At 34.5% G+C, this 72089-nt stretch overlaps 1 protein-coding gene across 1 annotated transcript; it reads left to right on the top strand.

Annotated features, from left to right (window-relative positions):
- Nucleotides 1–31103: 31103 nt before the first annotated feature.
- Nucleotides 31104–68635, top strand: LOC119635581 (protein slit). The gene is given in 21 exon segments (XM_038030449.1): nt 31104–31426; nt 41008–41079; nt 45240–45311; nt 45858–45929; nt 47959–48102; nt 48243–48478; nt 50710–50851; nt 50919–51062; nt 56091–56306; nt 58457–58614; nt 58692–58845; nt 58918–59136; nt 59255–59326; nt 62154–62522; nt 62608–62679; nt 62769–62912; nt 62997–63520; nt 63605–64596; nt 64656–64812; nt 65237–65379; nt 65446–68635. Coding segments are annotated over 21 exon segments (6663 nt in total). The 5' UTR covers nt 31104–31118; the 3' UTR covers nt 67699–68635.
- Nucleotides 68636–72089: the final 3454 nt, after the last annotated feature.

Genomic DNA, 72089 nt, shown 5'->3' with positions numbered 1-72089 from the left:
TTTTTCTAATCATTTTGATGATTTCGCAAAATATTCGTCCCATAATCAATGAAATTATTAGAGACGTGAACCAAGTGTGAAAATAGACCATCTTTTAGTGAAAACATAAATGCGGCCTACGCACACAGTGCCCGATTAAATTCGTGTTAGTGAGTGCTTTCAAGAATTGCAGGCAATAGTAAATCATTGGGTTTCCGTAAGTGGTGGGTGTACTGTGCTGACCTAAATGAAACTTGAAATTAACTTGAAGCAAAATGTGCCATTCCTACCTCAACTTAGATGAATGCTTAACCATAGCTTTCTATTTTGCGTTAAAAACACATTCGTGGAAACTAAGCTAAGAGGCTTGTCACCAACGTTCAAGCCGGTCATATATACTAATGATTAATAAGTCAATCATAACTCCCGTTTTTGGGCATATGGTAACTAGATGTGACGTGTGTCCTAGAAGAAGTTAGTAAATTTTTAACAGTAGAATAGGCCAACGTCAACCTTCCAGTTGACATCTTGATGATCTTTTTTTGCCTAAAATCATTTTTAAATATGAATTTCTTAGTAAGCGAGCATTTCCTGGCGTTAGTTGATTTAAAAAAAAAAAATTTTATGACTTTGAATGAGACAAAAAGACTTAAGCGGTTATTTTTATGGTCTGTGTGGTGAATACATTAATACATCAATCATCACTTGTTTTTCCGTTTGAAGTATTTGTCAAACGAAGTTATACACACATGCACATGCATAGAGGAGGACTGAACATTTACATGTACATTACTCTTTTCAAAGCGTACTCCTAAAGTTGATCAATATTAACTTTTAAGGCATTGAAGTGTGTTGACTTTTTTAACAGCTGTGTTTTTTTCATATTTTTTGTTTTTTATTTCTCGTTGTTTTGTTTTTTTTTCTCCCCCCCTCCCTTTTTTTGTTTCTCTCTCTCGCGCTCTCTCTCTCTCTCTCTTGCCTGAGATGCATAATTTTTATATTACTTGCCAAGTATGTGTTTTAATAAAAGAAAAAAAAAAAAAAAAAGAAAAACATGTAATGTAGTCTTTTTTTTTTTTTTTTGCATGTTTTTCACTTATTCGATGTTCATATATGTAGTGCATATCAGCACCTACTTACATATGTCATTTTATAGGGTAACATGAGCTGCATATGTATGTGTGAAGGAAACCTCGGATATTATATCGTGTTTTAGCACATAGAACATCATTTATCCAATGCAGGTCATAAAAGTTCAAAAATTTAATGAGTTTTTACGATAAATTTATAACTTTTTCAGATATCCTTTGTTTTTGACATCTTTTCTTTTTGGTTGTTTGGTTTTTTTTTTTCTTTTTAGTGACAGTACATGTACGAAAATTATAAACTCGTCGGAGAAAATTAATTTTTGCATATTTTATTAGAAAAGCAAAAGTTTTTAATTGACAGACACCATCTCGAAAAAAATTTATACAAGTTATCAAGAAATTAAATTTAATACACTAGACCCTTATCTTTATGATTGTAGATTCTTAAGTTATTTGACTGATGAGCAAATTTCAATTCAAAACTTCTGCCGGTAATCGAAAATAATGTCATTAGCTTTAGGTTGAATTTTTGTTACCCATCAATTCCAATGATCAAAATTGAATTGCTAAACTTATTAATAAATGTGAATATGTCGGTCAGCTACTCGAGACCAATTTTGTGTTTTAATTACTCTCCTATAAATAACTCTATTTACCGCGTGCCCGTCTCCCAGATCTTCCATATTGTTTACTGCTCAACATATATGCAAGGCCTATGCCTATTTCTGTTCCGCTAGCCGACGTTAGATTTCGTAGAAGATAGAGGTGGTTACCGACGGATTATGCCCTCTTTCAAGTTTCAGCGTGTCATTTGAAAGCTTGCGACCACCAATGTCCCAGTAGCGCACAAGAGACATATAGCGAGTCAGGGGTCGGTGAACCGGAAGAAAAGATGAACAGTAAAGAAAACAGTAAGACAAAAGGCGAACGTAAGGGCAAAAGAGATGCGAAACGAGAGGGAAAGGACGAAAGAAAAGACGAATGAAAAGTAGAAAAAGCAGTGAACGAGAAGATGAATATAACAGAAAATGAAAGACAGATCGACAGCCGCACAGGAAGAGGGACCAAAGAGTAAGCGGATAAGTAAAAGCGTAGGCGAACTATTAAGAGCATCGGTAGGCGATAAGACTAAGGGAGCTAGACTCCAAGTCTTACTGTTGCCAAGAATATTTATGCCTATGGGGTCCCTAAAATGTTACTCTGGGTCTTACTCGTGTGACAACTCTAACAGATTCCCATTTTTCATATTATATTATCTCTATCTAACAATCAATCTGTCTTGCATAAGAGTTGAAAAACATACCAAACAATCGGAACTATAATAACTTGGTACAATGCATTTGTGCCGTCTTGAGGAATTTGTTCGCGTTTTCGAGTTATCCAGTTATCTAAGACTAAAATGATTGTCTTGTTTGTGCTTGCATTCATGGTTTTTGGCGGAAGAACCAAATAGCTCGATTGCTGAGAGAGGCAAAGAAAAGCAAGAACGATTTAATACATTACTCGCAGCCGTCAGAAGTTCAGGCATAAACATTCGAAAGGCGTCGTATCCCCACTTGATGCTAGATTAATTGACTAGAACTTCTTGATTAGCCGGCAAAGTTCATTTAACATAACATAACATAACCTCACAATTTCTAATGCGAATCATTTCCCGAATTCTGCAAAATTCTTACGGTAGTGTTTTCAAAGTAATTACTGAAGATTTCCGCTGAAAGGGCGAGACTTTGCTATTAGTCAGCATCCTAGCATAACAATTAAATAAGAACTTCAAGCTTTTTATTCCAGTTCATGAAATTATTCGGTATTGAATGCATAAAATATCGATATTAAAACCATCGCATTTATGGAATTCAGCGAAATTGTTTCCGCGCATTGATTTATTTTCCTCATTCGATGAGAATATGAGATTCGACTTGAGCCGATTATAAGCAAATACTTGTTGTTGCTTTACAATTTAATTTCACTTTACATGCACAATATATTTTACGAAAGATCAATTTAGTGAATTTTTCTTGTATTTTTTTATTTCTTTTATACATTTGTTAAGGTATTTGAGTTCAGAGCACGACCGCTCTTACAAGACACATGCGGGTCAATGTTTTGTTCTTCATTTTTGTTCTTTCTTTTTGCATTTTAACTGTGCACTTGTTGTAAAATGTTTTTCAATTTATGACCCACAGCTATGGCGAATATCTTTAAGGGCCATCTGGTATATAATATTCTTCCTGATGAATCACCGCCTATACGGCTTATAAATACATAGTAAAGTTCTCTTTACAGTATTAAAACGAAAACATTCATTGGCGTCGAACGTACACCAATATGTGGCTAAAAATTCAAACGAACGATAAAAAAAAAAAAAGAAAAAAAAAAATACCAATAATATTGTATTAATGAAAAAAAAGAAAAAAAAAAAACAAAGGAAAAAAAAAAAGAAAATGAAATGATGAACAAAAAAAAAAACGAAAACGTAAACCAGACAAGAAAAACAGATTATTTTAAAGCATATGTACATAAATTTGTTTGAATTATGAACATAAATACGTTAGTGTGTATGCACACAATGATGCGCATATATTACACGTGTAGATTCGAATACCTATGAATACGTATTGTCTACGTATAGTATAGTAACAGTAGTAGTAGTAGTAGTACAAGGAGTAATAGTAGTAGTATTGATCCTACCAAAAAACTATATACTACATACAATGCTTACATACAAGCAAACATTAATAATATTTCATCATTTATACATTTTGCTATATGCGTATGCTTATGTATGTACATATATATGTATATATATATATATATATATATATGTTTACATATCTACTATTTACATGCGTGTATATGCTAATGCGAACATAATCATTAATTACTTATGCTAGTATTGTGCTATTATATTATGATTAGAGCCACATATTTTTTATACCCTTCACCAATTGAAAACGAGTTTGTTAACTATATAAATGGAATTTCTCCGTTTCTTGATAGAAAAATAATCTTCGAAAATCACTCGAAGAATTCTCATTGATGTAGTAGCAATTCATTAGGTCTCTCTGCCGGCGGCAATTAAAAAATATGCCTACACACGTATATAAAATGGATTTAAAAAGATTGCTTTCCGTTTAAAACAATTTCATGAATTTCACTAACTTACTTATCTAATTTATAATCTATTAGGTTGAAAGAAAAGTTCTGTCGTTTTTAAATTAAATTAAAAAACGAAAATGTTTGTAAGTAAAACTCTTTCGCTTAATTATATTATTTTCAATTAGGTAGAAAAATGAAGTCTCGTGTAATGAACTTAACTCGTTCTATGCGTCCTTTTGCGAAACGAAATAACTTTTTTTTGTTTGTAACTTAAGCAAATTTGGTTAATGATTTGCCAATGAAAAACTAGGCTGCAGTATATTTACACTTGTAGTGCTGTGTAATAGTTTTGTATAGTTTTTTGCTTCGATAGATGATACAAAGGATAGAAGAGTGGGAAGTATATCATGCTATGGTAGGTAGGGATGGTTGGGTTAGGTTACAGCACAGTGAGGTAGTTAAGCAACATGACCATCAAGCCGGCACATCCGATTTTAATTTTCAGCGCGGGTAGACCATACTACAATTAGGATTGGTGGGGGGTTCATATATCATTTTCCAGCAATGCTTGATATACTTATTGCATGGCCTTTTGCCACTGTTCTGCGTGCATATTACTCAGACGAAGCTATTTTCCGCTGCTACAGACATTGGGATATCCTTTGAATACATCAAACTTACTACCTTACAACGCTATTTACGGTCTAGGTATAGGAATGCATAACACTTACCGATCAGCCCCCCAAGATACATCTATACCCTAACTCTCCCAACTTCGCATTTCTTTCTGGCCATCGTCATAAAAGAAAATGTTGGGCAAGTGTGTAAATATTTTTATACTCTACACGGTACAACGCGGTACAACGGTATGCTAAACTTGCCCGAGTGTTTATAACACTTAGAAGGACTTGAGGTAGATCCACTTTTTTTAATACACCGATCACTTCTGAATCAATTTCTGAATCGCTTTAAGCTTATCTGTCTGTCAGTCCGTGCACTCAACCTGCAGTTAACATGTTTCAAGATATTGTGAAGAAATCTGGTATATTGACATGTTTTGGCCCAAGGACGAACGCTATTGAAAATGGTTTAGATTGGACCTCTCTCTTGACAACTTCCCATGTAAATGCTTACTTTGAAAGTGCATTGTATTAGAGTAGAGGGCTAGTGGGATAGTGTGTTTTTTACTTTTTTTGTGAAGAGAGCGGAGAGGAGGGTCATTTTCCAGCCGTAGTTAAAATTCTAACCTTGGCGATTTGCCCAGATGAACGAATAAGCTCAGCTTTTCGAAATGAGTTTTCGTAAACCCTTCTCACCAAGGCCCAAATTATTAACAATATTTCTTTAAAACATTGTTATGCAGCTTTTAGTAACAAATAATAAGTGTTTTTGTCACCTGAATCTTAAATACAATATTGTTGAAATTAGGAATATATATATATACATATATAATACATTTTCATATACATTTTCCTTCCGTAGAATGTCTACCCTTATAATATAATCAGCTGAAGCTTTTTACTCATTAAAAACTATTCTTTTATTCATTGCTTTTATCACCTTGCGTTCGCTAAAAATAGGGTCATTTTAGTAAATTGCAGTTTAAGTATAAGAAAAAAAAAAAAAAAAAAAAAAACAACAACGAATGAAAAATGAATATCCTTGGGTTCAGAGATGAAAGTAAAATTCTTCAAGTACATAAAATCATTTCTTAGAAATTTTGAAAAATAAAATGAAAGGGTAGCATAGCAGCAGCTCTTGAAAAACAATCGCTTTTCTCCTTCACATCCCTTACCGTATTTCTACAAAGGAAAATTTTGCACTTAAACAAACAAAACAACAACAATTTTCTAAAAATTTGCTTCAAAGGTTAACAAAATTTTTTCGAAAACTAGTTTCGATTTGAAATTTTTTTTTTTTTTTTTTTTTATTACAAATCATGGCTCAAAATCGTCCAAATGGTGGAGAAATTATAATTCATTGCAAAATTCCAAAGTATCTAAAATTTGAAACAAGCGGGAAAACATTATAAGAATCTAAGGCAAAAAAAAAAAAAAAAAAAATCACTTTGAACCTTTTAGGATATAGGTGGGGAAAAATTTATTGCCCACAGAGAAATATTCCCTGAAAGCTTAAAACTATTTCCCAAGCGCTACGTCAAGAAAGCCTCTGTCAAATGAATGACTCGCTGTGGAGTAGCAGTCTAATGTTTTGCCTGCTGATTTCTAACCCCTCTAATATGCATTAACACACTAATGGATGGACACCCCTTTTCGAAAATGTTTATATTCATTTAAAAGCATTTCCCTTAAAAAAGTGTTAGTATGCCATACGCGATTCATTCATTTGAGCAGATGTGAAGACGACATTCACTCTAGAGTCGCGTAAGTTATTATAAGTTAGAGCAAAAATTTTTTATTAGTAAAGGAAAGCACCTTTTTTTTTTGGTCAACAATCGTACTTTGTCGTTCAACAAACACTTGACCATCACATAATAACATCTCGCGATTAGAACGTAGATTAAATGTTTTTTTCATTTTTTTTTAATTCAAATTCGGATCTGGTATACTGGATGGCGTATTTCGCAAGAATGGCTGTGGTGTTGCCATTTGTTAATATCTTCCTAAAATAATTTTTTTTTGTTTTTTTCAATATTTAAATACGCGGCTAACAATCACCCAGAATATTACTAATCCTGGTGTCACCCGCTATAAGCTTTTAGGGTAATGAGAGCTCCATTTTTGTTTAACTCGGGGTCAAATCCGCCTAAGCGGCCGAAGGCGAGAAATCTCGACTAGCAACTCAATGGTCGTGGGTTCGAATCTCAAATGCGGTAGAGTTTTTAATAAAAGCCGATAGCCTTAGATGTTAATGCTTTTAAGAGTTTAGTCTTGGAATTTATTCTCTGGCTCAGTTTATAATAATAACAATATTAGTAATAATAATAATAACTCGGGGTCAAACTAATCTTTTCAGATGTAATTTAATTAAACCGTAGAGTAATAAGAAAAATATGTAACATTAAAAATATGTTTTTCAGAGAGTTTACAATTTTTGTATGCTAAATGTAGTTTAGAGCTACGTTAGATTATTTCATTAATGAGTGCTTGGAGTGCGTTAGTGTTATATAAAATAGTTAACTGACCTTACCTATCCCTTAAACAATGTCTTTTATTACAAATGTTATGCGTATGGTTATATAACTTTACTATTATTTATATAAATATTCCCATAGGTATGTGTACATATGTGAACAGCTTTTCAAAAGCAAATATACACCAGCTTGCGTTAGGTATATATACTACACTACACTGAAAGAAAAGGTGTTTCATTTAAAGCGCTAAGGTTTTCTATTTCATACCAGTCGCATTTGTATGTAAAGACTGCGTTTAAGACATAAGGGGGAACTTTTATTTTGAAAATATATGCCCATCAGATATATGAGTTTAAAAGATTTCTTTTTGCTTTGGTTTTACTTAATACAATTATGTTTGACATCTGTCAGATATTTTATGACATTCGGTTTCCGAACACAACGATTAGAAGTTTTCTTTGTAATTGTTGGCATTCGCTGTGGGAGAATTTTCGTTTTTTCCCATTTTTTTTTTTTTTTTTTTTTTCGCTTTTAAAGCGAAAATTACTTAATGATTTTTAGATCATAAGCCTATAATGTATGTATCAACAAGAATTATGCCTTTCAGATGGTCATCATTCGATCTAAGTGGCTCTTCATTTTTTTAAAAAAATGTACTTTGAAACAAAATGGGAAGACAACGAAGAGAACTTTTCCACGTCGTCATTGATTGAATATTTCTAATTAATATTCCAAGCATGCCTTCAAAGTCCTTATAATATTTTATGAACAGCAAAGCGTTAAGTGCGAAATCTTTCATTTTGTCGCCCTCTTATGAGTAGCTGAGGTTGATGGTCTTACCCCAACGCGGTTTTTGTTTATTCTCTGCATCTCGTCCATTTTTAAAAGTTCATAAATCTATGGTTGTGTGATTATTTAATCGCCATCATGCAATCTTAACTTTTGCTATATATTTGCGCAAGCAATTTTTTGTTGTTAACCATAAAGTGAGCACAAGTTGTTTGTTGAATATTTTTTATGACTTTTAAAAGCTTGACGACAATAATTTTCAATTATTACAAGGTATGGTTTAATTTACAAATTATTTCAACCAAAAGTCACGACACTTCTTTTCAATAATAGTCGTGCATTTCTCAAACAAAAATTCCCCTTTTCATGTTCAACAACACAATACAACACATTTCCAACTTTATTTTTACGTAACACTATTCATCAACGCCGTAGAGATTGGTTAGAGCAACTATTTTCATAACGGCATGGCATCCAGAGGTTAGCCTCCCTTTTTTGGTACAGATTCAGACATATATATATATATATATATATACATAATTTGCTTTGAAAACTGAACGCGAGCACAGTAACCTGACGCATAACTGCCAAAGGACGCCTTAAAAGGAATAGTCAATGTCACTTTCTAAGAATTTTTTGCGTCGAGGTAAGAAATGCTCCAAGTCTGCCGAACGTCACTACCATATTCCCTTCAAATTTAGTCCTTTTGCCGACTGCTTTGAAAAGCAGCAGACAATCGATCTAAATTCATCCCTTGTTTTGCCTAAGGCGCTCACCGACCTTCTTTGAAAATTTTTGTGTTCCAAAATATATAGCGAGACTGAGAGCGATGAGTAATGATTTTTTTATTCTGATCGTAAGGTGTTGTTGCGAAAAAGTTTGATTGAATGTAATCAGGGCGGGAGGCGAAAGTTCATTTATTCACTTGTAATGACCATAAGTCAGCATTAAAAGCGTTGTGAGATCTTGACGCGTTTCTTTTTCTTGTCCACTCGGTTTCTACATGTTCTGTAACGTCTTTCGTGCTTTCACTTTAGTTATTTAACTTAATTTGACATTAAGCTCCTAGTATAGGTACCGCTTAGAATTCTTAGGAGATCTCTTTATAAGTTCTTTACAGAAACACTTCTCTACAACACTTTAATTCTCGTTCTAATCGTGGCCTTTCGAATATTGCGAACAACTCTGTTAACTCGACTTTCTGGCGAAATTTTTGGACTGATTTTGCTTCCTGCAAACATTCTGCTCATATAAGCCTTTACAAGCAGTGTCACTATATGCCTTACAAGCAAGCGACCTCTTTTATCGGTCAATCCGTTAATCCGCTTTTCCGCTACATTTCTGCCAATTGTTGTGAATCTTTTCGCCGGTCGTCAGCTGGACTTGATTAACTCCTTTCCTTAAGATTTTGTTTCTTGGAAAATCGACGAATTTTCATGAAAACTCTATGGGGTTTTCAAACAGATTGAGAGACGACATTGACGCTTGGTTCATTTATTTTCAATTTTTGCAGATTGGCTTTTATGCTGTTCATTTTGATTTCCAGTTTATCCACAAGATAATGAATATCCATAGGATAATGAAAAAATACTATATATATACATACATATATATATATATATATATATATATATGCATCAAATGCAGTATAAAGAAGTATTTAAATTAATTAACATTTTATTTAGAAAACCAGAAACACTTGAGAAAAAACACTTTACGCAAGCAGTACATTTTTATGGAAATTAAAAAAATTCTTTTCTTATTCAGTAGAAGCAAATAAAAAAAAATGCTTGCATATTGTCCTTGGATGGTGAGTACTAACAATGCAGATTAGGTTTGTGAAAAAGAATTAACGACGATAACGTTATAAAGTCTTAATTAGCATAGGTTGCAGAACATTTTTTATCGGATCTACCTACCTACCTGTCTGTCTGTCTGCCGGTCCTTTCATCTTCATCATTACGATTAGAAAGGTGGAAAAAGCTGTTCAATATCTTTTCCTTACTATTATTGTAGCGTTAAATTCAAACAACGGCTAAAGATCGCTAAGATCTAAAATCTAGATAGAGACTTAATCTTTGATGCTGGTTGTAAAATAATCTTTTTAATAAATAGATAATTTTGAACAAATCGTATACTTAACTTGGAACGATAGCGTTTATATATCGTCACAAACAACGAAATATTATGCATATCAAAACGGCAATGGGTACAAAGACTACGCTAACTGCGGTTTCTGCTTATGAGAAACATTTCATTATTGTTTTTTTTAATTTTTTCATTATTTTCTGTCATCTACATTATCTCAGGGTAAATCGCTTAAAAGTATCGTTTACATATGGTAGATATTTTATTAAAAAACATACCAAAAAAAAAAAAAAAAACCCAAAGCAATGTCATACTTAATGTGAACCTGTCAAGCGACCAGTATTTCATATGATATGAACCCAACTGACACTTTTATTTTTGTCATGTTATGTTAAAAAATTATTTGTTTGATAATTGTTTGCTGTTTGCAGCAAGACAGCCAAGAAAGATACCTGCGCTCGTACCCCAAAAAAAAAAAACGAATCAAATTTTCGATATTATAATTTTGATATTTTGGTATCGTATGTATGTTATTCACCTTGTGCTCTATACAAGAATTGAAGTAGAAAATTGAATGAGACTGTACTAGTGAGGCGACAAATTACACTGCCGCCGAACACGGTATGCTTGTCCACTTTGGTTATTAATGTTATAAATTTTGAAAATATTATTCAAGAATTTCAAAACACAATCGTATTACAAAAGCATTGGAGAAATAATTGTACAACACAGAATAAGGAAAGAAATTATATTCAGCTTGCAGTGAATATTTTAATACCCACCACACGAACTCATAGATGTAAACATATGTAGATCTTTATCTATACTTTGTGTGTTATAAGTTTATTTACACTACTACAAAGTGCTTGAAAATAAATCATTGTTGACTGTTGTGAAAAATTCTCAAGTTTTCCAAAAGAAAAATTTGATTGCAACGACGAGCGACTATATCTGCATTGGTAGGTCTAAAAGTACGTAGGAATCGAATAAAGAACAAAAAATATTAAAGAGTGAAAGCAATAGTTGAAGTCGTAGTAAAAGTAGTAGTAGTAGTAGTAGTAGTAGTAGTAGCATTAATAGCAACAATAGTGGTAGTAAAAATAGCAATCGTTGTAGCAGAGCTAAAATCCTAGTGCGAAGAGTTTGCTTCGGCCGTAGCTGTAGTGGATGTTCACTCAGGAAAGGGCATAACACTTGCCGTTGGGACATATGCCCCATTAGACCGCGACCACCAATTTCCCCTTTTCCTTTCCTCACTTTCTCTGATTGTCACTTCTTCACTTCCTCACTTTTTCTGATTGTCAAGCAAAAAAAAAAAAAACTCGTTTATTATACGACAGACAACCTCTGAATACAATATGGCAGCATCCCGTAGGTGATTATACAAAATTACGCGCACTGCCTGGGATATGTGTTCATTGTTTCGTAATTAGGAGGACTGTCCATACAATTTAAGCCAATGAGTGAGAAGAAATAAAAAAATTCGCGAAAGAGTTCCTCCGCCTCTCGGTAAAGTTTTAATCGTTAAATGGATGTACAGCAGGCGAACCCAAACGAATAAATCGACTCTGACCTTAGCTAAAACTTGTTACTTTGTAGACGTCTCTAGATTTTAACGCGGATCTGGTCGTACCAAGACGTCTAAGTTCATATAGACTGAGCATTGCGAGTTTTGCCCCGCGAACTAATAGCCTGTGAACTTAATACGATTGTATCATCTCTTCTGATCAAGTCCATGCCTGGCGGAACTACTGCTTTTCTTTGAATCAAGTTTAGCGTTCATGTTGCAACTTTACAATTGGACAGTCTGTATACTAAGTGAGAATGCTCCCAAATGGTTCCAATGTCTGTTTTACCTGAAAGGCACATGTATTCTAGTAACTGTGGATGAAAACACCAATGCAACGAACATCTATCATATCCTCCTTCCCAGCTAGCGTTTGTCTAGCCCGCACGAGAAAAAATCCCTCCTCTGGCCAATCTCTTTGGCGATCTCTACGCCGAGAAATATACTACAAAAACTTGAAGTCACTATGCGTTTTATTTATAATGTTAAGGTGAGCATAGTTTTTTTGGTCAGGAAACCGTCTTCTCGGGGTGATAATCTGAGAACTTTCTTTCGATTATCATTTCATTAGTTAAAATTCAAACTTCATTTTCTACATATTAATAAAAATATTGGCCGTCTCTTGAGGCTATGTGAGAGACATGCCGCTAAAGTAGATTGAAAATCGATTTGTGAAAGCTTACCCTCTTCCTAAGTCAAATAGTTCAGACAATTTTCATAAAAATTTTTGATGTATTTATTTACTTATGGAGTGAAATATATCGACTCTTTTTGATTGTTTTTCTAGAGCCTTCAAGTTATTGTAAAAACAATCGTACGTTGCTCGAGCCTTTTGAATTTAATGTGTATTGATAGGATGTATGATTATATAAATGGTTAGGAGAAAGGCACAAAATGGGGGCATGATGTGAAGGACAGACAGTCTTATGTAGACTTATAGCGCTAATTTCTTGAGTAGGGGGGAGAGTATACCTTGGTGGACCAACAATCGTCCAACTTGATATGGGTTATTCATCAAACGATAAACAATAAGTTTTGAGAAAACGATCGATTAATGTAAGAATATTTGCTTTATTTAGCATTTTTACGCACAAAATCTGTTAATTAATCGAATAACTTCCGCTTTACGATTCTCAACTATGAAGAGACAAAAATCATTTTCATTGTAATGCTCGGCAAAGGCATAAGTAAAGCTTTGCAACGAAATTGCTTCTGTTCTTCATCAAGTATTCTTGTGAACGTTACAAACGAAATGACGAAAAGTTATTGTCCGCACATGCTCCAATAGTACATAGAGTACAAAAGAGAACAGGTTCTATTATACACAAATTGTTACAATAAGTACCTTAATGCATATGCATGTATATACGTATATACGTATATATATATGCATGACTTGTTCTTTAGTGCTTACCATTTACATTGTGCTCATGTTCCTTTCTTTTTTTTTTTCCTTTTTTTTTTTATGTTAGAATCGAAAAATTTCGCTTTTACACTTAAATGCTTTTTCTTTGATTTGATAAAAAAAAAAAGAGAAAAAAAAAAGAAACGAAATCCAATAACGGAAGTAAACAGAAACATATGTATCGTATGTTATATGCAAACGTGTAAGTATGCTCTTAACTTTCCCCTATGGGTGAAATGCTAAATGGATGGATATTCACGGTGCAATAATGCGTGCGTGCGTGCGTGCGTGTATTTTAATAAGAGTTTGGGTGCTTTCAAATAAAACTTATATCGTTTTGTGCCCAAAATGAGTTTTGCTGGCATCTTATATTGTGTGCGCGCGTACGCATTTAATGTAATATGTGTGTGATTATATTTGCTTAATAGACCACCTTTCTCCAAAATGTTTATACATCGCGCTGCCGGAAGATGAAAGCATATTGATTTTCTTAGAATGTATGCAAGTGTGTGAGTTTCCCAACATCATCCGTCGGTCCATGCATTGTTTAAATTCATTGAATTCGTTTAAAGGTCTTAAAGATGCATAAGGAAACGTATGCTCACTTAAGTAAAATTCTTTTATTATATTTATTTCTTATTGTTATTATAATGTCGTTAAAATCTCTTCTTCAACATATCATACATTCTATGATTCTTCTAATAATGCAAATGGCAACTGAAACTATTTGTTCTGCAAGCACTTTCTGTACGGCACTAGGGGGTTTATCATTAAGGAAAAGTATGCCGAATGCCGGCAAAAGCAGCTTCTCCTTACCATTGTCAGGCATAAACGCCGGATTTTATATAATTTTGCTTTTGCTTTGCATTATTGATGCCATCTTTTCGTTATCGAGACGTTTATAGCGGACATAAGTAGTCGCCAAAGCATCTAACTTTGTCATGACTGAAAATATGATTAATAAAAAATAAATATTAAAAGAAGAAAAAACACTATATTGGGCCAAGGCCTACCATTAAATAATAACCCACATCATTCTACAGTTATTCGTACAGCGACTCTTCAAAATAGGGCATTATATGCGAAGTAGTCGAAAAAGTGCTCCGATCCGAGCCATTTTCAACGGAGTTCGTTTTTGTGCCAAAGCATGGCAGTGAACCGAATTTCAAAAATTGCAAATTACAGTTTGAACACGGACAGGCGGACAGAGAAGCTTAGAGTGGTACAATTCAGAATGTATCTGTCTAAAGTCCTTGTGGATATCACACGCATCCTCACACACACAATATACCCTTGTATCACAAATAGTGTATAGGGTATAAAAATGGGATAACTTCTCAATATGGTTACGAACTGTTCTCTTAGTTATATTCCATGCAATGGGCTTTCAAATTGAGTGAATTTAGTTCCAAACATATGGGTTGTTCCATATGGGAAAAGTTTCCACAATTAATAGCTTGCAGTTTGAAATTCATTGCGGATGTGTTTTCAGCTCGTTTTGGGTCGATATTATTCTCAATTATTGCAATGTCCATTTTAAGTCGTGAGCGTTAACACGGCCTTTTTATTCGAACTTAGGCGGCAGGTATTCAAGGTTTGCCGTGACGTAACATTTGTTCTTCGCTGGGCGAGAATGCCTTCATCTCTTTAAAAATTAGGAAAAGCTTGTGAGTGTATTGAACAGATCAGGATAGATCGGATAAATAGTTTTATTCGGTTCATTCCATACGGAGCTGATTAAAAAATTGAACAATAATAACTTACTTATCCTACAGTGTGAACATTGATCTAATGAGGATAGCTGCTGTTTTCTTCTTTTATGTTAAATCTTCCGATGCCGAGTGCTCTCCACAGAGACCCCATTAAGAATCTAGGAAATGTCCTGCTCGCAAGCTCCAGCCAACTACCATGGAAATCCGAAGTTTATTTTCCAATAAGTGTAACGATTTGCTTGATCCAGGGAAATTTTAGAGCGTCTGAGAGCAGAGCATTGCTTTGTCGATATCTCGACGAAAAATTGAATGGCAATCCAAGATGTATGGATAATCCACAAGCTAGAAGAAGCACGCTTTTGTCGTATAACTCTCATTATACCAAAGCATTATAGTTCAAACTATGGACGTCATGAGTGTCAGGTGTCTACTCATACAGCCGCGTAGAATAGCTGCTTGTGGTTTTCATCGTTTGCAGAATGACTTGTTGGTGCGCTGAGGTTCTGACAGCAGGAGATAGTCCCGCGAGGAGTTTCGCGGTGACGGAGGCATTAAATCTCGAAATGATAGATAAGCCTCGTCTCGAGAGATGGATTTGGTCCATATCAATATTTTCACATATGGCCCTACAGAGCTAATAAGTCTCCTAAGCAATTTGGAATTTCCCTGCTTTCGCCTTGTGCCGCATGCCGTCGAGTGCGATTAGTTTAAGTATTCGTTAAACGATAGTAATTTTTGATTCTGAGCAGTGAGAATTTCAGATTGATCCTTAAGCAAATGTAAAGATTTTTCAATTGATGCTTGTAGGGCAGAAGAGAGGAAAGTCATCAACTGCCACTATTTGCAAAATCCTTGGAATTCGTTAAACGATTATTATTATTACAAACAATAGCATAATTTTCACACACACTTATCGTAGGCCGCAATTACCCCCGAATTATATCCTAAAGGGAATTTAACATTCTCGTCGGACATTTGTTTACGGATGGAAGAAAAAAAAAAAAAAAAATAGAAAAAAAGGCATATATTTATTGTAGCTTGGTTCCCATAGTGTTTAGTATTTATTTAATTGTTGTTATTTTGCTGCATTGATGAATTCTTCGAATAAAGCCTTGGTATTATCGTAAGTTGAAGTGATAAAAACTATTATATAAAATGAAAAATAATGTTTAATGAAGAGATGAAATATCAGACATCCCTTAATAATTTCTATTCGGTATTTATGAAAACTTTCTGCAAACAGTATGATAGAAAAAGACCTTCAGGCATTAAGATAAACATCCTTAGCATCCTTAGTAGTAAGCAACACAACCCCTTTTTTTTTTTTTTTTGATTGCATAAAATTGCAAAACTGTTGGAAAATATTTGAAGATGTTAAAAACAGCTTTTGTGCAAAAGAAAGAAGAAAAAGGCGAAAAACTCATGGAAAATTTTGTGAGAATAATAGAATTATATGTAAGTAGTGCTATGCCAACCATTCTATGCATCAGAATGAATATAATATTAAATGAAGAAAAGTTAGTGAAAACTGATTTATGTACGCTACTGCACTGGTGGTCATATTCAATCCTAGTCGAATCCTTTGATATCTAAGAGACCTCATCTTTTTTTTTCCTTTTTTTTTATTTTCCTGGTTTCTTATGATAAACTCGTTGCGTGAAAGTAGGCAAACGTAGTATGCTATGTAAGAATAAATATGCGCGCCTTTTAGCTTCGGAAGAAAGTAATATGAGATAAAATTGTGACTTACTGTCGATAATGATTTTGCTCGACACATTGATTATGACCAACAAAGTCAAGTTACTACTTGGCATGTAATGTTTACTCTGTGTCCTTTCCTTTCAGTTACGCATAAATATAGGCTTGTGCGTCAAATACACCATAGACTGATCCTAGTGAACATCAATCAATCCTTGAGGAGTGTGTTAATCGCCTTTAACACTGCTTTAGCAAGCACCTATAATATTTTTCTCACACTTCCAGCACACGGACACAAGATCATTTGCAAACGTACAGAAGTATGTGTGCGCTTATAGAAATGTTAACAAAGACGAAATTCTTAGTCGCTCAACCGTAACCGAATATGAAGCTTTGACAATTTGCAAGCGTTGATGAAACGTTAAAAGAAATTCGACGGCGTCGCGACACTACAGACACATAGTCTTATAAGAAATATGAATGAAAATTAGACGTCCTTACGAAAAAATCTTTTACCTTTTTTTTTTTTTACGTTGACTGACTCCCTTTATAGTAACCAAGCAGGCAGCATTTGCAGCAAATGATGATAATATAACTTGCAAACCATTAAAACCTCTGCTGTACGCTTCAGCAAACTCCTATCAGTTGAGCCCGAAAGAGGAAGAGAGAGAGAGAGAGAAAGAGAGAGACAGAGCAATACGTAATTATAGCGCAAAACTCTTAGTACCTTCGAAGATGAATTCAAAAATAGTTTTAGTAAAATATTTTGCTCTTTTTATTTAAATTCTAGAAGTACGGAAACATATATGTGGTTATAAAGTCTTTTGCGACAGTTGGAGTGGTTCGCTTATCTAGCATTGCAAACTTTGACGCGTTGAAATTTCAAAAGTAATTCGAACAAATACTTTTGACATAACGTCCAAAGAAACAAATGGAAACGTGGCATTTTTTGTGAGATCTTGGTTTTTGCTTCTCTCTAACGCCTGTTTCTTTAACTGTACCATATACCGTACATTTCATTCTCGTCTAACTTGCGGCTGCTTCCGATATTTACAAAAAAGACGCAAAGACACTCCAAGAAGTTTGGTTTGGACTAATTGAAACGAATCGAAGAATTTATGTTTTGGATGATACTAAACAAATATATTTCATGAACAACTGAAGTTATTAACATAAAGTTGTCTCACAAGATATTAGTCAGGATGTTTGTAATCTGAGAAGGAAAAACAATTCTTTCGAATGAGCCAGAGCGGTCTGAATTGGTAAATCGTATCTTCTATATGATCTCAGTGTTATATAATGTGTAACATACAAAATATATTGGAAACTGGTTGCTTCATGACGCACATACATAGTAATATAAGTTTCAATTGTTTATAAGCTATCCATCAGTTTACCTCAATGCATCAAAAGCCGGATGTCATTTAGGATTGCGCTTTTCCTTTTGTTTTGACTGTCCGTTTCTAGCAAAAGGAAAGCAGGAAGGATTCTTTAACATGGTCTGGGAGTATCCCCAGATGGCGGGGTATTCTCCTGAGATAATGACATCGATGCAGTTGTATTTAGCGAAACAACGGCTCCGCAAAGATGAAGAGTTGCGAAAACGGGTCGATGACTATTTCACCTCCAAATCGCCAAATTTCCACTAACAGGACATCCATAAGCTATCCGATAATTGGCAAAAAACTATAGATAATAATGATGAATACAGATTACTATTATTCCTATTCCTATTGCCTATCATTGCGTAGGCAAAGCGTACGATGACCTAGAAGATCTATTATGTTCGAACATGCCTCTGTCCCTTCCGTTTTAGGATTCTTATGAATTCCGAGACTTTCTTTGAATCGGAGCACAATCGGAGCACATCTCCGGCGTTGTAGAATGCTCGCCAAACACTTAGCAGATGTTCTCACATTCACATAGAATATGATAGGACGTACCCGTATACCCCCCCTAAGTGAGTTACGACCCGGGTAAAAGCCGGTGACTAATCGTAGGTTCTTCTTAGTTCCAGTAGTTTGTGTGTTCTACCGGAAGATTCTATGCATTTTTTTGCAAGCCAGTGGTTTGCTCATTGCTTTCAATGGCAATCCGAGATCTCCTGTGCCGATTGCGATACCAAACTTTTAGTATGGCTTCTTGGCACGCCACAGAAAGATTCGCGACATATCATGGTCTCTCGGGCTAGACAGTCGGCTGTCGTCCGTTGCCCTCAACACGCGAACAACCACGCAACCATATCAGGTGCACATCATTGAGCCTGCCCAGCTCATTCCATGTTTGAAGGCACTCCAACACAATCATAGATGTTATACGTTCACCCCTTTAGAGGCTTTAAGGCGGCCTGATTGCCGAAGTAAATGCACACACCTATACATACACTTCTTCAATAAATCAATATAGAAATGTATAGAAATGTAATTGTACATATCGGAAAAGCTTTACATATGTTTATGTGGCATACGTGTGCCCAACGGAAAAATGTTTTTATTAGATTCGGATTTGTCGAGAAACAATTTTCAGCCGAAAAGCTTAAATATGGATTATATGAGATGATTATAATTCCTTAGTTATGAAAATAAATTTCATATTTTTTTCATTAAGCATAGCGGCATGTGTGTGCTAAACATTCAATAATAACCAGCAAATGAAAATTTTTCTAAGCGAAAAGAAAGAAAGAAAAACATGAAATGAAATAATAATAATAATAAAAAAAGTAAACATTTATGAGTAAGATTAAGTGACGTTGATAATAAATTAAACTGATGCGAGTGCACACATAATGTTGTAAATCATGGGCTACAACGTCTGAAGAGTAACTTACTGTCTATACATATAAATTTGTGCGTGTGTGTGTGTGTGTATATGTATGTGTATGCGCGTGTGCGTACGAGTATTGTTTATCTTCTCTTTTATGATTTTCTACGTGTATACTATGAGATCAAATGCCTTAATATCGTACACCTACATACGTTATTATTTACATATGCGGCATACACACATACATATCTACTGTTTAGGTAGTGTTTATAGTAAGTCTTTAGGTATACACAATGCGTACACTTTGAACCAACCACCCATTGTCTTCTTGTCTTCGTAATAAACCATCCATGCAATAACGTAACATATTTGCTTATAATATACAAACAACATCCGGTATGGCTTTCTTTTTTTATTTAATTATGATGAATTTTTGATTTTTTGCGATATAATTATTATTTATTAAAATTCTACTAAGGTTATTAAAAAATAAGAAAACGAAATTAAACGATAAAAACACAATAACAATGAACTATGTAGATTGTGTACTTGAGCACTTTATTTATTTTATTGTTGGTGTGTGGGAAAAGACACGACATCATCGCTTTTTATATGTGAGGAAATTCTTATTTAATTTCTTACAATGTAATTAGCTTCGATTTGCTTCCCTTCTCTACTTCTTTCTTTTTAGTGCACTTCTTTCTCTCATCGTCACCGTCTTACACGCGTACGGGACATCCCCCGAGTGACTTGTTATGTTGAAAAGAATTTGCTTTTATAATACAAGTTTAACTGGACTAGCGTTTTCAAATAGTGGACTTTGCTCTAGGGATCCAATATCTGGTGAGCAACTTGAAAATGACTTCCTCTAAAGCTTCAGACCTTCTCATCTTTCTTATAACAGTATTTGCGAATAAAAAACTTTGAGTGAAGTTGCAGTTCATTTATTGCGCAGTTGAGGCTGTATTCTGCTGCAGAATTTATCCTACTTGCATGGACTCTTTGGAGATGATTCTTGGTCTTCTATACGAATTTTTTTTTCTTGCACAAGAAAGTTCATATTCAAAACTAAAGTGCGCTTAGCTCACAGCCTTGGTGCACACAGGAAAGCCTAGTTTTACACTTACAGCAAAGCATCTAAAGCTAAAGTGAAAACTTTGGCTCAATAAAACTAATCCTTCCGCTTGGCTCATAGTCTTGTTGCATAAAGAAAAGCACAGGCAATGGGTATAAAACCAAAGTAAAAAAATAGCCGCCGGATCCGTGTGCCTCTCTAGACGTCAACTGTGCTGCTCATTGTCTACGAGTATTTTGTTTCTTCAAAATGATTACGTCAGGCCGTGAAATCTTTAGAATCAACTCCGCCTGCAAGTAGCATTTGTCGTTTCATTCGTTTGCCTTAGTGTCTTAAGTACTCGAAGAATATAAATTCTCCATTCTTAAATGTATCTTGACCTCAGTACTGAACAGTTAACCCTGACTCTATTCATTGAGGATTTTATTCTTGTCTTGTTTATCTTACTAGACATTTTGACGCGCAGGTTAGTGTATTTGTTGTCTGAGTACGAGACTTTTGGCCAGCAAGTCGATGAGTGGTAACCTGACTAAGAACAGGGAGCCAATATTCCGTTTTGCTTTGCTTTAGTAAGCAATGATAATGGAGGACGTAAAACTTCTCCACTAGCCACAAGCTTAAGAGATACCTTCTAATCTTCTCAATCTTCTCAATATGGAAAGCTCGAAAGTCCTCTGAAGAATTCTAAGGAGAAAGTATAACCGACTCTAGTAGCGAAAAACCAATGTCGTTTTCAAGAAGAATCAATCAGTCATAAGGTAAGAAAGTTTCTTTAGATTTTTTAGATGAAAAGGCCTTTTCGTCTAAATAAACGCATACTAAACCTCAAGTTAGCGCGATCAGCAAAAACAAATCATGATGAAATGGTTCTTATATATAACACTTCGAAGAAACTCCAACATTTGCCTGACTAGTAGGTAAGGGATTTTCCGTCAACCCAATATATACTTCCCTTCGTTGTGTACATGACTTTAAGCCAGGATTCATTGAATATTTTTCCGATTTATTAACTCTGATACGAAAACCACTTTAAATAAGTTATTAAAATGTACTCGCGCCTTGTATTCTTAAGCTTAGGCTTTTTTTTTTTTTTTCTTTTATAATCGTCTTTAAGGTCTTCATAGTAAAAGTTAAAAAAAAGTTCTTTGCAAAATTTAATTATTCTGCACATACACCACGTAAACTCAAGCAGTTTGAGAAGAAAGCTGCATAAACAAATCACTTTAAAGATAAAATTGTAACGATTCTCGATTTAAAAAAAAAAAAAAAAAAAAAAAAAAAAAAGAGTAAAACTCAAATAATCTTCTTACACTAGCACTAGCATTAGTAATATGCCGATGAAAACTATATCGTATATAGTCATGTAATATCTAACTGTTTTTTTTGCTTGAAGGGATGATCACATGCTGGCGAACGAAACGCTACTCTTTTAGTAACTGTACTATAAAAATAAAAAATTCTAGGGTTGGTTTTCCTGACAGCGCTTAAATAATGATTTCCGTTTAAGTTTTATACAATTGTTATAAATTGTTCCGCACATTTGTTTTGTCACGAGTGACGTTGCTTTCATTATTTAAACGGCAATTAATTAAATGCCGAATATCGAAGACTTAAATGCCAATCAAGCAACTTGCAACAAATTGCCTACAATTTAATTTAAACATTTAAATGAAAATCATTAGTTAAGTGTTAATAGCGAAAACGTTTACCCAGATGTAAATTTAATTGCCGGTATCTAAAAAAAAAGCGCTTACTTCATAAAAATGGTAAGCAAGAGTTTCTTGCCCCTTTTCCCATTGGAAAGCTTTGTATCTAAATATGATTTCACCATAAGAATGAAAAGCGCTATCATGTCAGTTGGAAAAAGTGTGAAAGTTGGAATGGTTGGTTAAGTTGATGAATGGTGAGTCCTGATCTACCCTAACCAAACTTTCCCGAAACTATTTAGTAAATTTTTCGCCCGAGTTAAGCAAGAGAAGTAACAAGTCGGACATTTCCACCTTTCCTCTGTACGGAATGGAATAATTTATACGAGGCCATTGGGCACCTATCCAGACTTAAAAGAAAGGTTAAAGTAAAGAATTTTCACAGTCACACAGACAAAGTAAAGCCTTTCTACAGAAAAACCGGTAATAACTTCTTTATACATTTTTTCGCCTCTGCTTTTGGATCTACATGTTGTGAGCCGATTGATAGATTGACTAGCACAACATAATAAAGACGATTGTTAAGAAAATAAGGGATAAAAAAAAAGAATGAAAGACTAAAAGATGATAATAAACTGATTGTGAAGCTCAATGTGAGACTTAGAGGCCAAGTTTCTTCCTTCATTCAAGTTTTTTTTTCAAATTCGTTTCGTAAGACGCTAACTTAACACTAGATTAACTTAGGTTATTTTATTTATTTTATTTATTTTATTTTATTTTACCTACTTATACAAAATTAACAGTCAAATTCAAGTACATCTTAGCAGTAAATCTTATACGAATTGTTTTAAAAACTGGTATACAATATAAAGGAAGATATGAAAAAAGAAGAAGAATACAAACAAAGCAACTTCAAAATAAGAATTCATGTATAAAAAAATAAAAAGGAAAAAAAAAGCATATGCACAGCTGGCACAGAAGCACACCCGCAATAAGAACAGACCCAGGTTGCAAGTGAATCCCTAAACCAATGCAAACATGCATAAATATGTTGATCAATCTTTATAAGGTCGTTCCGTCACGAGTGTCCTTGTGTCCTAAAAGGACGACCGCAATATTCTAGGTCGAGTAGGAGCCCTTCTATATTAATACCGCGCCTATCTAACTCATTTATTGCCCGTTCAGCTCGACACGCGCTCCGGTGACTTTGACATCCTTTAACGAGAAATTGCTCTCGTTCTTGAACACCTGGTTACGGTGATTAGTAATTAAGGCAAGATAATCATTTAAATAATTTTTAGTTCTTTCTAACGATCCACGATTTGTGCTAATCTAACTATGTGTATTAGGCTATGGCCTTAAATGGCTACTAATAAATTTATGTAAATAAAAAAAGAATCGATTTTCGATATAACTGAATGGGATAGAAAATAAAATATTAAGGTATAAAAGAAAATGCCCTAATGAATAGAATGTTTGGCTTAGTTCGTTATTGGAAATTTTTCAAAAGGAAATTTTCTTCAAAATTGCAAAGCAACTTGTGACGTTCGCATAAGACGATCAATCTCAAGGGAGTAATCTAATCAAATCATTATTGTAGAGGAAAGTTAGTTGATGAAAAGCAAGAAGTAAGTAGTACGTAGTACGTAAACGAAAACCCTTATACTCAATTTGCGAAGCATCTTTACGTCTCGACCACTTAGTTAAGTGCTTTTTATATGCATTCTTTAACTGTCGTCGGTTAATCCAATGAGTCAGACAAGTTGCTATTTATTTGTAATATTTATTTTTGCTTGTCTAACTATGACAACTTCAATCCCATAGTACAAGCGTGAATGTACATATATATATATACATATATATGTATATGTATGTGTCTGTGTGCAAATGAATACCAGCGTACACATATGCAGATGTAGGAAAATGCGTAATTATATATATACATATATATACATATATATTTGCATATAGATATCTACTCTCTTATACTAGGGCACTTGATGTAGAGGAATTTTATAAAAAAAAAAAATAAAAGAAAAAAAAAATATGTAAGGATTTCGAGGTTTTGAACTTGCAAAACAGTTATTTAACTTTCAAAGTTAAAGAGATGTTGAAGAATTTTTACAAAAATAAACATTTAACTTGAGGCGAATCTCTCCATAAGGGTGATGTGATCTTTAAGCAAATATTACGTCTTACCACAAACTTCACTTCACTTCAAATTAGAGTCGATGGGAGTAACAATAAACTCTTTGGGGTGAAAAGTGTTTTAAAAATTCATTTTATTTTTAGCAAAGAGAATTTTTTTATATTTTAAGGAAGATTTTTGAATTGAAAGTGACAAAGCAACATGTGTGTCTTTTTTTTTTTTTTACTGTAGGATTTCAATAAAGTATTCACAGCATAAGAAAAAGTGTGAAAATTATTAATACCGTAAACGTGGGGATAGCATGAAGAATATAAATAATGTCTTATGTCTGCTGTAATCTTAACATACTTCAAATTAAGTTTGGAAGATGGATTTATGAAGCTTGATGCAGTTCCCCTCGGAAAGTAATACGCAACCATCACTATGTTGACGGATTCGCAGAAAAACTTAGATTTAGTGGGGAAGATAGCTCCTTTTCATTATTGCTCTCTCCTCGTACTCCGCCACCAGATGTACTCTGGGATCGATCAAAGGATAGGCAGTCTTTTTATTTGTGTTGCCGACGCAGTCAACAAATCGAATCAATAGAAGTCTTCAGCAGAAAGAAAGGTAGTTTGTTTGCATCATTGCTCTCCTTGTAGTCCGCCACCAAATTTACTCTGGGATCGGTCAAAACATAGTCTTTATATGGCAAAAACCCTGTTCAATGCGTTCTTTAGGGCATTTCTAAGACAAGCTTCAATAGTGTGGTCTTCAAGCCATAACTTAACAGAGTCTGTACTCACATTTGCCTTACGAGGACTAACGTGGAGCTTCAGTTCTAATTTGGTTTCATATGTCAACCAAATGAAATTCATTACTCTCCCAGCCCACATTTACAGGCAGAAACTTGCACTTGAAGTGATTTTTCCGATTACATTGATTCATTGAAAAGCCTCTGTTAATTGTTTTACTTGGTGCAATTGACTTTAATACTTCACAACGGATATCCAGGCGCTATACCCCAATTACCGTGCGCTTTAACTGTGAAGTTTTTAAGCCCTTTTCCACTGCTAATGACTATTACTAAGATATATTACCAAGGGCTCATATACATACATATGTCTGTATATGAAATGAAAAAGATATCCATTTGTTCATCTATTGTATGAACGCTTGGGATTGCAAAGGTTTAGATATAATAACATGTGTATAGGTATGTGCGACCGCTAAAATATAAAATTTGACCAATTTCTCATAGTCCAGAGTTCCATAGTTTCGTTTGTTTGATAGATTATTTCATATAGATTTGCTTGATATACGTAAGTATAGATAGAATGTTCTGCTGAGACCGCTCTAGAATCTTGAACTTGAGCATTTTCTCAAAATCGCTGTGCACTTATATAACAAATTGAAATAAATTTTTTAAAAATAGTTTCGAAAAATAAAATTTGAAATTGTTCAGCTTGTTTGAAAGGTACTTTTTTATATAAATTCATGAGAGATTCATTCACCAAAGTACCTAACGTTTCGTAAATTCGAACTACTTAACAGACTCTGTTACGGAATTTGTAGGGATCTGTTAAGGGAGCTGGTAAATGTCGTTGCTAGTTAAACTCAAACTTACTTTTACACCCTTCAACTGAAATAAAAGGTTGAGCCTCGTGACATGGGGGATCAAGCTAGCAATGCTTACAATGCTTGTTTCTAGTAAAACGTGTCGTATAGCAAAGTGCGTGAAGAAATGTTGCCATCCCGTAATTAGAAATGTCTTCCTTTACACAAAATCATGTCCTTTCTTTGACAGAAATTGAATACTTTTGGCTTCTAAGGGCTTTGAAACCTACATCAAGTGATCGCGAAACGATTTCACCCTAAGCAGCTTCTTTCGCTTAAGATTTGCTTTGATTGCCTTAATAGTTAGCAATTGTCGTCGTTGCATTTTATTTTCATTATTTGATGTATAGAGATGAACTGATATCAGTTAGATTTAGAGCCACACGTGCATTGAGAATTCCAAGAGAAAAGTGTTCTTCAGAAACTATCAAAACTGAAAAGCTAAGCGATATAGAGTGGAATCCATGGTGAACATATATGAATAAAGTTTGAATAGATTTTTCATTCTCTTTGGACATTATTAAAGTCCAAATAATACTTGAAAAATTCCTAACTAACGAACCTGGGAAAATTTCATGATTGAATGCCTGAACGTATCTACTTTCTTAACATATTCACATAAAGTTGTTGATTAACATTAAAATGCTGCGGAAGCTGTACAAAGGAATGGAAATAGTTTAACTTTGTTTTGAATGCTATTCTTCTTCGTTAATTTTCTTCATGTGCAACACATACATACATACATATATACATACCTATATACATACTAGATATTCTCTGCAATTTTATTACGTACTATAGCATATACAAATTTACAAATTTATGTATAGATGATTGCATCGCATAGAGCATTACGCCCTCTGTTTAGTTATTCTTCGACATTTTTCCTCTTCGCAATGTGTGCTGCCTTATGTGATTTATTGTTACGTTTACTTCCTCATTGTACGGTTTGATTGTCAACGACTACTTCGGAAATTATACATTCTGACGTAGTTAATGCTTTAATATACCATAAGAATATTCCAATTTTTTTTTTTTTTTTGTCATCTAGTTTCGAAAATTACTTTTTTTGCATTTCTATCAGATCACTTGATAACAACGATACTATCACACACACACACACATCAACAATGCTATTAGAAATATATATAGTGATAGTTTCGATTTTTCATAAGACTCCACCACAAATTCAATATTGCATAGGCATATCAGAGAAGTGATTAAAGCGAGGCTTAAGACATATGGATAGCTTTCGAAATCATGTAGCGATAAAATTTTTTATGTTCAATAAGAAAAAAATTTGTTTTGCAATGATTACCCGACACCGGTTAATGCCAAACCTACGTTTTGAAAGTTCACGAACTCCCAACTAAATCAGAAATGTTGTGGTACTAGGCCCCCGTTTAGGTTTAGTTTATCTCTAGTTGCTTTAGATAATGCCACAGACATTTCAATTGGATTATGTAGTTCTTCACTTGTTTAAATCGATGCATCATTCGAGTCATATTGCTTCAGATCCCAACCAATGAGTCGGGTTTGAGGCATCCGGCAATAAGGTAAAGGTGTCTTTGCAAAACTTCAATTAATGGAATGAAGGCTCCTCTAGAACATTTGTGTTGCTCTCAAGGGAATCAAATAACTTTTTCCATCGATTTTCATACAGGACTGAAGCTGGACTCAGCTATATGGTCCTCACTTGCAATAGCAAATGAAAAGCCAAAATTATGTTAACAGTCACTACAAAAAAAAATTGAAGACAAGGAAATGACTTCCAGTCGGTTTAGACTCCTTAATCCGTTTTCCCATTAAGTAAACATATTTTTACTTGGCAAAAGTTTCTGATTCTGATTCTTAAACTCGTCCATTTTTCCATACTTGGGTTTTCCTATTTATTTCCCATCAAATAATAGCAAAAAAAACAATGCTTCGTCTAACAGAGGTAAGCTTTCACTAGAAGGGTTAAAATAATTGAATTTGTCTAGACATTCAGCCGATCTGGTTTTCTCTAAGCTTGGTTTATTCTCAAAGTTAAAAGGGATTTTACGTTACATTGCGTCTTTTATCAAGTGAAATTGTTATAGGATCAGAAATTGATGACCCAGTCGACGAACTTCCATAAAGACTCCTTAAAGATCAAAGTAATAAAGGGGACTTGGTTTTTAACAAAGGCTGACTAAAAAATTCGTTCTTTTAATGATAGATAATTTTTGAATGATGCAGATTACGAAGTGAGCAGATTGAAACAAAAAAAAAAAGTTTGAGAAACCTTGGTCAGATGGACTAAATTCTTCATAACCCCATTTTCCGGCAAAAATCAAAGTTTCAACAATATATCTAAAAGAAGGAGACTGCATACCACCGATGCGTCATTCAAATAATACTTAGGAGAAGAAATGAAAGAATGAAGAATGAAGAATCCCTCTGCTAAGGGCTTTGCTAAAAAAGTTAAGCAACTTCACTTTCAATGGCTTACCCTTTTCCTCGTCACACAGTCTGCTTCCCCGTCTTCCCGAAAACATAAATTGCTTAACATTTCGCCAAATATAATAGCGACCGGTTAGCTTGCGGAAACAATAGATTGGAGATTTTCATTAGGGTTTCCCCAATGATCTCCGAGCTTCTTGCACTTCTGCTGCTTATAGGCATGGGAACATTATAACCACCATATAGGTTTTCTTCTTCTTTCAGAGAACATTCCAATGTTCGCGATTACAGCGACAAGAATTTAGTGCCAGTTCGCGCAACGCCGCCGTCAAAAAATGCGAACTTTGAAAAGTTGTTTAAATAATTTGCGAACTATTTTTTTATAATTGATATTAGACTTTGACAATATGAAATCTGAAACAAGAATAAATGCAAAGGCGTAACAAGAATAATATAAAAACATGATGTAAAGGCATAACCTCAAAAAACGCAGAGCTTCCTGTATTGTTATGAAAAAATTAGTCCTAGAAATAAACAAGTGAAAAGAACATAATGGATCACGGCCTACCATTAAATATCCTTCACCTCTCTACATTTATTCATTTTCACTTTTGGATAACATTCGTCCTTGGGTGAAAATACATCGGTGCATCAGATTTTATCAATATACATCTTAAAAATAATGTCTGGTAGATTGAACATAAGAAAAGCTGTCGGACAGACGGACACACAAGCTCAAATGTATATAATAAAAGATGGATCTACCTCAACCCATCTCCTTTCGGGGTACTACGTACATCTGCGTAAACTTAATATACCCTTTTGCCATACATGCCCTTATGTCGTACACCAAGTACAATTATATATAATATATATGATGCTAAGGCTATAAATAAAATAATGGTCAGAGCAAGCATGTACGAATATTAAACTCTCTCAACTCTTTAAGAAAATTACTCGTTTTCTTAACTAACATCTAATCTTCGCGTTACCAGCACATGCCATACTACACATGTAGGGCACAACATTACAATTGAAAAGAGCTTTGAGAAAATGTGCCCAGAATGAATTAAGCAAGACGTGCTTGGAATGTTACCCTTGATTTACAAATTAAAACATCATCTTAAGCATTACATTGACCGCCCATTGTTTAATATGCATAGATGAATCTACGCACAAATACATGCATGCCTGCAGACTTGTAAAAAAAAGAAGAAACTTGTACTGTATTCTAGCACAGTATGAGTAAATTTAAAGGCAGACGATAACTGCTGATTAAGTTAAGGGAAATGATCACAATTTAAGGATAGAATCTAACTTCTCTAAAGAAACAGAAAGACTTGTGAAAAAATATTGAATGAATGTTAAATACATTTTTATATACTGTAACTGTAATGGAAAGCTTAATATTTCTTAGACTAGCTAGATGTAAAAATTTATCAGTAGGAAGACAAACATCCATACATACTTGATTTTTTTTTTTTTTTATGGGTTTTTTCTATCTCTTCTTATACTACATAGGCAGTAAAGTGTTTACAAACAACAACGAAAAAAAAAAAATTTTTTTTAACTAAATGCTTAAATTTTTGTCTTTCTTTCTCATTGCAGATGTTTCGGTCTATCATAACTAGCATTGGTTACATCTCGCTTGCTTATCTCAATCAAATGCAGATATCAATGATGACCAAATCGTGTAATCGATAAATAAAAGCAAAAAAAGAAAAGGGGAAAAAAACCGGCAACGACCATATGTTACCTTATCGGTACTTCATGTGTATTTAAGGAAAGAACACAAAAAAAAAAAAGGAAAAATAAGAAAACACGTGAATATAACTGAATATCATCAGATAGATTGTTGTTAAGCTTTGCTCATTTTTTTGCTCATGCTGTTCTAGAGCAACGGGCTAAGCAAGAACTTGTCTTTCTTTTTTAAATCCATTATCGGTTTATTTATATATATATATATATAGATATATATTTCTTTTTTTTTTTTTTTATCAATTTCTTTTAATGTCACTCTCTTTCACTTTCGCCGCTGAAAAGTGTTGATATTTACGCTAGTTGAGTGCCGTTAATCCGTCACAAGGGCTGACAAAAAGTTGACGTTCATAAACGAGAAGAAGAAAGTGCTTATCAAAAAAGAAAAAAACAAAAAAAAGAAACCAAAAACATAAACTTTGCGTCACTTATGCTTAAACGAGTCACTAATTTTAAATAATAAAAAAAAGTGCAAAAAAAAAGAAAGTAAAGAAAGCTTGTTCCGAATCTTAATTGGTTTTATCTCGTTATGTGGCGGTTCAAAAACAGTCCGCATTTTCCAAACAATCCTTGTGAATGATAAATAATGCTTAATGTCTACTGCATAACTGCTGTTGGTGCTACTACTACTGCTGCTGCTGGTGCTGCTGGTGTTGCTGGTGCTGGTGCCGCTGCTACTGCTGCTTTGTATTAAAACGACAATTAAAACGATTGTCATGCGAAAAACATGATTTTATCCTTATTTCGTTTTTTTGTTTGTTCTGTTCGCGTTTAATGCACCAACAAGTGCAATTTAAATGAAAAACAGTTTGATGGTGTCCTGCCAAGTGTTTGACTTGAAGTAGATCTGGGCAAAAGTGTTTTTCTTTCGTTACCAACACCACCACCACCACTACTACTACTACTACTACTACTATTACTACTACAACAATCACTAGCACTACCGCGGTCACTACTGCTGCTACTACTACTACTACTACAACTACCACTGCTACTACCACCGCTAGTAGTGCTACTACGAACAGCAACCATTATTATTATTATTATTATTATTATTATCATCATTTTTATGCATATTTCACTGTGCATACAAAAAAATTATTCGAGTGGATTCGGGTTCGTGGTCTCCGCGCAAGACAATAATCAATGGTTGACTGCAGCTAAACATTACGTTATTATTAATGAATCATTATGTTAAAAATCAAACCTGCCAAAAGGTGTAAATATGATGTCCGGGATGCGGCGTTACGATCCCTTTCGCGTGATCTATATCTATGGATCGTTTTTAGCTTTATATTCATAGCAGATATTTATTGTTACGTATCAGCCGAACCGTATGGCGGCGGTTCTGTCGGTATACATATACCGGGCGGTAGTATTGGTGCAATTAGCGAATCTCGCTGTCCTAGAGTCTGTTCATGCAATGGACTTACGGTCGACTGTTCTCATCGCGGCCTCACCCAAGTTCCGCGCAAGATATCAGCTGACGTAGAAAGATTGTAAGTATACCACGATATGTATATATGTATGTATAAATTTATATATTAAATATTTAAGTGTACATAGATTTCGTGAGTGTAACTGTGAACCTGTGTGTGTGAACCTGTCTATTTACGCTCTTAATAAGTATGCTTTTTGTAGTACTCTCATCAGCACATTACTTGTCGTACAGTTTATTGAAGTTATATGCTTATGTATGTACTTATATAAAAGTACATATGTACATACTTTTATATATACATATAAATGTTGCATATATACACATATGCATATATATATATATATATATATATATATATATGTAAGTATGTATGTATGTATGGATAACATTAGACTGATTGTTAAAACTTTTTAATGATATATTTTCTCTGAAAATAACTTTGAAAATAAGTTTTCATGCATTCGCTTTTCAAAAGTATTGGACTGCTCGGTAAGTGTCTGCCGTGTAGCACAAGAGTATCATAAGTTTGTGCGAATGGATGCAACACCCAGCGGGCTTTAGAATGAACCCATCGTTTTTTATGTCAAACCAGAATCACTTTCTGAATCGATCTAAACTTGTCTGTCCATCTGTCTTGTCTTGTTTTCTTATATTCAAGCTGCAGGTCGCAATTTTTGAGGTATTTTGATGAAACTTAGTACACTTAGTACGTATTTTGGCCTAAGAAGGTACACTATTGAAGATGATGCGGATTGAACCAGTTTTTCGATCACTTCCTACATAAAGCCCTTATTTCAATAATGTAGCGTGGTGTAGGGTATTTTATGATGTGCTCTGATCCACTAGTGTTTTCACTTGCTTTAAGCATTCCTGTTTTTCTAAACCAAAACGAACAGAGAGCGAAAATGAGTATATGGCGGACTTTACATACCCATGAACTCGATAAGCGCAAAGCCGTTTTATTTATTGCGGGTCGATCGGAAACACTATTCGCACTGCATGTTTCGACGGTGTCGCTAAATACTTACTACAACTTTTCTACCATCTTTTAGAACGTATCCCAGTTTCTCTCAACATTTCTCTGGAATCATCATCTGAGAATAAAGCTTCATATAGTGTAAGTAGTAAAGTGTACATAGTTCTCTAGAATGGAGAATAAAACAGTTATCTATTCCTATGAAAGTACTATCCCTAGGCTTTAAGTCATCACACATTGTTATTATCCCTGCAAGCTATATGCAAAATCGCTTTAAATGCTTGAAGCATTTTTTGTGCTACACAACGATGTAACAGTGTAAGTCAAGTTAGCTCAGTTATCGATAATGTTTAAGTTTTGAGTAGGTTTAGTTATACACTGACAAAAAATGAATCTTTGGTGGACTGGATTTTTCCTTCTTACCTTCCACCTACTACCTTCGTTCCTGCTTAATTCGAAAAAATATACTCTTGCAACTTGACATCGATAATGAAGCGTTTTAGGGTAAAAAGCATCACAACGACCTCATCGTAGAATAACTGATGAAATTGGGGCAAAAAACTGCCACAACATTTGAAAGGATGTGATGAAGTGACTTTTCAGCGTGATCGTGCTCGATTCCATTTTGGAAACGTCGTCCAATATGCACTAATAGGCACGGGTGCAGCAATGCCCTCTCGTCCACGCTCTATTCCTTAGACATTATGGCTTATGATGCACACTTGTATCAATCGATGTCTTATTATGTTTCGGACTAGATCTTCAATTCTTATGGCAGGCATTACCCGAAACATCCCCAATTAAATGATTCATTGAATAATTTCAAAATAAGATGCTAAACTAATCACAATTTTGAGTAGCGTTTGTCCTTGGGTTCGTCTAAATAACTCAACAAATGCGAGCTGTAGTTTGAACACATGGAAGGAAGATGGAGAGATGGACGGACAAGCTTAAATCAAATCAGAATGTAATTCTGTATTGAGAGATGTAATAAAATGTGAGTCTATCTCAAGTCCTTCTTGGGGTTGCATAGATTCGCTCAAACTCACTTTGTGCTACAAACGCTGCGATGCACAATAAAGTTTCCAATTTACTGCAAAATCAGCGGAAGCCTAACTGAATGACTTTTCGGAAACAGAATGAATATGAATGTGACTCCGCTCAGAATTTTACTCTAATCAAAATTACGTAGATGTAAGGACTTTATGAGAACTTCAAGAATAAGGGAACTTAATTGGTTCGTGCCTGTCTAATAAAATGACATTTGAGGGACGGAAGTATGGAATAATGTTCTTATCATGGAATGAAGAATAAGGTAACTAAATGTTCATCAGAGTTAACTTTTGGCGACCGCCTGAGAAAATTTTGTATCGAGAGAGAAATTAATATGAACTTTTTTCACCTTAGGTGGTTATGCTTTAAGACTTTAGTCTTAGAACTTGTTTCTCCATTGGGAAACATTTTCGACCTGACACTCTCTGCCTCGATCAAATGATAAAATAACTACCTTTTCTACGACATAGAATAGTTGTCTTAGGTTCATTAGGAAAAGCTCTTCAAGCTCTTCATAAAAATAAAACAACCTCTTATCTCAGCGTATTGCATTTTAGCCATCTTCGATCTTCTCCTTGCCTTGGCAGAGGTAAGGCTGCATTTTTCTGAAAGACTGCGAGTCTCATATTTTTTGACTTAACCGTCAGCCTAATACAACAAAGGAAAATTCGTTTTTACTGAACAATAAATTCGATATTTTCAAGTTTTCTTCTCTTTCTTCTTATTCGTCTTCTTCTTCCTCTTCCTCTTCTGCTTCTTCAGACATATTTGATTGCCTTTCTATGTAAAAGCAATTCTTTAAACTTTTACTTCGTAAGTTATAAAATTAGATTTCTATGAAATTTTAAGGATTAGTGTCATATACTTGTACGTACGTATAATCCATCTACGTACGATTGTGTAAATATGGCTTTGCCTACATATATCTATACATATACACAGTATTAATGTATTTATATAATACATATATAAAACTCTGTCATTTTGAACCATTGTTTCCATCATGACAATGGCAGCCATGGACAAGTTTCTGCACATGTTGACACATACAAACATTCTCTTGTTCTATATATATATATATAAGAATGGAAGTGTATACATATGCTTTATGATATAATACGTGATGAGGATAATTTTCACGGAAATGTATATAACATGTAACTGTAGGCCAAAATCCGATAGACAACCGCTGAAGCACCGTTCAAACTTACCATTAATTGTCATACAAATTGAAATCTTATCCGTAGACATTTGTTTGGAACATTTTAATGAACGTAAGGCTTCGTTACGTCATTTGATGCTTAAAGAGTCACATAAGAGCAGTCATAAATGCTAATTGTCAAAAAGTCCACGTGTGGTCGAGAATGAATTAACGCCAATTTAAATGGGATTTCATTTCCATACCATTTGCTACATACATCATACAACACCGTCATCATTGGGATAAAATTTTACAAAACGTTCGCCTCGTTATTCCCCCTTAAGATACGGATATTTTATGTGAAATTGTTCAGAGTAGAAATTTATTGTTGTTTTTTTTTTTCATTTGTTTTCCTTTTTGTTGTTGTAGCCTTTTAGGATTTGAAGTGAACATTGATTGTTTTTGAGAAAAGTAAAAAACACGTTGAAGCTTTTTCAAAACGCCTGTTCACTCTTCAATATTTTTTTTTTTTTTTTTTTTGTTTTGTTTTTTAGCAATTTATATTACTTGAGTTATTCGAGCGATGACCGATTTTATAAAATTGATTTATTGTTAAGTTTTTAATGCATTAAAAAGGGTTTTTTGCACCCGCATTACAGACGTGTGAAATCATTACGTTTTAGATTCTTTCTTAACGCCTCATAATGACAGCCAGACTATTAGCTTGGAAGCAATGATGGATTGATGCATTTTAGGAGCGTAATTTTAAAGTGAGATAATGATAAAGAAAAAGCCTTCAAGCAACAACTACTTGAGTAAGTCTTGAGCCTTGATTAATCTTCTTCGAATGAGACTCCGGACATGCAGCCATTGCCTGCCCGAAATGGTTCCTCAAATTGAATAACAAAATTTTTACAGAAATATGTCGAACGAAAAGGAAATGCTATTAACATAGAATACTCCCGGGTATCCTACTAGAAGTGGATGCACTGTTATACTATTAGATGAACCCTGTCCCTCCGTGATAATAATAATGCTTGACACTATGTCAAAGTAGCGATGCAACAGAGATATGTAATAATGAATTATTAACTAATTATTAAATAATGGTAATTAGGTATTAATTAATCGCTTTTAATTAACTAACTGATTTTAATTAATTATAATTAATTAATAATTAATTATTAACAATTAATTAGCAATTAATCATTAATTAATTTTACTTGAATTCGAAACGATTGGAACTCGTAAACAAGTAATCGATATGATGCAAGCCTGCCTTACGGACTTGAGATGATTTCTAATAATAACAGGGATTTTTTTTTTTTTTTTTTTTGCTAGAAACGCCATCTGCACGTCAATGCCGCAAACTGTTGTTGATCATAAAATTCCGCAAATGTCGTGAAAAATTTGATTAATCAATGTTGAGGTTATGTTTCTCATATTTGTCGCCATCAATCAGAGTCGACTGAGATTTTAATTGGTTTCGTATCAACTGCCATTGATCGATTCTCGCAATAAAAATTTATAAGCAACTTTCGCTTATAGGATTCTCTGCATGCATGGAATGCCGTTTTTTTATACGATTGTTAAGCAATCTATCATTTTCGCTTTAAAATTGCTTAGAATGCGGGACAAATACGTTCTTAAGATATTCTTAGAAATTTTTCTTCGTTTTTGTCAAAGGTTCGCTAATTATCTTCGAATCCAAGGTGGAAAATTCCTATCCTTGTAAAGAGTTATTGTTGCAAAAGATTTCTTATAATTACCGGGAATGGATCGACAGAAGCGTTTTTCATTCAAAGGCATCCAATGTATGCCTGAAGCTCTGCGACTTTTTAACTTTTCTGGAAACAATGTTTAAGAAGTTTTGAACTCCACAAGCGATTTCGATTTAAGAGTTCTAATGGAAAGACGACTCGCTTTAGATTTATTCAATAATGAATTGAGACTTCGATACTGGAGCCTGCAGATTATCTCTAGCAAAAGTTGAAATAGATTGATTGAGTGCCATTTTTTTTAGCTTTAATTCTCGTCGAAAATTGTGATTTGTTGCCCATATTCTGGGCATGATCTCAATGTCATCACAAGTCGCAAGTCATCCTATTTTTTTTTTTTTTTTTGCTTTTAGTTCTTTATGCTTTGCCTGAGTTAACAACTCTTTCTGTTAAAAGGAGCGATATTTGAGGGTTCAATGTGATCTTTGAAATATCAAAATTGATACGACGATAAGATGAATGACTAACTAGAACGCCACAATATATGTGTCTTAAATAAAAACAAAGAAAAAAAGTTTAGTTTTTCGCAAGTTTTGCGAATGCTCTACGTATTTAGTTCATGTGGACTGTTTTAAATCCACAGGAGACGCTTGAAATAAATTCAAGAATTTTTTTTTCGTCAATTAAAAATTTAGAACGAGAATGAGTATGAAAGCTTTCGGCGGCCCACTTTGAATATTCGTTTGCATTTCACTTTTGCTTTTTTTCATTCAAGATTTTCATGAATTTTAAAAGCCCTCTCTGTGCTATGTTTTTTCTTTGCATTTTTAGTACATAAACAACAACATAAAGTAACAGAAAAGCAAACCAACCGTTAAGAACAAATCTAAACACACTTTCATTTATGATATACATACATTCATACACGTGCATGCATGCACGCACGCACGCACGCACGCACTTAAATTGAACTAAAGTAAAAGTAAGGTTTTATAAAATAAACAAAAAAAAAGAAAAAATAATAATAATAAAATAAACTAAACTCAGCGAAGACCTTCGTTCAAATTCTAGAAAAGTGAAACATTGTCTTTTTAAAATTTTCGTGGTTATAATAAAGATAAAAACTGAAAAAAGTTACCACGAGTCTTACAAGAGACGGGAGAATTAAGAGAAAACAAGAACACAAGAAAACAAAATTATATTCGGTAATGACCGCATCTTTTACACCCATCATCGTTGCCCCAAAAAAAAACACAAAGAAAGCAAAAGAACAACATTTTCATGATTTATAACATGGAGTGGGCGCGGCTGATTTTTACTCTTTTCAAAATAAAAGTTTTTATTGCGTAGGCGACGTGTCTTTTGAAAAGTACGGATCGCTTCATTTTCACTAACGGGAGAATACTTGCCAAAAATACTCTACAGTTGGATATGCGGACAGATGGACAAACGGATATATTTAGGTAGATTCCTAATTTGAAATTGACCAAGAATTTATACACTTTACAGGATCTTTGGATCTTGTTTCTCTCCTTTTCGTTTTTTTTGGGTAGGCGTGGTCAATTTTTCCCATTTTTGTACAAATACTACAGCATCGCCTATAGTATATGTGCTCAAATTTTTGTACATTTATCTGTTGCAGTCTATGAGTAATGAGCAAAGCACCAATTTTTTATTGCTTTGGAAAAACAGAGGTGTTCTCAGTTTACGTAATACTGTAGGCGCGTGCTTCGACCGATTTGCCCCACTTTCAATACCAACCTGCTTACAAGAACATCCAAAGTTTCTGCTAAATTTTAAGTCGATAGCTTGATTTTTACGGCCTAGAGATTGTTTACAGCAGACAGACACACAGACAGACAAACGGACAGAATTTGATGCTGATCAAGAAAATATATACTTTGTGGGTTCTCTACTGCTTCCTTCTGGTCGTTGCAAACGTTTCAACAAACAAAATATACTTCTTATCCTTCGGTGATGGACATAAGGAAAACGTTTCATTCCCTAACTGTTGCAAGCAACAGAAAAACTCCCTCAAGATATTTAGGGAAAAGAAGGTAAGGGGAGAGAGAAAGAGAGAGACAGAGAAGTGCTTGCTTTGACATTTACCATAAAGTTTGCAACTTTTGGAAATATTTTGTGAACGTGTTCTTGAATTGAAACAACTACCATACGGACATTAATGTGAGACTAAATATTGACGAACATTTTAATGAACTTGCACTAGTTAAACTTAACCAACTTAGATAGAATTGTTTGTTGTTCTCAACTCTCAACTTCATCAACCCATCAATGAAGGGAAAAAAGAATAAAGAATTTTTAGCTTGCAGCAGATACGAGTGCGTCTTAGTAACTTAACGCAAGAGTCCAAATTTGATTTAATCATATTCGTCCGGATAGGAGCATGAAATTTACATTCCTAGTTGATGATGGACGTCATCCCGCGCTCGTACTACAACTTTTGGCTTATAACAAATGTAATAATTTATGGCAAGTATTGGGTTCAGCTTAAGGTTATAGATTTTAAATTTGCTACTGTCAATGCATGTGTATGGATCCGCCTGCTTTCTAGATCCTCCACCACAAAGATATATTAGGCTTGTGCGAGAGTCTGCCACACCTAGATAGACTTGGGATAGAGCCTTTTTGGTATATCGAGTGATTCAGAAAGCAAAACTTAGAATCACATCCTGCACCGATCCAAGCTTGCTTGTCTGTCTGTCCGGGCGTCCCTTTTGTTTTCTTGCGTTCGACCTGTAATCCGCAATTTTAAAGAAATTTTTATGAAATTTGGAACACCGAAGTGCTTTGGCTCAAGGACGAATGCTTGTGAACACGGTTCGGATCCGATCGCTTTTTCGACCACTTCGTATGTGAAGCCTTATTTTGAAAAGTCATTATAAGAATAGTAATAGTACCCTACACCTTTAAGTCACAAAAGGACCCAGTCGAGAGGACTCAATGAATAATTAGTGACATCTTGGCTTCAATTCTTTACACCCAGCCCGCCGCAAACAAGTATGCAAAACCTCTTGGCTTTCAGTATTGCTGTCACAAATGTTACCGCCTCAGCCATAATTTTTATCTATGCTATTGCATTCCTGCACATCTATTGGGCACACACTTTCAACTTCAATAGTAGAAAATGTTTATACTCTATTATTGAGGAATATCCTAAGATAATATCTCACATTTTGTCAATTGCAAAACTTGAACGTGAGTAAACATTAGAAAGAAAGAAAGAAAGAAAAAGGAAAAAGGCAATATTGACCTAACATGTATTGTTTCATGACTACTGGATTTTGACAAATCGCAACAAGAAAAAATCTAAAGAAAGGGACAACTCGCAAAACCGTAAGCTATTTGCATTGCCATTCCAGGTTTTGTTTTCCCTCCTCCAGCAGTTTTCCTTTGCTAAATATTTTGTTTTGGTATTTATGTGTAATTCGCGGTACAGTACATGTCCAAGTGTAAGATATCTGTGCTACCAAAATTTCTCGCATTGAAATGATCTTTCACTCCAAAGCTAATTTAGTCCCCTTAGAAGCCCAGAGGTTTGATTGCAAGCGAACACTGCTGCAATTACTTGCATTCCTTAATATGCGTGTTTTCCACATGTCGCACTTAAGTAAACTTTTTTTGTTCTTTAATTGCCATAGGCCAGACTCGTGAATAAACTTGCTATGCGTACTGCTATCGCTTTATTCTGCTTGTTTCAGCCGGTTTAGCAGCGCACTAGTAATGCAAATTCACATTGGCACCGAATTGTGCTTTTATACGAGATGTTCATGTTACGCACTGTTTTCTTTCTCTCTATGTATGAACTTTATTCTTATTTTGCTTTCTCCTTCCCGACACCAAAGAATCAGAGCACATTGCCTTTGTCAAAAAGCTTACAATACTTAGTAAGTAAGCTTCAGGGCCTTCTTAAAGTATGTTGTATTCTTCATCGGCATCAAATTCCTAGCATGTCCATCTGTCCGTCTGAGTGTGCCTGCTCTCCAGCTCATAAAAATGAAGCTGTCAACTTAAAATTTGGCAGCAACATTGAAAGTTCTTGCGCGCAGCTTGACAATGAAAATGGGGGCAAATTGACAAAAAACAAGCCTACAGCACAGCATAAAGTGAGAATACCTCCGTCCTCAAAAGGCAAAAAATTGAATTCCTTTCGCTAAAGCAACTAATGAAACTACGAAAGTTTGTACGCATAGTCCAAGAGACAAACCGGCCACACCCAAGCAATATTATAAAACTTCAAAAATTGCTGATATTACTACGGATGTTACATAAAAGAATATAAATAAATCGCTGTATATATTGTTAATAATCAAGAAGTATTTTACTGCATATTGTTGTATATCTAACTAAACAAATCGTCCGACTAATCAAAAATGTATAGAAAAAAGTAGAGCATTCAGTTAGAGAGAGAGGGAAAACACTGTATCCCATAAGTTAAGTTAAATAAATCAAAATGTAAAAGAAGAACAAACTCATAGAATAATGATTGACAGAGTGTTTGAAATGAAACGGTGGCGAGTTTAAAACTCGCACCCTTTAAAATTGATAAGAGTTCCTTTGTTGAAACGAATTGCATTCAATGTTACATTGTTGAACTAGTTTACAACTTGTAAGTGGTGATCTTCTTGGCATTAAAATAAAATGCATGAAAATATTTTATTATATTTACTCACATCTTTAATTTGCTTCAATTAGTTATGTAATCTTTTTCTTCTTTCAATTTTTCATTTCAGAGACTTACAAGGCAATAATATAACTGTGATTTTTGAATCCGATTTTCAAAGGCTAACAAAATTAAGGATACTGTAAGTAATCATCACCAAGTTTCATTTATCGAAAGAACACAAGTATATATATTATATACCCTTAAGTCCAAATTTCTTTTATAAAACCCTATAAATAGGGCATTAGCGACTCTTAGACATTTTAAAGAATGGCTAAGCTATAGCTAAGTAACAGCAATGGGACAAAGGATGATTAAAACTCATGAGAATTGTTTGTATGAACATTCACTTTTTGAATGCTTCATATTTCTTAAATTATTTATCTCATCTGCAAGTTCTCTATTCATTTAACCACATCTACCGATATTTATCCCATTTGCCGTTTGTTCTTCGAATGTTGATGAGACTTATAATGAAAGGCATTATAGCGAACCACAGCCTCACCATTAAATATCGTACACTCTGGAGTCTTGGAGTTACAGTTACAGCTATTCATATAACGGCTTTTTAAAATAAGAGGAGTAATCGACCCGAATCACTTTCAATAGCATTCATCCTTGAGGCAAAACATCTTGATTTGCCAAATATTAGTTGAACGCAATAATACAAGACGGACGGACAAGCTTAGAAAACATATTCCGAGGTGAGTCTATTTCAAAGGCTTCTGGTTGCTTCACACATCCGCACAAATTTGCTAAACCCTTGAATTACAAGTGGTATACTGTGCATAAGCATAAAACTACGCGCTAGCATTCTTGGTCGATAATTACCGGTCATTAGGCTTTAGTTGATTACAATCGCAATTAGTTCAACTCAGTCATAAGTATATTTAAAAATGCTAAAAAAAAAAAAAGGGAAAAAAATTTTTAATAGCTTAGTAAGTCAGAGCATATATCGAGTTAAACTTTATGAAAAGTATCTGTCAGAGTCTAGCAAATGCACAAATAGTTTCAACTTTTCGTTGCTTCTTCCTTCCCTTCCTGCGGCTGAGATTGTTCGTATTAAACTCAAATTCCATTGATAGTTCAATAAATCTTCTCACTCAGCGCCATATTCCTCGATCAATCAATTGAGCATCAGCATCAATCCTTTCCCTCTTAAGTCACAAGCGGATCAATTCCAACTTTTTATCAATTCGATACAAGAGCCTTCTTACAAGCTAATGCGGAAAAACCCAAAGGAGACGAAGACACGCGTTTTAAAAAACTACAGCTATCTGGAATGCTTTCCGCTCGCGGTGTCGCAGCCGCACTTGTCATTCAAGCTATACAGTACTCACTAGTTAACCATTAGGATTTCTATGATTAATAGCAAAAAACAAAGCACAATTTAGTCCATTGAGCAAGCCATTCCATCAGTAAGCACGTTAGGCGGTCAGTCCTCCCGTTCTTTCTTCAATCAACTTCAGCTACGTGCTTCTAAGGAATAATTCAGAAGATACGTTGATTGCTACTATGCCAGTAGTCGATAAAACTCCTCTTCAAGAGCAAAGGACAATTGATATCAATTTTTGAGGTTAAGCTCGATTTAAAGAATTTTCATTCAATACAACAACAAGGCAATGCTTTTATTGCCTTAAAAATTAACCACAACGCCACGAACTTAAAACCGCCTTGAACTTTGCATAGGCTTTAAATTCAAATTCTATCAAATTCCATTTTCTAATCGAAATTTATTCTCTTTGGTAATGTTCTCTCCTTTGGTATTTGGATGTTTGAACTCCGTTCAAATACTTTAAATCATTTGCATGACAAACGAGATTTTCATCAATCAATCATCATTTCTGGGTTTGCTGCTTGTTGCTGCTCTTCATTATTATTAACACATTTGTCGCATGCATGAACCGTAGCTGACGACGGCTGACGAGTAATAAACAAATTATTAGTCGGTTTATGCGATTCTATGATATGTGTTAACCTTTTTGCAGGAAATTTTATTTCATTTAATTTTAACACTCGACCATAAGGTGGAAAAAGTGAAAGCATCATCATCGTTGCATAGGAATGATATAATAATTTAATTATTCTCATCTGTTTGGTAGGGGGAACGCACCAGCAAAACAAGTGGAAACAGCGAATTCGAAGCTAAAATTCATTTGAAAGCACAGATCGTATTATTTGTGCAAAATTTATATTCAGTGCAAATGTGTGTATACAGCAAGTCGAAGTTGTCCTATGAAAAAAAAAAAAAACATGTGAAGCATATATCTTTACCTTTGCTATAAATCTATAGCATTGCAGTAAGTCATCCCATGCAGTTTGAGTTCAATCTATTGCCCCATCTAAAGCCCTACACACGGGGGTTAAACGTACTTTTCGTTGCTTTAAAATTTTTTGAAAAAAATTCTTGAATAAAGTTTTAACTAAAGTTTAGTTTATCGTACATTGATCGGATCACATCGCATCCGTCGACAATACAATCATATGAATAGTGAAAGCATTCGATGAAGCCTGACTTCGTTCTAGTCGAATTTCATAGGTTCCAAGCATTGATCGATTTGAGAAGTGAGTGAGAGAAGGTAGTCGTACGAACTTGAGGGAAGTGAACACAATTTTTCAGTTCATTCGCAAGTATACATGAGTCAATCCCAAAGGGCTCTTCTATGCTCCATTATTGCGCATGAGTTCGTACTTAAAGAACATTCAGGACTAATGTGGTCGCACGAGCACTACACTCAACTCACACTGAACGAGCAAACATCAAAAAATTTTCGTTAAAAAGTACTGAGTTGTATTCAGTTTACGCTCCATTGCTCGCTTCTGCTCTCCTCGATTTTGACCATTTTCAATACCAACTTGTGTGCAGAAACTTCCAATGTTTCTACCAAATTTGAAGTCGATATCTTCATTTTTGGCACCAGGAAACCACACAAACCACACAGTCACTCAGCTGGACGGACATGGTTAAATCAAGTCAGAATTTCACGCTGATTAAGAATATATAGGCTTTATAAGGTTTCTAAAGCTTCCTTTGGGATTTTGCATATAATTTGGACAAAAACAAAATGAGTGTACCCTGATCTCATGGTGGTGGGTAAAAAAACAAGAAGGAATACCCTAAATTATCATTCGTAGCCCACGATGTTCCCCATGGAAGTTTTTAACGCGTGTCTTTTGTAGTTTATGAGTAACGAGTAAAAAAAAAACCCAAGAGGCAGAGATGTTCCTACTTTAGGTCACAATGTGCGCGAGTCGTTTGACTGACTTGAACCGTTTTCACCACCAACTTGAGCGATAGAACTTTCAATGAACGACCGAATGTTTACCACTGATAAATGATAAATGAACAGACAGACAAGCTTAAGTGAATTCCGAATTTCACACTGGTCAAGAATGTACACGTGGTGTATTCAAAGGAGAAGGTAACGTTCCAAATTTCGTGAGCAACGTCGTCGAATTTTTTGTTTTTTATATTGATACACATGTCCTCGAGATATGTTGATTATATCTAAAGGGGATTACTATGAAGGGGACACAAAGCAGACATTGATCAGTAAATATATAGTTTTCGAGAACAATAAAAATCACCTTCATTTTGACCGCAGCTCGCAGTATTTTATAGAGTGTCTGAAGCTTTCTTTTAAATGTTACAAACGTTTTGACATAATGAGTACGCTCGAAGCCTTCGCTGGTGAGTGCAAAAATAAATACACTTTGGAACATCGAGTTTATTAAACAGATTATTCCGTGTTCTTTTTTGACACGTTATAAAAATAAAAACAATCTAAGAGCATTAAAGCGAATAAGAAAATGTTTTGCTTCTATAGGTTCATTTCTTCTTCTTCTTCTTCATTTTCAAGCTATACTCATACATAGCCTTAATTAGGCCCATTTTTAAATTTTTTAAAACCTTATCGCAGTTTTAAATTTCTCAAATGAGAATTTCAAGACAAGACGGACGGACGGAAAGATTTCCATGCTGTACAAAAGCATGGATTTTTTGTTTATACAGTCATTTAATAACTTAATGAACCTCGTATAACTGTTGTGGTGTGCTTTACAAGATCATATCATAAGTAATCGATTTTCCATATAAATGGGGAAATGAATACGTGGCACATGGCTAGGTAACAAATAGCAGAGAGAGAGAGAGAAAGTTTTCATTAAATTAAGATAAACGTTTGCCCATCAAAATGAAATGAATTCATGAATATGACAGAAATGTACTCTTGAGCGAGCATTAACGAAAGCGCATTAAATTGATTTCATTCCCTTTCATTCGTTTCATTCGTTTCATTTCAGACAACTAACTGATAACCAAATTCATACAATCGAAAAAGGCACCTTTCAGGACTTAATCTCATTGGAGCAATTGTAAGTTAATTGAGAATACATTTCGCATGATTTTATTTTAAAAAAGTTAATGTTGTGCATTCACATAAATACATAAATATGTATATACATAAATATATATTTTATATATATACACACATATATATGTATATCGATACATAATATTTACAGTTTTTCTACATAATGCTCGAGTTTTTATGCTCAAATTGCAGTCAATTGCTTACCGTAATTAGATTTATAAAAACACATATATATATATATGTGTGTGTGTATATATATATATTGACATGAATATAAACATAAGCATGTACATGCCTAGATTAATTATTTATTCGATTCTTATTTTTGATTACTTTTTATCTTTCGTTTTTTTCCTTTTTTTGTTTTTTTATTTGTTTGTTTGCTTTGTTTTGTTTGTTTGTTTGTTTGTTTTTTTTTTTTTTTAATATTTTTTCTCTCTGCATATATTCGAACATGTTGCACTATTGCCCTGGAATTGATTACAACATGTGCACGTAACCGATTGCTTGCTATCACGCATTATACATACCTACCTACCTATGGCAGACGATTAAACAACAATCGACTGAAAGCAATTCCAGAAAATTTCGTTGCAAGTTCAGCAAATCTTTTGCGATTGTAAGTAATGAAGCAAAAGTAGCGAAAAACTTCCAAAAGTATATATATATATATATATATATATACATAAAGCATATTACACGCATATACATGCTCACACATAATAAGCTAATTGAAAAGTTCGGGGAACAAAAAGGATAAACAACATGTTTAATTAAAAACATAAATAATTTTCTTCTTCTCTATGGTTTTTCTTTTGAAGGCAAAAAATTTGTTTTTTTATTTCATCCATACATAAAATGATTTTGTAATAGATCCCTAACTGGGCTGGTCTAAGGTTGCTACCAACTTTCCATTTGATCAAAAAATCGTTAGCAGCATAATAATTCCTTGCATTTGTAAGGTTCAGTGAATGAGTGGAATGCTCGAACAATTCCCAATTCACTTCCACCAGCTTTGGACTTTATAATTATGTAAACTTTTGAATTGTTCCTCTTTTCGCTGCAGTGTTATTCACATAGATGATCGCAGAGACTCGCACGGTACTCTGCGATTTCTAAATGAATAATATAGAGAATGGGTTCCATCTTAAAAAATTCATGGCTCAGCAATTTTAGTCGATTTAGATTACTTTCGGTGGTTTGTAAGTGAAAACTCACGCTTGACTTACTTTGCGGTTTATGGCCATAATTCTAAACTGTCATCTTTATAATCGTTTCGAATTGAGCCACTTTAACTGCTTTGAAGCTGAGCAAGCGATGTCAGTTCACTATGTTCTTTTTGATTGCAGCGAGGAATGTCGTCCCTATCTTAAATTATTATAGTTGATTCGAATCGCAGTTCTCGGTTTATTGCTATATAATATTCAAAACAGAGAGCGTAGGGACAGACAGTCGTCCCTAAATCGATTCAAAATGTACAGCTGATTAGGAATATTTATACTTTGTTTAATCAAATTTAGTGCACTCTAACTTTGCAATGGGAGCTGAAAGAAGAACTTCATCCCGCACTTTAACAGTGAATGCACTTCACTCCAACATCACATAGATAGATTTAAAAGTCTCCAAATATTTTTCTAAATCCCACTTTGCATAATGAATCATCTGTTACTGATATGCTGAATTCTTAGAGGAAGAAGAAGACATTTTTCTGAATTCTGTTTAGCACAGAGTTGTACTTTTGCCAAATTTCTAGGAAAAGATGTTTTCTAGCAGATTATATTTGCAAAATTGACAGATGGTCCAGATATTTTTCTTAATTCTATTTAGAACAATGAATCATTGGTTACTGATATGCTGAATTCTTAGAAGAAGAAGAAGATGACATTTTTCTGAATTCTGTTTAGCACAGAGTTGTATTTTTGCCAAATTCCTAGAACAAGGAAAAGATGTTTTCCCGAAGAATAGATTTTCGAAATTTATAGGGGCTCCAGATAATTTTCTAAATTCTTCTTAGCACCGCATAATCATCTGTCACTGATATGCTGATTTCTTGGAACAAGAAGAAGGAGACATATATCTGCTGTTGATTCCCTCAGCACTTAGAAGAGGAGGGAGAAGATGTTTTTTTTTTCTAAAGAATAGATTTTCAAAATTTTACAGTAATCTATAAAAAATAGCTTTTTCCTAAATCTAAAGCTATTGGTATGCGAACTTTTCAATTAGCTTTAGACATACTTGCACACTTTTCATTATATATTTATCTGTATAAGTGTTTCAATGATTTATTTACTGTAATAGTGTAATTGCAATATTGCAATCTTAAGCTTGGAAAGATTTTCAGTGAAATTGGCTGAATTAGATGGACTCGGTGCAAATTATACCCGTTATAACTCGTTCGATAAATCTTTCACTTAAATGCTATAGACAAGTTTCTCAGCTAGCTGGTCTTGGTTGATAAACAAAGAGATAGTTAATCAAAACTAAATTGCTTACTATGCTTAAAAGTCTTAAGTTGTTAGTTAGTATTAGTATGCATGTGCCTTTGACTTTAACATTATTTTTCTCACTCACTTACTCGCTTATTATTTAAAGTTATCTTAATGATAATTCATTGTCGATATGTATCTATCTTCTATTCACTTCTGCAGAGATTTATCACATAATGCGATTGCAACGATTGGACGTCGACTTTTTAAAGGTGCTCACTCATTGCGTAGCCTGCAATTGGATTACAATCAAATTACATGTATGGACGAGCATGCCTTTAAAGGTTTAGTTGAATTGGAAGTCTTGTAAGTAGTCCACGGTTACGGTTATTTGCAAAATTGAGATTCACTTATGGATATTCTTGCCATTTTTTTTTTTTTTGTTTGTTTTCTTTTTCCTTATTTTTACATAAAACAAAAAATCCCTTTTTTTTTTTTTTATATAGAAAATTGAATAACAATAACATAACATCACTACCGCATAATGTATTCAGCGGTTTGAGTCGATTGCGGGCCTTACGTTTGTCGGACAATCCATTTTCTTGCGATTGTCATTTGTCGTGGCTGTCGCGCTTCCTACGCAACGCGCCTCGTTTGGCTCCGTATACACGTTGTCAATCGCCATCGCAATTGAAAGGTCAAAACGTGGCAAACCTTCACGATCAAGAGTTCAAATGTTCAGGTATGTTGGCAAATTCTTCTACACTGACAGCCATTCAACTAACTGGTTAGCTGCATTCACGTCACGATATCAATGAAACTCTCAATGCTCGATTATTGCAACGAAAATCATCTTTAGTTAGCTTCAAGTTTTTCAATACAAATTTTATATAAAAAAAAAAAAAAATACGAAAATTATAAAAACTTGTCGGATGAACAAGATTTTTGATCATCTAGTTAATTTTTTTTTTTTTTATAATTTTATTTTCCAATTTTCGCTTGTTAAAGCTATCGCTTGTATAGAATATGATCAAATAGTATCAGGACATTTTATACCCATCACCCAAAGGATGGGGATTTTATTACTCTGCTATAACCTTTGCAACACCGAGAAGATAATCTCAGAGATCCCATTAAGTATATATATATTCTTTATCAGCATCAAATTCTGAACTGATTTAAGAATGTGTGCCGATGCGCCCCTCTAAGTATACATATTCTTTATCAGCATCGAATTCTAAACTGACTTAGGAATGTCCGTCTGTCCGTCTGCAAAAAAGCAGCAATCGCCTTCAAATTTGATAAACAGATTGCAAGTCCTTGTAATCAGTTCGATATTGAAACTGGGTCAGATCAGTTGACACGGAAACGGCTATAGTACAACATACAGTACATAACTTGAGATCGTCTCTGCTTTCAAAAATAAAAAAATCAGCCACGTCTGTACCATTGAAAGTCAGCATATATATGGGTATCTCATTAGTTTTTTTCTCCGCCATGCTGTGTGTGACACACGAGTCGGCTATGTTTGTAAACATGTAGACGTATCTATTGTCGTAGCTCTTTCTAAGTACGCATCGTTGGTGACAAAGTCTCTTTTAAAATCCTTTTCTACGTCGATAGCCAAAAGAAGTACTTGCGGTATATTATACTTTATTGCTTTAAAAGAGTTAGGAGTGGTAGTGCGAACTGTTTGCAATTGTTTTAAGATGTTTAGAGCTAACTAAACTAACTAAATCTAAATTCATATTCAATCATCTTCCTCGGCCTTACACGCTCTTTTCGTAGTGACTTTTTTCTCAATTGAAATGCGAATTTTTTGCGATTCGATCCATTTTCTTCTTTTTTTTTTTTAACTAACCTACCCTACGTGCAGGGTACTAATCAAGACATATGCGATTCTAAAATGATAAACATTGAGATTTTGAAGAACTGCTTTAAAAATTGCAAGCAAAGATTTGTCGCTGAGGCTTTTCTCATTAGTCAATGTAATCTTCGAAAACTTTGCATTTCTCTACGGAGGTGCAATAGGTTTTTAACTTTGAGCTAAAATTTTGCCCAAACTTTATGCCTAATATTATTTCAAGATCGGCTTCTTCAAACCGTAGCTTTTGTCAATTGTTGCGGTTCAAGTGCATCTTCAATCATATTTGAAAAACTTCCATTCATACCATCCAACCATCCATACCTCCGAAGAGTCTTGATAGCAATTTTCTAAAATATTTCGGGAAAACTCTGTGTGTGGAACACGGTTCTAAAATGCAATCCAAGCTTTCGCTGCTTTGAATATTATTCTTAAAGCAAGTCTTCAACAGTCTTCCCAACAACATGAGAACTTTCCCTATTTTCGCTGTTTTAATGTAATGTCCTTCAAAGGTCCTTCAAAAAAAAAAAGTGGGGAAAAATGCTGAAAGAACTTTTCTGCATTATATTTTCTACACTCTTCCAAGTGAAATTGATATCAAGATAACGGGCTGCCTAGTCTAATGGCTGTTAAGATCGTACTACTTTTCTCTTTACGGTAAATTTCAAGAAATTCAATTAAAAGCATTTAATCAATTAACGATTGCTTCTCTTAATTCCCGCTACATTTTGATCAAACTCTAGCAATATAAAATGCAAATGCTAAGGTCTTCACTATTAAAGGCATGATAAAAATAAAAGCGATGAGGAGCATAGCGTCCGTTTAGATTCTTCTACCGGTTTTCGTTTAACATATTCTTGTTTATTTATCTCTATTATCAATAAATGTTTTTATTATTCAATATAATTTTTACGATCAATTGATGTCATTGTTGAGCGATAACATAATCAATAAATATTTCCACAATGAAAATTTATGTAAAATATCTTATAGGAGCTTGGGCGATAATATCCGCTCATAAAGCATTTTATGCTTGATTAAAGTTTTTATTAAACTTTAAAAACGTCACTCAATTTATTGATAAAAAAATGATTTATAATAAATTATAGGTCTTACGGAGCATGTGCCACTTGTATGCGGTTTAGAAAACAGTTGTCCACATCCGTGTCGTTGTGCAGACGGCATTGTCGATTGCCGAGAAAAGAGTTTAACAACTGTACCGGCTACATTACCCGATGATACGACCGAATTGTAAGTGCTACGCCTACACAAACCTCTAAGAATAATAATAATAATTATAAGGAAATAAAATTTACAGGCGTTTAGAACAAAATTTCATAACGGAATTGCCACCGAAAGCATTCGCTAACTTTAAACGGCTTCGACGGATTGATTTGTCCAATAACAACATCTCGAAAATAGCGCACGATGCCTTAAGCGGTTTAAATGCCTTAACCACACTGTAAGTATATAAGAAAAATATTTCATTTCATCTTTAAAAGCCATTGCAAGAACATCGAGGCACATTTTGCCATTCAAAGCAAGATCTTCTCTGTCGCACTCAACCAAACATATACCAATCACAAATGTCTTAATATTAAGATATAAAAATATAGTTCACTATCGTCTATGACTATAGGGTACCACGAGATCTTTCTTTTTCGAAATCTTTTCATTCCATTGTCGGAGTCTCCCAATCTTGGCGACGCAGAACTGTAGAGAGTAATGCTATAACGCAGATGTCGCTAAGCATAAACCACGATAAGGTCTCCATTTGTCATTCAATCAATGGCACAATATCGCTAAAGTTTACCTCATTATCGCTAACTAAAAAAAAAAAATCGTTATATATTTATTTGCATAAGCTAATCAAGGGGTAAGGGCCACTGTAACAACCCAAAAAAAGGAGATTGTTTTTAACAAATTGTTTGGCGAAAAGACTAATAGAAGAAAATTAAGCATAAATTAAGTACTAAAAAAAAAAATGTATTATTTATTTATTTGAGTCGCCGGCTAAAAACCGAGCCACCACTTGTTGTACAGGGAATGCTAAGTTAAGCTTGTACGAGACGTACTTTGCGGCGAGGAGAGCTTAAGATAGACTCACCTTTCAGTATACCGATTGATTCAGCATCATTTTGTGACTCAGTATCTAAATCGATCTAAGTGTGTCTGTCCGTCAGTCCATGCATTTTTGAATTCTACATGCAGATGAAAATTTTTGAGATATTTAAATGAAGTTTAATACACTGACGTGTTTCGCCCAGAGACGAACGCTATTGCAATCCGGATCAGTGCACTTTTTCAACCACTCCCCTTATGACGCCTTATTCCAAAAGATCGTTATACGGACAAAAATCTCAATTTTATAAAATTTTTCGATTAAACTCGCTTAGCAACAGTGCTCCGACATTAAAGTTGAGTAATTTAGTTCGTCTGGATCAATTTCTGGAATACCTCTCATATCAAAACTAAATCTTTATAGGGTAAAAAGGTATAATTTTCAATATATCATGATGAAAATTGGTTCATAATAGTAAACTGAAAAAGAAATCAACCTTACCTAACTTGGGCCACGTATGCCTATATTTTGCATACCTCCTATGTAAGGATGCTCAGGAAATGTAAACTCTTATATGCCAAAAAGGCGACAGTGTTAGCGTTTTATGATAAAAATTTTTTCTTGATAGTAAAACTTAAGGGGATCAAATTTGAACCACTTGGGTCCAGTCCTTGACCGCCATTCCATACAGAAGTTCTCATGAATGTAGTAAGCTCTTCAGAAAAATGTTTAAGTTTTAATATTTTATGATAAAAATTAGTCCGATGGAATAAAAAAATTAACGGCAGTGAATCTAATTCACATAGGTCTATTTTTTAGACCCTAACATATATAGGTGTTATCATGAATGGCCAATTTTTCTACAACGGAAACGGAAAAATATTGTAGCTTTTAGGAAGTAAATAGCTAAACTTGGATCACATCGTATGATGTCTTTGGATATTCTTCAATATGCTAGGGTACTTAATGGACGGGCTATCCCGACTATAATATTCTTACTTGTCTCAACACATTCATTTTGATGCAATGGGCCAGAATGTGAAGGAAAAAGTAAATTTTTTACCAAAGAAGACACCCATGCTATACCACTTGTGTTACGAGGGTATATTGAGCTTGTGGGGATGTATGCAAAAGCCCTTGAAAAACTTGAGGACTTGCGATTGACCCATCTTTTTGTTATACCGATCGATTCGAAATCACTTTCTGGATCTTTTTCTGCTTGCCTGTCTCAGCTTAGCTTTTTTCTGTTCAACTTACAGATCGCAATTACTTAGATACTTTGATGAACTTTGGTGCACAGATACGATTTAGTCCAAGAACAAACGCTATAGAAAATTGATGATGAGCTAACCACTTTTTCGGTCACTTCCCATATAAATCCTTTGTCTGAAAAATCGTTATATAAATAAAATTGTATGATGATCTGTCTGTCTGCCACTGCCGTGTTTTTACTGCTTTCTTAATAAAAAAAATGTTGAAAGCAACCGATTGAAAATGCTTTATGCACTAGTTTGCGTTATTTTATTTTTAAGACGTACATTATTTATTTCCACGTTAAACTAATGCCTTCGCCGCTTAATCAATTCTTTTCACGAGGAAAAAATGTTTTAAGGAGCCTCCTAGTTACGACCTTTTAATGTTAATCGTATGTAAATTACTGACTGCCTCGTTCTAGTGAAAAGGCAACTAACTCTCTACAGTTAAGCAGTTAAGCGAAAGCAAGAAATTTTTTACACTAAAGTTTACATTGTACATCCTTGCTACACCAGAGCGGCAAAAATTGTTGCATTTGATCAAACATATTTTCCCGTATTGTAATAAACATTTACATATCTAATATAATTGTTGTTGTGATGGAAATAAAAATTATATGAAAGGGAAGAGCAACATAATTCAACTGCATTCATAACGCAACATAATTCAACTGCATTCATAACGCACAGAGACGATTAAATCTCTCAATTTTCGGGCAATTAAAAAGCCATTAAAAGTGATTTATTCATACATTGGATGTTATAAAAAAAAAAAACAAATATATATATATAATTAATTGTGAAAATAATTGTGAAATTTTCGCGGGAACGAAAAGTTCTTTATATTGCCCATAAGGGATATAAAGCAATCGTTATCTGTTTATAAACCATAAGAGACTTTATAGAATTAATCTACTCTCATACAAATGAAAGCGAAATCATTTAAACTATGTCTATATCTAACACTCTACTGAATGTCGGTAATTGTGCATTAAGATAATGAAGCCAAAAATTTGTTTGGAAGATCAAATTTGCTTTCAAGTCTTTTCCCCTAATGGCCGTTGCCAACATATCTTTCATAATTACGTTCGGCACAACTTGTTCTACATGGATGTATTAAGTTTTCGCGGGTGTATGCAACACCCAAAAAAGACTTAGGGGTAGAGCCCACCTTCCATTATACCAAAGCTTGTCCGTCCGTCTGTCTGTCTACTTGTCCCTGCTGCTCGTGTTCAGCCTACAGATCGCAATTCTTGATGGAATTTGTTATATCGGCATGATTTGAGCCAAGAACGTACGCTATTGAAAATGTTTCGGATCCGATCGCTTTTTCGACCCCTCCCCATATAAGGTTTTATTTTGAAAAATGGTCAAAAAATGTGAACTGTGAACAACTGCATTAAAGTAAGTGTTGTGTGTGGTGCTTAATGGCGCCTCACGTCCCGCTATAGTGTTTTCACTTGATGCACTATATAAATATGGTTGTTATGAGTTAAAATCATTCCCAAGAAATTTCTACCAAATCGCATAGAAATATGATTTAATATGTCGAATTAACGGGATTTTTGCTCTACCTTACCACAATGTATCGTACACAAGCTCTTGGTATTGGATGTTAAACTACGCAGGCGTTATTGCACATAAATACTTTTTTAAGTCGCATTAGTTCGGTGCTTACCATTAATATGCTTAGCAGAGTTTTGCTTAGGATGACATTTTTTTTTTTTTTACAAATACATTGTGAATGCGTTATCAGAAAGTTAACTGTAGTTAATTTATGGATATGTCACTTATACGCCAGAGTTCGCACATACTTGTAACACCTGTGCAGCAGTTAATTAAACCTGTAGCTAGTGAACATTTTGAGATTATGTTTTACTTAAAGAATCACATCAAACTGAATGTAATTTAATTAGTAGTAGAGAGCAAAAGTTTTCAAATGGACACATGTGCACAATATTATTGTACCTATCGGATTGGATCCTAATATATCCTATATATATATATATACTATAGAAAAATGTATAGGCGTTGTTGCGAAGAAGTAAGAAGTGAGTTTACAAATACATACATATGCACAAAATTTTTGCTGCTATATACATGCTCTATACATTCTATATAGATTTGATGACAATGAAACTCTTATCCTAATGATGAATAGAGAGAGAATAGGAAAGAAAAGAAAAGACTGAATGAAAAATATCTTATAAGCGCGCGGCTATGAATTTTTCATCGTAATAGAATCTCTTAAAAGACGGCAAGTGGAGACTGTTCTTTTTCTTCTTTTTTGTTATATATAAATGTGTTTGTGCGCCTATAGAATATTCTTTAGTTTAATCCTTAGTCCTCCGTTTGGTTGATATGAAATTGACAATTTTGAAACATGTATTATTCTTGCCAGCGAGCACAAATACAAAGCTGTAATATGACAATACTGCGGTTGATGTCTTACGTGCGTACATAAATATTGAGAAAACTCATTTTATTTCAATCAAGCGTGACGTTAATCTGTTCAAGTTGAACAAAGCTAAGATTTAATCTAAACACTCGCACATATAAAGAAATCAAGGCATGCGGAGTATGGTATGATATGAACAAACGTGCATACATTTGTATGAATATGCATATATATGCATATACATATGTACACTTTAAAAGCAACAATTCTTTATTTATGTCGGTTAAGCGTCGGCCACAAGTGCGCACATTTTATACATAGAAGAAAATGAAACAAAAAAAAAATAATAAAAAAAACCAAAAACAAAAAATGTGCAGCAAAACAACACTTATTGCCTCCCAGTATGATGAAGAGATTGTATGTCGAGTGAGTGCTCATCACTGAACATACATACATACATACACGCATGCACATCTAAACCGGTTCGAGTGCCATACTATAGAATGGGTCACGGAGTGTATGTGGCTAAGTGTATATATATATATATAGATATGTGGATATGTGGATACGAGTGAATGTGAATCTGTAAGATTTTATATAAACAAATACTAACGGCGATATTTAATGTATACACATTCATATATATAATCATATAATAGTTAAACTGTTGCACCTTAACCGTTTAACATTAATATGTGATGTTTTGCTTTGTTTCTCCTTTTTTTTTCTCTCTCTCTCTCTCTCTCTCTTTCCCTTTTGTCTTGCTTTATTTTCTAGTGTTTTGTACGGCAACAAAATAAAGGATTTGCCCTCCGGAGTTTTTAAAGGGCTCACATCACTTCAGTTGCTACTATTGAATGCAAACGAGATCTCTTGCATACGTAAAGATGCATTCCGCGACTTGCACAGTCTAAGTCTGCTATCATTGTATGACAACAACATCAAAACTATGGCTAATGGAACGTTTGATGCCATGAAAAGCATTCAGACATTGTAAGTATCTGTACGCTGCATAATTGTACACTTGAGAATAATTCACGTACGAGTGGATAATGTTTCATTGACACTCTTATTGTTATTAATGCACGGTTACAACAACAGTGAATAAGCATTTTTTTAACACCTTTTACTTTTTTTACTCTTTTTTTTTTTTCTTACGAATTAATACTAAAGATGAGTATGTGCACAACAAACTAAGTAGATGTGCACATAATGCGCTTGATCTGCTTTTGAGATGTTTACCGTTTTGTAAATACTTTCAAGAATTACGCGAAATTACGGGAAAAAACAAATTTTTTTTATAAAAACTTCAAAACTATTAGTTATACTACTTTTGAACGCATTCAAATAATCAGATCAACAGCGATATGGATATGTATTCATATTGTGTGTACAAATAAGTTTTGAGGGTTTGTTTGTTTTTCTTGTAACTTTGAAGCTTTCTTCCGAGCATTTACTTTAATGTATTATCCATCGTTAGCTATGACTTTTCTTCATCTTTTACACAATTTTCGAAATCCATTTCGAAAATAAGTCTCGTCTTCTTTTAAGGTTATCTGGGCATTGCCAAAAGAATCGAAGCATCGTTCAAGCCAATAGTAAGTAATCCATTGAAACCAGTGTTAAACGAAAGAAGTAATGTCTGCCAGTAACAGCGGGGAGGCTAAGACATTCTTGGTTAGAACGTTAAAGATTTCTGTAGCGGGTTTTTGCTATATGGAACCGATTTTCTTGATAACAAAAACTCACGATAGCAGAGCTTTGGTATATTACGCCCATTTTTTTATGCAATTGCATCAATTATTGGATGCAACATTCCTCAAAGATGATTTCATTTGGTGTGAAGGAACCTTAACATATCACACACCATCAAGGGGCCATCAAGGATATTCAACCTTCGATATTATCAATTCCCATACTCATCTGTCATAATTATCTAGGCTTTGGGTATTGCACCAAATCGACTGCTCAGCACATGTAAGGATTTAGTTTGGCTTAGTTTCCTGCACAAATATACATCTTATCAAAGCTCCTAGAAGCTATGTCTTGTACGCTTTAGTATGATAACTCATGCAGTTACATAGACCTTAAAGACGGTACTTTCAAATGAAAAAGTCACAGCTTTATTCTACACCCTACACCCTACAGTGCTAATTACAGTCTATCTTATCGAAACAGACCAAAGTAAGTTTTATTAAATATATTTTGTTTCCAAATGGGACAAGAATATCTAAGAATCACTCACTGTGCATATATGAAATCCTTCTTAGGAGCAAACTCTTGTAAGGTAATACATCTCAGTGCTATATCCTGCATATGACCTAAACTGCGCTATAGTGTGCATTAAATTTAATTTTTCCATTGTTTGACTTCCTTTGCATTCTTCTCAGCTGCATCTACTCTCTACGACAATATCTTTAATATTTAGCCGACAATGAGCGGTAAACAAAGTTTAATAAGTTAGCCGTTGGGAGCTTTGAATAGATCGAGATGCACACCCAAAAAATATATCATTTTCCCGCTTCGTTTTGAAGCAAAGTGCCGCTGAACAGTAACGATGACAACAAGTGAAGGGAAGCCAGTATTATTGACGTTGAAATGGATGGGCTTAGGATGGATTGGACCTTAGAGAGATGGACTGAGGGTTAGATCGTACTACGAACTGTCGCAAGCCGATTAAACTCTTACTAGGAACAACTACGTCAATGATCGAAGGAAGAGCGGCTATAGTACTTAGCGGCTATATACGTAACGGCATGATAATGCTCGGCACTATATAGCAAAACCTATATAAGCATTAAATTGGTACGCGCTACCACATCCCTCCTCCCCCCTCCCGCCTCAGTACTGTTTTTTTATTCGTCGGGATCATTTTCCAAATACTTGAAGGACGATTCTCATTTTTCTCTGCAAATCCTGGAGAAATTCAATCAGTTCCCTACTTGCCTGCTTTCGAAAAAGCTTCGGACTTTTGTTGAAATAATGAGATTTACTTTGTCCTTATCTCGGACATGTGATTAGAAACATTTACCTTCCGCTTCCGTATTTATGTTTAGTGATTTCTCGTTAAGCGCCTTGCAAGATCAGTTAGGCGATCCTTACTTGTTTATCTAAAATGCAATCATTTTTTCTCTCACACATAGGCACCTGGCAAAGAATCCTTTCATTTGCGATTGCAATTTACGTTGGTTGGCTGATTATTTGCACAAGAATCCTATTGAAACGAGTGGCGCTCGCTGCGAATCGCCCAAGCGAATGCATCGCCGACGTATCGAAACGTTACGTGAAGAAAAATTCAAATGTAAGTAAACTAAAGCTAGATGCAGAGAATTTGCAAAGAGTTGAAAAAAAAAAAAAAACATTTCTTTTATTTCTCAGGCTCGTGGGATGAGATGCGTATGAAACTTTCAGGCGAGTGTCGTATAGATACAGAATGCCCGGCACTATGCCAATGCGATGGCACTATTGTCGATTGTTCTGGACGTGGTCTTAAAGAAATCCCTCGAGATATACCGCTACGTACAACGGAACTGTAATTATCCTTAACACTTCTTCCTTTAAAGTTGAAGTTAAAAAATTCGCAATTATTTGAATATATTCGCAGACTTCTTAATGACAATGAGCTAATACGCATTAAATCGGATGGATTGTTTGGTCGTTTGCCTCACTTAGTCAAACTGGAACTTAAACGCAATCACATCACAACAATTGAAGACAATGCATTTGAAGGAGCCTCACGTATTCTCGATCTGCAATTAGTTGAGAATAAAATCAAAGAAATATCGAACAAGATGTTCCTCGGTTTGCATCAATTAAAATCTCTGTAAATATTTATAAATTCTCGTAATTATTCTAAGCGTTTTTCGTTTTTCGCTTTTCTTTTTTTTTTTTGTTTATTAATATTTTTTTTCTTTATGGTCTTATTGTTCTTATTTGTACAGCAATTTGTATGATAATCAAATTTCTTGTGTAATGCCCGGCTCATTTGAATTCCTGCAATCGCTCTCAACGCTGTAAGTAATAAAAGTATTTGCTCTCGTAGGTATATAAAACACGGTGTACGTGTTTATCGATATTTGAACTTATCGGATGTAGGCACTTATTATTTTATTTGAAATAGAAAAACAAGAAAAAAAATAGAAGAAAAAAGAGAAAAAAAAACAAAAAAAATAAAACAGAAAAAATTATATATAAATTGATACTTAATTAAGAGTCAACTATAACTAACTGTTCGGCATATAAGTGTTTTATGTGCTTCAAAGTTGGAAATTGAGGTTAATGGGTTTCAATTACTCTCTATTTTAAATTATGTATCTTTGAATACTATTCTCGTTTGCCTTAAACACTTTTATGCAACACTTATACGATTAAAATGAAAAAAAACAAAAAAAAACAAAAGAGGAAAAAAAGATAGAAAAGCTCCGTGTGTTTGTTCAGCTAAATGAATTCGAATGAAAATATGTGTCTGCGCTTAATAGGCAAATGCTTGAAATCACTGCAGAATAGCAGCAGTAGCAGTAGCATCTTAATCATTAAGGTTACCAGTCACTGATGACAATTTTAATTGAACTTCAATTTACAGTTAGTTAATGCACGAGACCTTTTTACGTAGACCCATGTGATTTTCATTCACTTTTTTCTTCTCCTCATTCTTCAGATTCATTCTCATGTAATACGGCACATATCATCATTTAATACAAGTCATCAAACAACTTCTAAGAGCATCCTTCTTACGCTCTTTGAAAATGCTTACATCAATATGTATATGTATATGTGTGCAAAAGTGCATCGTATACATATGTTACCCTTATTGAATTTGAAAATTTAATTAATTAAAATTGAATTTAAGTAAAGACGAAAAACTAATATTGTCACTATTTTCACACACACACACACACACACAATGAAAGCTATACTACAAATATTGCACTAAAATAGTAGTTGAGTAGAGTGCACCACCATCATATAAAAGGCAACGTGAATGTCATTTTTCACATACAGATAAGGACGTGAAGTATTCATTACTGCCAATGCAAGATAAAAGCACTCTATATCACTTCTTGCTTTTAAAAATAATTCAATTTTTAACAGAAAATTTAATTTAACGAACAACATTCACAAGTCAAAGTACTAAGTATCCTTAATGTGCCAGTGTGTCTCGAATTAATTTGCTTCATTTTACTCTTATTAAAGAAAACTAATTCCAATTAGTATATAGTGGCAGGAAAATATACTTTCATCAAAACACATTATCAATTAATAGCCACAATTTTATGGGAAACCATATCTGATGGAAGAAGAACTCAACTTCTGAAATAACAGAGAAAATCGAAAAAGCAAAAGTAAAAGTAAAGACACAGTCGGTCAAATTATTTTGTAACTGCTAATGACCGAAGCTTAGAAGCTGCGTATTTCTTAAAATGATAGAAATAATCAAAATAGTAGTAATAGTTGTAGTAGCAGTAATAGTAGCAGCAATAGTAGTAGCAGCAATAGTAGTAGCAGTAGCAATAGCGGTAATAGCAGCAGTGTTGGCATTAGAAATAGTAATAGTAGCAGAATATCCGATCAAAGCGATTGAAGCGTATCTTTGATCGAGCCATGTTATGTCTCAAGCTGCTTCTTTTTTATACCCTACAAGTTCTTTACTCTTAAATTCTTTTCAAACTTAGTTTGAGATCATGTTTTCATAATTTGATTTTGAAGATTGTTTGAATCGCTTTGATCGTTCCTTTTACGTTCACTGGTGCGATATGTATTTCCCGAAAGCTTTTTTCGGTGTTCAATCACTTCCGAGCAGACGAACAGATGGACAGACAAACAGGCAATTATGCTTAGGTACTTTCTGAATTTGACGTTGATCAAAATAATGTGTATACTTTATAAGGAAGCTTCCTTTAGGCCGAGCAAAAACCCACAAATTTTTATTTAAAAAGACAGAGTTGCGTTCACTTTACGCTTTGCTGTGCGCGCGTGTACTGTGACCAATTTGGCTCATTTTCAATACCAACCTGCTTGCAGAAATTTCCAATATGTGTCAACATCCACACAAACGCACAGACATGACCTAATCGTTTCTGCATTTCACGCTGATCAAGAATATACATACCCTATAGAGTCTCCGAAGCTTCCTTTTGGGTGTGGCAAACATAACAACAAAATGATTGCACCCGTATCCCTCGGCGGTGGGTACAAAAAACTAAAAGCAAGAAAAAAGATCACAAGACGATTTGCACAGCGAACGCAAGGCTTATCAGCTTCCATTTTAACAATGTTTCGATCCGGGGATCTTCAAAGTGACACTACTTTCAATTTCCGCACAGCTTTTTGTCTATGGACCTCTGATAAACATGCGCCATAAGACTTTGTGCTAAAAACCGGCAAAAGTTCTACAACTGCGAACCTACGCGGAAAGTGCTATTAACGCTTGAAGTGTAGTCTCCAGGGCTCAGTACTTTTGAACGAATCTATTATTATTAATTATTTTTCAAATCCGCCTGAGTAGCCGACTAGGCAAGAGTCTCGACCAGCAACTCAATGGCCGTGAGTTCAAATCTCAAGTGCGGTAGAGTTTCTAATAAAGTCGAAAGCCGAAAGCCAAAAGCCGAAACCTGATGCTAGTGCTGTTAAGCCTTTAGTGTTCGAATTTATTCTCTACATCTCCCATAAATAAATAAAGATATTATTACTAGTAAAGGAAACAATTCCTACTGCAGCACAATCACATACAAACTTACAAAATTTAATGTTTAAACTTGAGACATTCTGCCTCGTCCTTGCGTGCAAAGACAAACTGATTAAAGGGATTTTTTTTTTTTGTTGTTGATTATTTCTCTTTAGAAATTTGGCATCGAATCCGTTTAACTGTAATTGTCATTTGGCCTGGTTCTCCGATTGGTTACGTAAGCGTGCGTTGCTGGGCGGCGCTGCACGTTGCGCTACACCCTCAAAAGTACGTGATGTCCAAATTAAAGATTTACCCCACAACGAATTTAAATGCACGTCAGACAATAATGTTGGCTGCTTAGGTGATAACTATTGTCCACCTGCTTGTACGTGCACTGGTACGGTGGTGCGATGTTCTCGCAATAATTTAACAGAAATACCACGCGGTATACCGAGTGAAACATCCGAACTTTACCTAGAATCGAACGAAATCACACTAATACATCTGGATCGAATACGTCATCTGAAAGGATTGATGCGATTGTAAGTTAACTTGAATACACATACAATTTTGTTCCTATGCATACGGATCTCTAACAATTGCGTAAATATTCTCTACTCATTTTAGAGACTTAAGCAACAACAAAATAAATATATTATCGGATTTTACGTTTGTGAATTTAACAAAACTATCGACATTGTAAGTGTAATTATTATAATGAAACGAATTGCTTTGTTGTAGCACTTGAGAGAGAATCTTTTTTTTGTTCTTTGTTCTTTTAAATATAGAATTATTTCTTACAATAACCTACAGTGCCTGCAACGGCACGCATTGGCAGGATTAAATAATTTGCGCGTTCTATCACTTCATGGTAATCAAATATCAATGATGCCGGAAGGATCATTCGATGACCTGAAATCACTTACACACATGTATGTATTGTTCTCTGACTCCTATGCTTTTGTCTCATCCCATAAAGTAATGTCTCGTCATATTTTTTTTATATGTATTGTTAGTGCTCTTGGCAATAATCCGCTTTATTGCGATTGTGCTCTTAAGTGGTTTTCGGATTGGATAAAACTCGATTATGTAGAACCGGGTATTGCACGTTGCGCTGAACCGGAATATATGAAAGATAAACTCATACTTTCAACGCCTTCGCAGAATTTCGTCTGCAAGGGTAGAGTTAATAATGAAATTATGGCAAAATGTGATGCCTGCTACACGTATCCGTGTCAAAATAAAGCCAAATGTGTTGCGTTGGCACAGCGTGATTATCAATGTCTCTGCCAGCCGGGCTTTCATGGCAAACATTGTGAATTCATGATTGATGCTTGTTACGGCAATCCTTGTCGCAATAATGCCACGTGCACAGTTCTAGAGGAGGGTCGTTTCAGCTGCCAGTGCCGTCCGGGATACACTGGAGCCCGCTGTGAAACCAATATCGACGATTGCCTGGGCGAAGTGAAATGTAAGAATAATGCGACTTGCATTGACGGCATCGAATCGTACACTTGCGAATGTCAACCAGGTTTCACGGGTCAGTGTTGTATTTCCCTCTTGTACCTTCCTCGTTTCTTTGATTCGATTAAAATTTTGTTTTGCTTGGTTTTTTTGTTTTTAGGTCAATATTGCGATACGAAAATCAATTTTTGTAGTGACGACTTCAATCCCTGCGTAAACGATGCTAAATGCCGCGATCATTTTACTCATTATACCTGCGAATGTAAGCCCGGCTTTCATGGCGTCAACTGTACCGATAATATCGATGATTGTCAAAATCACATATGCCAAAACGGTGGTACTTGCATAGACGGCATTAATGATTATGTGTGCATGTGTCCAGAAGATTTTACCGGCAAGTATTGCGAAGGTCACAACATGGTATCAATGATGTATCCTCAGACATCGCCTTGCCAGAATCACGAATGCAAGCACGGTGTGTGTTTTCAACCGAATCCATCTGGTTCAGATTACCTTTGCAAGTGTCATCCGGGTTACACGGGTAAATGGTGCGAATACTTGACGAGTATCAGTTTTGTCCACAATAATTCTTTCGTCGAAATGGAACCTCTTAGAACCAAACCGGACGCTAATGTCACAATTGTATTCAGTAGCACTGAACAAAATGGTATACTTATGTATGATGGTCAAGATGCGCACTGGGCCGTAGAACTCTTTAATGGCCGCATACGGATTAGCTACGATGTTGGCAATTATCCAGTGTCTACCATGTACAGTTTTGAAATGGTAGCGGATGGGAAATATCATTCAGTTGAATTGCTGGCGATAAAGAAAAATTTCACACTTCGCGTTGATCGCGGTCCCGCAAGATCCATAATAAATGAAGGTTCAAATGATTATTTAAAACTAACGACCCCTTTATATTTGGGCGGTTTGCCACCCGAACCAGCTCAGCAAGCGTATAAAAATTGGCAATTACGTAATCTGACCAGTTTCAAAGGATGCATGAAAGAGGTCTGGATCAATCACAAACTAGTTGACTTTGAAAATGCTGCTTTGCAACAAAAAATTACGCCAGGATGTGCTTTGCTCGAAGGCGAAAATCAAGAGGAAGACGACGACGAACAAGATTTCATGGATGAAACTCCACAAGTACGTAGGAGAATATTTACTTAATCAAATTGTTTTATCAACTAGAATCGAAATTTTAGATGGATCCATGTGAAAATAGTAAATGTCGTCGTGGAAGCCGATGCGTACCTAATCCCAGTTCGCGTGACGGCTATCATTGTAAATGCAAGCAAGGTCAAAAGGGACGTTATTGTGATCAAGGTGAGGGCACCAGCACAGAGCCCCCAACAAACACTGGTATTAATTATTCATTCATGTATACATTGATTGGTTGTTATTAATGCTTCTAAGACAAACGCAAATTTGATTATCTCATTTAGAAGACCTCGGATTAGTAGTTCACCCTTTAGCTAAAAACACGTATTATTTGAGAGGAGATATTTTCGATTCTTTCATTCTCTCATAAAAAAGCTAATGTTTCAAAATTCAAAATTCGAGCGACTTAGTCGACTCAAGCCTAAAATAAAAGGGAACACGATTAGTTTCCGCCCATCAAATCCTCTCTATTGTAATATTTGGGATTATTATTGTGGGCTTCGTTGTATCGGCTGTCTTTAGTTAGAAATGCATATCATCTTCTTCTTCATATATTGATTACTTGAAAGTTTGTTGGTGACTCTAACTAAACAGCAATATTTACATAACTTGATTGTATTTACAGTCGCGTCAACTTGCCGCAAAGAACAAGTACGAGAATATTATACCGAAAATGATTGCAGGTCACGTCAGCCACTTAAATATGCTAAATGCGTTGGTGGCTGTGGCAATCAGTGCTGTGCAGCGAAAATCGTACGAAGGCGAAAGGTAAAAACGTAATGCATTCTATATATTTTATCTTTATTTATCTTCCTTCATCCATTCCATTTGCAGGTGCGCATGGTGTGTAGCAATAATAGAAAGTACATTAAAAACCTTGATATTGTAAGAAAGTGCGGTTGCACAAAAAAATGCTACTGACTGAAAGATGCGACTACCCAGAGCAGCTTAGATTTAAAATTAAGACTATATAGTAACGTCACCATTTCAAATAGCAGTAATGATAAGGATTCTACACGTAATAGTAATAATTTTAATATTAGTAATAATTTTAGCTTAGCTGATAGCATAAGATTAACGGAAAAATTATTTAAATCGTATGCCAATGGCGGGGGGGGAAAAATAATTGAAGGAGACCATCTTCTAAACAATAAAACAAATAAATTTAGTGATATGAAGGAGCAGGTGGATTATGCAGGTGAATATGAGACTGAAGAAGAACAAGAAGAAGAAGAAGAAGAACAGGGTACCGAGAAAATGCAATTAAATCCAAGTACGGATTTCTACGAAGACGAAGACTTACTGGATGACGATGAAAACGACGATGAAGATGATGATGATGATGATGATGATGATGATGATGATGATGATGATGATGATAACGAGTATGACGAAGATGACGAATATGACGCGAATGAAGCTGAAAGCTTACCGGAAGCGAGAGGCCTAAAACAGCCTTCAAATAACGAAGATATAACAGATAAAGAAGAACATGATAACAACGAAGAAGAAGAAGAAGTTGATATGGGTTACGATGAAGACGATGAACGTCTTGCCGTGGAAAGACCAAAGGTATCAAGTTCACGGCAATACGGTAGTAGTAGTAGTATGCAAGATTTCATGAATGAGGAAGGAAGTGGCAATGATTATTTACGCAGTAATTACAATAGATTCAAGAGCAACGGCAAAGATAAAACCAGAATGGATTACATTACGAAATATCGAAGAAAACACCAAAAATTTATAACCGATCGTACAAGGGGGGGCGAAACGGAAGTTGATTTGCGAGAAAGCAGCGGCAATTTTGCTAACGATGATGAAGATAATGATGACGACAGCGATGACGATGATGAAGATAGCGAAGGGTTCTTCAGTTCGAAGAGAAAATCGCATAGCCGCTACTTTCGAAAAAATACAAACGACGCTATTAAAATAATTTCGACGCCACTCGGAAAAGTGAGCATTGTGTATCAACCTACGCCTAATCAGGCGGACGAGAAGTCCGCCGAAAGTAGTGACAAAAAGTCAACAACTTTTACTGATTTTGATGCCCTTTCGCCGGATCCCGAGAGCAGTCATCGTTTGGCGTCCTCTCATCCGAAAATTACACCGGTCTTAACACCCGATGGCAAGGTTGCGTTGCTTTATCGCGGCGACTCCGAAAATACTAAATACGAACCAATACGTAACCTTACTACTCATAAATTTAATAATAAGCCCGAAAGCAAGTCTTCTTCACCTACCGACAATTTAGACAATAGCGACTCTGACGATTCGGCATCAAGTGTTGACATCGACGACGACGAACTTTCTGCAGGCTTTAAGCTCGACAATGACAATAAAAATGCTTTCGGTTTAAAGACCACCACAGATGCAGAGGGTCAAGCAGAGATACTGCCGGCTCCCGAAGTTGCACCCACTACCGGATCTTTTATAATTCGTCCAACTGACTCTGTACTGCCAATGATCAATAGACCTTTGTCTGAAGTACTTGGTATAAAAAAGAATCAATTTAAACAGTTTCGCATTAAGGATTCGCAAGCGGTCATAACCACCGAAACCGAAGAGCGAGCGTTAGGCAGCTTAGATCATTCGGATAGCACAACTTTGCACTTTATGACAAAAGTTAATTTGGCCGATTATCCAACGTCGGCTCGAACCCGTAACTTTGATTTCGATTTTAGTCGCGACAACACGATGCTCGATGAGCGTTCACGTCACAAACAAGAACAGCAAATAAAGGATATGCTTAGTGGCCATACATCGTCAAACAATTACGCAAATAGTCAACATAAAGTAGAAGATATTGCTAACGAGGAAATTCTATCGAAAACCGAAGTCGTTAATTTAGCAATAATTCCGCACTTCGATGAAGAACTGGAACGTTTACAAAGACTGCGAGAATATGAGGGTCGCCGTCATCATCGTCAACGTCATCGGCATAAACAAACCGAAGAGGATCTTTCGGGGATACATTGCGTCATGCAGGTCATGATGGGTATCGCAGCAATCTCAACTGTCTTCGGTATGCTTGGCACATTCTTTAAGCAACGTATTTTAGATCAAATTCGCCTAATGCACTGGTAGTACAAGAAGGGTATTCGATTGTATCACAATCCGCAATTGAATACCCCAAAGCATCTAATATGCTTGTCGTTCATGCACATCTTCGTAAGCTGAAATGATCAATAGGAACTTGTTTACACTATTTTCAAGTTTAACCGATCAACTTCTCAGCTTAACTACATATGTTATATGAATATATGTATATATATATATATATTCTTTCAGCAGTATTTCCTTTCGTAAAAAGATTCAAATTGTAGTAAAATCTCCCCTTTTATATATATATATATATATATAGATATCTAGATATATTTATATAATTCTATATATTATTCTATGCTTTTAATTCTACCCTTTCGTGTAGTGAGAAACGTAAGTGACTAACTTGACTTACTCAATATACAAATACATATAAACATATAAACTTATTACTAACGACTAACGCATTACTCTCAATAAGTATATGATGCAAACTACCCAGGACATTGCTATAAGTGTGTGTGTCATGCAGACATAAAAACAGTGTCTGCTATATAATAATTACAATACATATAAATATGTGTAAAAGCCACGCGTCTGTCCTTAGCTCTTCTCCCTTTTCTCCATTCATCGTTCACAACATGAATTTATTCAAATAAGAATTCCCTTCGCCTCACACAGTATACCCGCCGCGCACACACACTCCCTCATCTTAATTATTCTATATCGGAAGATTAATTATGTATATACATAAACATGTACACACATATATATATATATATATATATATAATATGTATATATATAATATATGTACAGTGTTTATGTACATGAATGTCCAGAGAAGAGAAATGAAAATCTTTTACTATATGACTTGATGAACTACAACTATGCCAATTATTTAGAAGAAAACAAAAAGAAGAAGGGTCACAACGACATTCCAAATAAAACGAATATAAACGAAGTAATTGTAACTAAACGTTTTATTATTATGATTATTATTATTATTAACATTATTATTATTATTATTATTATGATTATTATGATTATTAAAACAAATTGAACCTCGGATATGACGTAAATGAACACCAAAATAAACATCGTTTGATGTATAATAACACAATTGAAACCTTTCCCGTCTCCTGCTCCAAAACAAAAAACAAATGAATAAATAAATAAAAAGAGCAAACCATTAAACCGTTTTAGATGTATTAAGAAAAACAAAATAAAAAAGAAGAAAAAAAAAAATTCTGAAAAATATTTGTTCTTGTTTTTTTTTTTTTTTTAAATTCTATATGTATACACACATATATGTACACACACATACATTTAAGCTGTAAGAACATTTTCGTAAAATTAATGAAAATTTTCCAACAAAAATCAAGTGTTGCAAAATTTTTAAAAAACATAAAAAATAAAACTAAAAAACTAGAAATGAAACTAAATGAATTGATAACAAAAACGAACAACAGAAAACGAACAACAACAACAACACAATAACACCTAAGCTGGGTAGTCGCATGTAAAAATATTTATTAATAAATAATAATAATAAAAAAAAATAAATAAATTATTTAATGAATTTAATTTTTAAGTTGAAAAAAAAAATAAATATATATATATATATGAAACATCGCCACAAGCATATGTATATGTAAATTATTTAACATAATAATAATAATTATTTAATAAATTATTCATATTTTTTTAATAAACCCTTAAGTGATTGATATATAAGTGATTATGTATGTATGTATGAATGTATTATGCATAATAAAAAAACAAAAAAAAAATTGTGAATTAAGGATAACCAAATAATCATAGAATTCACTTTGAGTGTTATAATTTTTTGTTTTTTTTCTTTAATTTTGTTTTTTCTTTCCTCTTTCCCCTCCTCCCCACAATTTCAATGCAATACACAGTATATATGAAAAAAAAAAAATAATAATAAATAAATCAATAAAAAGTGATTTATCAACTAATTCAAACTCTATAGGACTAAGGCTATTAAAAAAGAAAATATTATATAAAAAAATTTCGCTAATGAAATCCTTACAAACTAAGAATGCATATTTTCCATTTTCGTTATAAAATACAGTCTTCGGGAAGTGAAATTTTAAAGTGAATAGCACTCATCCACGAAAAAAAAGTTCGAATCGTGTCCCTTAAGGAGTATTTTTCATTACAAGCGTATTTAAAGCAACCCCCTAACACACGCTATTTGTATATAAAATTTTCGGACAGATACGCTGATACTTTTAAGCAACTAAAAGGCTGCTAAAAGGTTCCAATCTTATGGCAACTCTTGACGAGGATACACTTATTGTTGGAAACTAAAGATATATCTCCCTCCTTCCGCTATGTAGCTTGGCGAGTTTCTACTTCTCTGAAGTGACTCTCAATTTTCCTGATGATAGATGTCTCCCACTTTGCAGGGTGTTAAAATCAGCACTACATTCTATCCAACTTCAGTGGTTTGCATGACAATTCATTTAGGCGACAGAAAGCCAAGGCTAATTTATGAACAAGCGCCCAATGTCTCGATATCAAGCCTCCTTATTTTTTTTCTTTTTTTTTTACACCCAACATAAATATATTATTGATTTTTTTAAAAAACTTACAACACGTAGAAGGAAGCCTCAGAGACCCCATACAGTATATGCACTTTTGATCAGCATCAAACTCTAAATCGATTTAATCGCGTCCGTCCGCCTGTCTATCCATACATGTAAGTTGTCGCAAAGATTGAAACTTGTTGCAGGCAGTTCGATATTGAAATTAAGCCAAGTCGGTCAAAGAAGACGACCACAATACTCTATAATCTGAGCCCATCTCTATTTTCGAAAATAAAACAAGTTTGATTTTTTCTCGTACTCATAAACCAAAACAGATTACACGATAAAAAGTCGGCCATGCCTATTCAATATTATAGAATGTAAAAATTCATTCTTTTATCAAAACGTTAGCAGCACCCAGCAAGAAGCTGCAAAGATCGTGCAAGGCCCATATATTATTGATCAGTATTAAGCGGCGATGGGTACAATGTACTCGGCCGTAGCCGAATAGTTTTTTTACCTGTTTTTTTTTTTTCGAGTAACTTTTATCCGAGAGCTTCTCTACTACGCTGAATTCAAAAGTCCTTTAGTGTCTTCTCTTAAAAGCCAGAAGACAGTCATGAAAGATTTACTCGATCCAAATGCAAAATTTATTTTGATTGCCGGGTCTAACATGAAAGTAAAATTGTATTTTCTCATAAAATAGGATAGTTAGATGATTCTTGTTTTCTTTACGTTTGTTACCACTCAGCTATGAAACGATGCAACGTAGTAGTAGTTTACAAATAACCTTAACATTGGAAACTTTGTAGGTGCCCTAGGTCCTTTGCCGTGCAATACATCCCATCCTACGATGGCGGGCCGGTTTTTATATATATGTATGTATGTGTGCTAGATTTCTTTATGATGTCAGCAAGATATGATTATGCAAGTATGACTTGCTTACTCTGTTCCTCCTATTCACCTTCAATTTAGTATTTAAACCGTCATCTACTTCTTTGCATGATGTAAAAAATGTTTTACTCACTGCAAAATTTATGAAAAATCGTCTTCTTATATTAATCAACTTAACTTAAATACATTTCGTAAAAACTTAAAACATTTCCATATTTTATCAAAAGAAGGCCTTCATCTTCTCCCTTCTGAATCATTTCCCGTGAATACGAAGTTTCTTTTTGAGTCACACTCTGTTAGCCGATCGATCGAACTCTCTTAGGCAACTCAAAGTCCATAGTTTTTGATCTTAATCTTGTTTTGAAGAAAAAACTGTACCCTCTCGATTCTTGACTGTCTTTCACTTTCTTCTGAATTCATTCTCCAATGAGAACTATATATTTCTGCAAAGTTCAAATTTTGCTTTCTGCATAGAGAGTTATTAGTTAAACTTTTTTTCTAAATGTGAATAAAAACAGTATTGTAAGCCACCCCCCGCCGTTAAATACCTTACAACAGTTGGCTTAATACAAATATTCCTATAACGTCTTTTTCAAAATAAGACGTTGTATATAAATTGGCCGGAAAAATAATGCCACCCGAAATATTTTCAATAGCGTTTGTCCTTGGGCCATGTCGGGGCCCAACGACAAACAAGGATGTCATCAAAACATTTAAAAAATTGCGACCTATAAGTTGAATAGAAGACGGACAGATGGACAGACAAGCTTAGATCGAAACGTAAGGAGATTCTAAATGCATCGGTACAGTAAAATGTTGTGCTGCTCCTTAGCAACACAAGTGACGTATGGTATGGGACAGTTTGCGACTTAAGGGAACGTATACAATATACAAATCAAAGTTCTATGTCGATCTATTTCAAGACTTTTAAATCCAGGGCCAAATATATATTATTTCTTAAAATATTTGCCGATACCAATCAGAA

This window comes from Glossina fuscipes, unplaced genomic scaffold (genome assembly GCF_014805625.2).
Source record: "Glossina fuscipes isolate IAEA_lab_2018 unplaced genomic scaffold, Yale_Gfus_2 27, whole genome shotgun sequence".
Taxonomy (NCBI): Eukaryota; Metazoa; Arthropoda; class Insecta; order Diptera; family Glossinidae; genus Glossina; species Glossina fuscipes.
The sequence above is the reverse complement of the archived record's forward strand: the minus strand, read 5'-3'. Positions and strand labels throughout refer to the sequence as shown.